The 60,139-nt window shown below is 42.1% G+C and overlaps 2 protein-coding genes and 2 long non-coding RNA genes across 5 annotated transcripts; 2 read left to right on the top strand and 2 right to left on the bottom strand.

The window, feature by feature from the left end:
• Positions 1-7,772: 7,772 nt before the first annotated feature.
• On the bottom strand, positions 7,773-34,787 carry LOC118792242 (sushi domain-containing protein 6-like). The gene is made up of 7 exons (XM_036550043.1): positions 34,587-34,787; positions 30,273-30,408; positions 11,926-12,117; positions 11,256-11,450; positions 10,834-10,972; positions 10,151-10,542; positions 7,773-9,925 (listed from the first exon to the last, which is right to left on the bottom strand). Exons 2-7 carry the CDS (start codon positions 30,364-30,366, stop codon positions 9,900-9,902), a joined length of 1,038 nt encoding a protein of 345 aa, XP_036405936.1. The 5' UTR covers positions 30,367-30,408; positions 34,587-34,787; the 3' UTR covers positions 7,773-9,899.
• Positions 34,788-41,494: 6,707 nt separating this feature from the next.
• Positions 41,495-44,606, top strand: LOC118792119 (acyl-coenzyme A thioesterase 1-like). The gene is made up of 3 exons (XM_036549837.1): positions 41,495-42,038; positions 43,093-43,295; positions 43,509-44,606. The coding sequence occupies exons 1-3, from the start codon at positions 41,513-41,515 to the stop codon at positions 44,112-44,114; spliced, it is 1,335 nt and encodes a 444-aa protein (XP_036405730.1). The 5' UTR covers positions 41,495-41,512; the 3' UTR covers positions 44,115-44,606.
• Positions 44,607-49,161: 4,555 nt separating this feature from the next.
• Positions 49,162-50,302, bottom strand: LOC118792570. The gene is made up of 3 exons (XR_005005608.1): positions 50,263-50,302; positions 49,670-49,760; positions 49,162-49,228 (listed from the first exon to the last, which is right to left on the bottom strand). It is a non-coding gene; the product is annotated as an uncharacterized LOC118792570 (long non-coding RNA).
• LOC118792569 lies at positions 49,222-54,185 on the top strand. Of its 2 annotated transcripts, XR_005005607.1 has the most exons (5): positions 49,222-49,402; positions 50,276-50,488; positions 50,832-50,950; positions 53,314-53,495; positions 54,090-54,185. It is a non-coding gene; the product is annotated as an uncharacterized LOC118792569 (long non-coding RNA). The 2 variants fall into 2 exon arrangements; XR_005005606.1 differs by lacking the exon at positions 49,222-49,402 and having other exon boundaries at positions 50,046-50,488.
• Positions 54,186-60,139: the final 5,954 nt, after the last annotated feature.

The raw sequence follows: 60,139 nt of genomic DNA, 5'->3' as shown, positions 1-60,139 counted from the left end.
ACTCACCATTGTTGTTCTATATCGCCCCCCACGACCACTCAGTTTCTTCATCGATGAACTCGACATGCTCTTGAGCTCCCTCCCAGACACCCTGCTGATTCTACTGGGCGACTTCAACATCCAACCTGAGATCTCCTCAACGGCTAGCGTGCTCACACTCCTGCACTCCTTCTGCCTCACCCTCTCCCCGTCTCCTGCAACCCACAAAGCTGGCAACCAGCTCGACCTTGTGCTCACAAAGAACTGCGCCATGTCCCACTTCACGGTGACTCCCCTCCATGTATCCGATCACTACTTTATATCTTTCTCTCTCTCTCTGCCACCCTCAACTCCTCTGATATCCCCACTACCACCTTCAGGAGGAACCTCCACTCCCTTTCACTCTCCACATTCACCTCCACTGTTCTCTCCACCCTCCCTCCCCTCATCTCCTTCTCAAACATGCCTGCTAATGCTGCTACAACTGGTTTTTTAACACGTCTGTCTCAATCTCTAGATGCTCTCTGTCCCCTTATCTCCAGGACATCACAGCCATCACCCTCCTCCCCATGGTTGATCGACTCCCTCCGCTCCGATAGAGCTGTGCTGTGGGCCGCTGACAGGAAGTGGAGAAAATCCAGATCCTCTGATGATCTAGCGTCCTACCACTCCCTGCTGACAGCATTTACAGCTGCAACAACAACAGCTAAGTCCTCATTTTTCCAAAACAAAATCAACGCTAACATCACTAACCCCCACAATTTCTTCTCTACCTTTTCCGCTCTCCTCTCCTCCGCTCCTCCCCCCTCCCCTTCTCTTTTTTCTGCAGAAGACTTTAAGGTTCACCCATATGACATGAATAATTACCGTCCACTATCCCTCCTGCCATTTGTATCCAAATCCCTTGAATGTGCTGTACTTCTTAACCCACTGTCTCCCTTTCTCCACAAGCACAACCTACTGGATCCCCACCAGTCCGGGTTCAGACCCAGGCACTCAACTGAAATGGCACTCCTGGCGGTGACAGAGGCCCTACACACAGCTAGAGCCACCGACCTGTCCTCGGTCCTAATCCCCCTCGACCTCTCCACTGTATTTGATACTGTCAATCACCAGCTGCTCATCGCCAAGCTCTCGGAGATTGGCATCTCTGGGACCGCCCTTTCTTGGTTCAGGTCCTACCTGACCGGTAGATCTTCCCAGGTCTACTGGAAAGGCTCCACCTCCACACCCACTCCCCTCACTACAGGTGTCCCCCAGGGCTCTGTATTGGGACCCCTCCTCTCCGTCTACACCAATTCACCCTTTTTTGACCACCTACTCCACCCAGCTGCTTGTCCAGGCCACCGTGCTCTCCCGCTTGGACTACTGCAACACCTTCCTTGCAGGCCTCCCAGCCTGCACCATTCAGCCGCTGCAGCTCATCCAAAACGCAGCGGCTAGGCTGATCTACAATCTCCTGAAGTTCTTCCACGTCACCCCCTTACTGAGATCCCTCCACTGGCTCCCGGTCGCAACCAGGATCCGCTTCAAAACCTTGACCCTCACCTTTTCTGCTCCAAAAAAGACTGCCCCGACCTACATCTAGGTCCTCATCCTACCGTACGCACCTGCTCGACAACTTCACTCTGCTATAGCCGGACGCCTCGCTCCTCTCACCAACAGAACGAAAGGCCCATGCTCCTTAGAACAGCGTTTCCCAACCCTGCTCCTGAAGGCACACCGTCCTGCATATCTTCTATCTATCCCTGCTCTACCTACCTGACTGAACTCATCAGTGGCACTTTTGATTAGCTGAGCACACCTGATTTAGTCAAGCAGGAAGGATACATAGAAGATATGCAGGACAGTGTGCCTCCAGGAGCAGGGTTGGGAAACACGGCCTTAGAACATCGCTTTTCCATCATCGCCCCCCGGTGGTGGAATGAACTCCCCACCCCCCTGAGAACAACACCTTCACTCCAACCCTTCAGACGTGGGCTGAAGACACACCTCTTCAGACTCTACCTAGACTGACACCCTTGCCATTTTGACCTTGTAAATCTAAGATTCTTGGCTTGTACTTGTAGCATGTTTTTGCTTAAGATCAGATTAGTTCTGGCTCACTACACCAACCTTGTGCTCAGCTTCAGCACTATCTGCATTGTATGACCTGTCCACATCTTGCCCTTGTGCCTGTTTGCCCACTATATGCACTTTTGTATGTCGCTTTGGATAAAAATGTCTGCTGAATCAATCAATGTAAATGCTTAAGTCAAGTGGTCGCTTGAATGTACTGCTGTCTTCCTCAGTCTGTGTCTAGCTCTGTTGGAGGCCCCAGTCCCATCCTATCCCTCAAGCCCTGAATACCCTCCATTGTGGTCACAGATGCAAAGACATGCAAAACTGAATACAGGAGTGGTATATTCTACTTTACCACTGCATTCTGCATTATTCAAATCCGCACTACATGTCATATAAGGATATAAGGATTGAAGTATATCTGAGAAAGACGGGACATTACGGTCAGACGTGAATAGTACAATTCCTCCAGCAGTGGATCCTACAGCAGCAGTCCTTCAAAGGAATCAAAGGAAGACCTGCCTGCATCTTTATGAACCTCTGGGCACCCAGAGAAAAATTCAGAAGGTTAAACAAATTCTGTAGTTTACCAGCCAACCTAAAAGGGAGTTTTCCCTGGAAAAGGGTGGAGTCAGACAGCAGATATGAAAATCTGGGTGAGAATCTGTTCTTCACAACAGCTGAAAGATGAATAATTTGAAGAGAATATGTTCTTCAGAACAACAGAGAACAGGACATTGGGTATAATCTGTCCTTCAGATGGACCCTCTGGGAGCTGCACTACTTGATGGGGCAATCTACTGAGGATATTCTAGCAGCTTCTCACGATTCCAGGCCTTACTCATTTCACACAAATATGTTTTTTCTATGAATTTGATCTTTTTCATTTTCATTTTCATTTCAGTCCTGTGAATACAAATAATTTGGATCATAACTTACAAATTATTTGTTGTTGCATTTGGCTGTTAGTGTCTTTTTAGTCAGTAGTATGATATATTGATTCTAGGTTTTTTTTTAATTATGATAGAAAATCCACAAATTACTGTATTAAAATGTATGGACCTAAATTACAGTATAACCTTATAATAAACAGTGAAATGGTGCCTGCACCCAAACGCCACCTATACAGCGATGTTACTAAAACTGTACATGCTGATGCAGTCAGGCATATCAGACTTGTATGGGCTCGGAGAAAATCGCTGTGTTACTTTCATACCGGCTCTCCCCTACATGCTTCAGATAATAGGCTAAGTCATGTCTGAGGTCGACAAATGATAGGCGAATCTTTGCATGCAGAGTCTGCACACCACCTTCTTGGGGTCGTCCTTTACACGCTCGAAATGATCCCACACTTTGGATGATTTCCTGCCCGACATAGTGTAATAGGCTAACTTTTTAACGACAAGGCACAGCTCCTGAATGGAGTTTGAGGGTTTTTTTCTGTGACTAACCGACCAATGAAAACTTGGTCGACCAAGACTCTTCTCATCGGCTACGGTTTGATCGACTATTAGGGGACAGCCCTAGTTAAGTGTGACTTACCTGCCTTCCACCTGCTGTGAATATTTTGTATGTGCACTGTGAGTGCATGTTCTGTTGTCAGTAAACTGCCGGCTTGTTCATTCAAAGGCTCTAGTCTCTGGTCTACTATTTTATTAAGCTCAACCACTCCTTCGAACCTAGAACTGGTCCAGTGGCTTATAGCTGCCTGTAATACACTGACACGAATGCTCCAAACAGAACTGCACTTACCTACCTGAATTCACTGCTGCAACCCCCGTTCCATCCCGACCACTATGCTCGGTGATTGAGCGGCGCCTGGTGGTCCCATCGCATCGCGGCGTAAAATCACTATCCAGGACTTTCTATGCTGTTGTCCCTTGATGGTGGAATGAACTTCCATACTTCATCCGTTCTGCTGAGTCCCTCTTTGTCTTCAAGAAACATCTCAAGACACAGCTTATTTGCTCTCACCTGAGCACCTGAAACACTACCCCCTAAAGGAACTTCTCATGTTTCAAACTGTCTCCTACTAAACTATAAAATACAATTATTAAAAAAGTAATCTAATGGTTTAACGCACTTGTTAGCTTTACCTGCTAGTTTGTACCTTATGTTGTATTGCACCTCACTTATAAGTCGCTTTGGATAAAAGTGTCTGTCAAATGAATAAATGTAAATGTAAATGTAGAATCGGAATTCCTCTGTATGAGCTGGTGGCACCCAGAAGAACCACTAGATGGCACTAAAACACACCTGTCTCGAAACTTCTATTCCTCACGGAGCGAACAGCAGGAACAGCGCTTTCATCTTCTGCTAATGCAAATGTCACAAGCATAAATCTTTTATCACCAAAACAGAGACTGCATTGAGTCCATCATTTGTACAATTCACTCTATGAGGAAGGGGGATGCTAAGACATCTAACAATTTGTTTATCTAGATCAGGCGTGTGATTGGCAAAGGACAAAAAAGCAGGAAAATATACAGAGCGCAGAGCACGGTGCGGCTGCGCCATTTAGCACGTATGCTAAAACGGTGTGATTAGAAAACTACATAGGAAAAATTAGCTAATTTTAGCTTTAAAGAAACAGCGATTTAACATTAAAACAATTCTTCCCTGTCATGTACAACATGTTCTGGAATGACAATAAAAACATCCTTATCCTTAAGGACAACCGCAAATCCACGTTTCGGTGCCTGGATTCACTGGCAGACTGAAAATATGGCGAAAATGAGAGGAAGTGCCCTATTGGCTGCCCTTCACATGGGAAAAAATAATTGAGTGCCCTCTTGGGTGCCCCTTCATGCAATAAATTATGATGATGTGCAGGCTAGAGCAAGAAAATTTGATTACTCAATGAGTCTCAATGAGTGCCCTTCTAGTGGATAAAACGTGATGCAGTGCCCTATAAGGTGCCCTTACAATGGTCTAAACTTGACGTTCCCTACTGGTGCCCTTCCAATGGAAAAGAATGCCGTTATGAAGTGCCCTCTATGCTGCCCCTGCATGACAGTGTCCCTTTCCAGTAGAGAAAATGGGATGCAGTGCTGTATAGGGTACTCCTACAGGTGAGAAAACTTCTAATGGAGAAGTGCCCCTCCAGTGGATAAAATGTGATGTGGTGATAGGTGATAGGTGTGATAGGTGCCCTTACTATAGGATAAACTTGAGGTTCCCTACAGGTGCCTTTCTGATGAAAAAAACTCATGAAGTGCCCTCTTAGATGCCCTTCCAAGTGAGAAAACACAATGAAGTGCCCTTGCAATGGAGAGAAAAAAATCTCAGTAAAGAAAATAAGATGCAGTGCCCTACAGTCTCCCCTACAACATGCTCTCTAGGGCAGGCTTTCCCAAAGTGGGTGCCATGACGACAGTCTCAAGGGTGCCGCCAAACACTTTGATAAGATTTTGAATTTACCTCTCAAACCCCGCTTACATTCAAAACACATTGTATGGCTGCTAACAAATCTTTTCTGCATCAAAGCTGTGCTAAGGTGCCTTAAAGACAACAATGTGGAATCAGTTTTCCGTAATCTGACTATGCTCCTCAAAACATATCCTACAATCTCAGTGACAACTGCTTCAGTAGAGCGATCATTCTCTAAACGGAAGCTGATCAAAACCCAGCTCAGAAACTGATGTGGGGAAGAAAGGCTCTCCAATCTTCTGCTGCTGTCAATTGAGAGGGATATCCCAGTAGACCATAATGAGGTCATTGACATACACTATATGGCCAAAAGTATGTGGACACACCTACTTATTGAGTTCAGGTGTTTCAGCCACACTGATTGTTAACAGGTGAATAACATCAAGCACATAGCCATGCAATCTCCACAGACAAATCTTGGAAGTAGAAGGGGTAGTACTGGAGAGCCAGTGACTTTAAACGTGGTACTGTCATAGGATGCCATCTTTGCCACAAGCCAGTTTGCAAAATTTCTGCCCTGCTAGATCTGCCCCGGTCAACTGTAAGTGCCATTATTGTCAAGTGGAAGTGTCTAGGAGCAACAACAGCTCAGCCACAAAGCGGTAGACCACGCGGGGCCACTGAGTGCTGAAGCGCGTAGCACGTAAAAGCCGCCTATCTTCAGTTGAATCACTCACTATAGAGTTCCAAACTGTCTCTGGCTGCAACATCAGCACAAGAACTGTGCATCGGGAGTTTCATGAAATGGGTTTCCATGGCCGAGCAGCTGCACACAATCCCAACATCACTTGTGGAAAGCCTTCCCAAAAGAGCGGAGGCTGTTATGCTGCAAAGGGGGATGTCGAGTCCATATTAATGCCCATGGTTTTGGAATGGGATGTCCAATAAGCTCATATAGGTGTGATAATCAGGTGTCCACATACTTTTGGCCATATAGTGTATATGAACACATGGCCAAAAGAAGAATTCTGCTATGACTCCACCACCCACCATTTCCCTTCCCTGACTAATAATCTCCCAAATCATAGCTTTCTCATTGACATTATCACACCTGTGTGTGTGTGTGCTTGTGAAACAAATGTTAATAGTTCTCTCTGTGTTTTACTTGGGAGGTGTTTCTGAAATAACCATTTTAAAGGTTTATAGTTCCTTGTGTGTTTTTATCATAGAAGTGTGGTTATACTTTCAATCTGGATCGCCTAATAACATAATGTTAATCTTAATCAAGGATGAAGACTATTTCATCATACATGATGCATCATAGCTTTTTGCGTGCTGGTGGGGCCCCATGTCGTGCACTAGGTGCCCTTTTTATTTTTTCGCCCCTGCCCTTCAAACAGCCTGAGTCCGCCACTGCCTGGATTCCAGTTGTTTCTGAGAATTGCAGCTATCCATTTGCTTCTCTTTTCTTTAGCTTTCGGAAGTCTGTAAAAAGAGAGCTCAGATTTCTTGTTGAATCTATTTGTACCGTCAATGGCACAACAGCTCTTTCCCATTAGATGCATTTTTTATGTTTTCGCAGCATTCAAGCTGAACGCTAATGCTGTCTTTCTGCCGCTCAGTGACTCCGTCTACTGTGACGTCACGTGCATAACCTCTATATGTAGCCTAGCAGCTCATACCCCCCCAACCCCAACCCATTTCTTTTTTTTTTACGGATCTGCATGATTCACGTGGGTCACATTTTCAGGGCGGAAAATCCGGAATTCTGGAAAAATCACAACCCTGCTAAATGCTGGGAGATACGGAGTAAAGAAAGTGCAGCTGTATGGCCACTACCAAGTGAACACCACAAGCAGACAAGACCTACTATGCCTACTATGCCTTCTTTCTCCACGTGTGAGATCAGTAACTTCGTCTCTCCATCCTCCACCTTCTACAGGCACTACGCAGTAGTGATTAGGGATATGAACAACACCATGAAATTAAAGCTCAGAGGCAAAGCTACAACAAGAACTTTAATCAAACTACACAACCTGAATTGCATGAAGGAATACCCAGCTTAGATGATGGAATGTCAGCTCTGTTCGCTGCCCTGGTTAAGTGCTGCTGTGACCCAAAACCACCTTCACTAACAACTCATTCATATGCTCATAGAAATAAAAGTCCACTTTGCACACCTCAAAGAAAAGCTTTAATTAGAAATAGTTATATACACTGTATAATTAAATTAAACTTTATACAAATATTAAAATACTATCTTCACACCCATTGCAATGTACAATTCCAAAGGAAAACCCAAACAACTAAAAGCAATGAGAAGAAAAAAAAAACACTGTACAACATTAATGACAATTTTAGTGTTTTGTTTCCTTCCAATTTTGTCCAAACAAATTTTCAGCCCACTTCATTTTAGGAGTACCATGACCATAGTCTTCATAACAGAAATTTTAAATTGGAGATAAGTGGACTTAACATTTTTATACATACATTTTTTATGGTCTTCATCAGGAGGCAGCCCTCTAGATGTACAGTTGGTTTGTGTTTTTTCCCTCCTTAATCATAACTTAAATATCATTCTAACACTGAAATGACATAAAGAAATGACAAATTATCAAAAGAAACACTCCAGGTGCTCAGGCTTGGTTCTCAAGAGGCAGTCAAACATAATAAGAGGGGTTGTCATTTTGTGCTTCATTTGTAATTTTGAGAAAATAAGCACACTTCCTAACGCAGAGCAGAGAACAGGCCAGCCCACGAGACAGTGTGTCTTACTCTTGGAAGAGCATTCACGCCAACAGCTGAAATGTAGATGTGATTTCATGGGTACAAAAAAGTACAGGTCTTAAGGCAATGTCATGTCTTTGAAAGAGTCTAGAAAGTGATATGGGGAAGAAAAAAAATGAGGGACAGATCCAAACAGCGTTGCCTAAGCCTGAGCAACTAAAGCACTCGTGATCAACCAAAACTCTGCTTGGAAAACAACAAACGCCCATCTCCAAATGGCTTGCACTAAGCCACATGTAGTCGAAGCAAGGAACACACTTAGCACATATATGGTACAAATTCAAACAATAAAACTTTCAAGAGAGCATAGTTATTTTCCTCTTAAGACTTGCCTGCACAAGTGGACCAGAGGGAGGGATGTACGTCTGAGCTCGTGCTGTAGCTCCCTGTGTCACCACCACTTTCCCATGACATAACAGATAGTGGGGTTTGAGGATCATAAACACATCAATAGAATACACACTAAGATCTTCCCCTCTTTTGGGGAACAGTCTTTGGGGGCGTACGTACCCCCCCCCGCATACCCCTCCCTCAAGGCATCTTCCTTTTTGTCACATCAGACAGACACCTGCCTGAGACAGAAACCAACCACAGAACAGTGCTGAGTTCAGTGAGAAACCATCTCCTTCCATGTCGTGAGCACATCCCTTGTCTTAAAATGCAAAATGACAGCCCGGAAGGTGCTATATTTTCTGGTGTTTGTTAAGTAGCAAAGCCCTCATCAATAACAGTTTGAGGCACGTTGTGACACCACCACCAAAAACAGGCAAGGATTCTGTTTCCAGGAGAGCAGACAAAAAAAGAAAAAAAAAAAACATACAAAATGACAGGAGGCGTGGCACAACTAGTAACATGGGAAATTTACAGCAGACATATGGGCCTTTCCTGGATGAAAAAGGTACAGTGTAAAGGTGTTAGCTGCATAAGACCTGTGGTTGCATTTTTTGAAAGGTGGCCTGGCATCACAGCACAGCGTTCATGCATCGTTCAGAGTGCACTGCTGTGCACACCATGTGCGCGCTTCAGTAAATATGCAGACAACCTGCAACCAGAGAGGTGAGCCTAACTGATCAGCAACCCCCTTTCAAGATACCTCCATTCAATAATGGTGAGAAAGTTACTGCTCTTAAGCCCAGGAGAGAAAAACAAAATGATGTCTATATAAGTGTTCAACCTTTTGTTTTTTTTTCTTAATTTTAATCTTTTATGCCTGATAGATTGTGTGCACAATTTCCTCCCCTTTCAGATGCTAGGTAAGAGTTACCTTAAAGGGTGTAGGTAAGAGTCTGTAAAAAAATCTAAACCATGGATATATGTGAACAGTACGGAGCTGATGTGAAACCATTTGATGCCTGGGTGCTGTGAGCTTCTTTCTCTGGGCAAGGCATCTGGGCAGAGGACAGCTGGGGCCACATACTGTGTGTGTTTGTGTGAAAGTGTGTGAGAATGTGTAAGCAGAGAAAAGGTTTTTTACTTTGACTGAGATGGAGAATACAGATCAAATGGTGTATGTGTCCGCAAGTGATGTGCATCTATGTGTCAGTGTCTGTGTGAGTATCCATGTGTGAATGCAATGATTGTGCGTCCGTGCAGTGTGCGTGTGGGGAGTGTCTGTGTATGACAGGAGTCAGTGTGGCCTGGCTGCAGGCTGTTGGGGGACTCAGAGGGAGGCTTCAGGCTCCACTGTCTTGGCTGAGGGGGTATCAGGCCTCCTTTAGCAATGGAATATCTGCAGGAAAGGACACAGGAAAGACTACATTACCCAGGGGCAGCTACATATCAGACGCACAAAGAACAATGACCGGGGACAGAGGCACAGACCATGGAACTTCATTCAGAATTGTTTTAAAAATGATAAACATTAGCAATGGAATTTCATGACATTGTTCAACCACTGAAATCCAAAAATGTGCACACGCACACGCACATGCAAATGCACACAAGAGAGGTGTACCATCAGCAAACTCCTCAGTGGAGGTAAGGGAGAGTAGACTGTGCTGGTCACTGCTCTCTGAGTCGCGCCGCTGGGGTCGAGGGGCGGCAGTGCGAGGCTCCTCTCTCGGCCACGACGAGGAGGCTGAGGGCGCTGAGTGAACCAGCACTGTTTCTGACTGGCAGGAGGAGGAGGAGGGGGCACTGCACTCAGCCCGCACCCCTCCTGACGACACCCCGCTTTCCGTCTGTGGGCCCTCCGACAGCACGATCTGCACGCCCTGTGTCCGCGGCTCAGGTGGTGGCAGAGAGGTGCCCCCACTGCCATACACCGCCTCCTCATAGGACGGCAGCGACACTTGCACCCCCTCCACCACGATGGACATGGATGGGCCCGCCATGCCCTGCTCTCGCCTGTGGGAGGGATGCAGAGAGACAGGGCTCAGGTATGGCCCGTCACTGGGGAATCTTACACATCTACCAACCACTGAAAAGTTTCAATAGCATTAGCTCACACCAAATGAAGTGTGTTACAAACAACCCTAACCCTAACCCTAACCAAAACATCGAAGGGTCTATTGTATGGATAAACATGCAAGTACCTTTATAATTATATATTTAATAGAAGATTATGTGACTTTACTGCTTCATATACATTACTGATCTGTGAGTGGGGTGCTTTAAGATGTGGGGAAATGTTCTCACCGGCTGTGATGGAAGGACTTGAGTTTGGGCTGCAGCAGGACAAAGAGGACGATGAGAAGGAGGATGAGGGCCACTGAGCTAGCAGTGGAGGCCACGATGGAGAGGGCAGGCATGCCCAAGGGTGAGTGCTGCTGCTTTCCTGTGAGACAGAGCGGGGACAGAGCACTGTCAGCCAAAATGAGGAAACACTCAACACTAAGGTTGTGTAGCTCATCAGCAGTTTCATAATCAGTGGTGTCATGAATGGCTTTACACCTTAGTGGTTTCATAAATACTAATCATAATCGATAATGATCAGTGGTACACATAAAAACTAAGGGTCTCTATCAACGGTCTAATGAATGCTAAGGTTCTGTAGCTCATCAGTGATGTATGTGCCACCCTGTGGGTTCTGGATCTGTGGCAGGTTGGTAGGCACTGACCTTGGCTCAGGTGGCAGCTGACCTGCATGGCAGAGTCCCACTCCCCATTCTCACAGGTGAGGTATTTGTAGTCCCCCTTTAATGCGTAGCCCTCGTCACAAAAGTACTCAATGACGGTACCATGGGTTAGCCGGCGGCAGGGGGATGGGTGACAGGTGTAGCCCCCGTTCTCTGGTTCATAGGGAGGTCGGCACACTGGTGAATCCACAGGAGAGCATTATGTCCACATATGCATGTATCTGATCTACAAAACTGCTGCTACAGAATGGTAAGACTTCATGATCCCCATCATGTGCGGACCTAGCATGTGCTCTAAAGAGACTGGGATTTAAACATTTTCTGTGATGAAACATAATTGGCCAATGATAGCCAATGACAGCTCCATGCATCCTGGGCTTCATGCAGCCTTCTGCTTACTGCATGTGACACACTGCCGGCTCTGGGGGCTGCAGCAGCTGCTCTACAGTAACTGGCCATAGTGTAAGTACAGAGTTGTATAATACTGGCTAGAGTAAATTATCTGGTGTTCTCCAGACTCTGCCAGACACAGTGTGGAGCAGAGCTGCTGCCGGGGCTCAGACAGAGCTGGGGAGGAAGAGGGAGGAGGGACAATGGGGACTGAGGGATCCCTGGAGGGTGATGCAGAGCAGAGGGAGAGGGTGCTTCTTACCGTCAGCGTGTATGCAGTGAGGTGGGGAGGGGTACCAGTGGCCCGAGGAGGTGCAGGTGATGTCGCTGGGCCCATCGACAGTATAGCCTGGCTCACAGCTGTACCGCAGCAGCGTCCCTGGCAGGAAGGAGCCCTGGTTCGTCTCTGTCAGATTCACCCAGCCGTGCTGGACACTGGACGGCCTGGGGCATCCTAGGAAGGAGAGCCACTATAATTGACTGGGGGGAGAGCACAGCAGGGTGGTCCTCACTCCTTGGTGAGAGACCCATGAAAGCAAACAGAAAATAAAGGGGATGTCTATGCACTTTATCTCAGGCAGTCCAGCTTCACTTTCAAAGGGCGTCACATCTACTAGACCAGATCAATTCCATTGGGCCCTGTGAGCCAAAGCTCTGTTTTTGGAAGTTTTATCTGAAAATGAATGTCTGTGAGCTTCAAGAACTCAACTACATCCCCTAGTTTCAATCCTGCTTGCCTGCCTGCCTGCCTGCGCCCCCCCCCCCACTCCACTCCACTCCACTCAACCCACTGTAAACATTAGCTGCAGCTCCAACCCCAACCATACGCTGTAGAGAACACCCTGCTCCATTCTGGCAGGGACACACAGCCATGCAGCTGGTAAGAAACTGTTCCATCTGTCTGAGATCCTCCTCTCCTCTCCAGTATGTATTCACTGTCCTCTCCAGCACAGCTACAAAATGTATTCACTCCTCTGCAGCACAGCTACAATATCTATTCACTGTCCCCTTCCGCACAGGTACAGTATGTACTCACTGTCCTCTTCAGCACAACTACAGTATGTATTCACTGTCCTCTTCAGACAGCTACAGTATGTATTCACACCACACAGTGCCTTTTCCAGCAAAAAGAAAAGCACACAGAGGGATGTTTTTGTCAGACGCTCCACTTATAAGCATTTTATCATCACGTCTGCAGATGTGTTCTTGAGCCCTGATCAGAAGCCTAAGCCCTTGTGGATAACACAGAGCACGCTCTATGATTCCTTTCACACTGTCAGTTCCTAAGCTCCCAGGAGCTGACGTCTTGCGTTAGCCACACCGAGCCTGGAGGCCCAACCTCATTGTAGGTCATCTGGGATATTCATTTTATGCATTACAAGCACATGGAAATGGCACCAGGGACATTAACAGCTCTGTGTCCAGCAAAACAAATGTGTATGCCCCACAAATTAAAGAAGTTTAAACCACCCACACTTGGGTGCCCGAGTGTAAAAGCCTGAAAATCCATTGCTGCGGAGCTGTGACACAATGACCACTTGCCAGAAAATTCTGTGCTCCTCAGACCCTAGTAAGGCTTGGAATGTTTGGGTGCACGAAGCAAGAGAGACCAAGTTGAATTGTGTTACACAAACAAGACACAATGGGAGGATGCAGAGTCCACAGCAGGCTCTGTGGGAGCTGTGCTAAGAGAAAATGCATAGCTTCAGACCACATCACAGCTCTGCTCGTTTCCAGGCATACTCATAAACACAGCCTGTACTATAAAGCTGGTTATTTACTCAAGCAATTCAGAGTCATTCAAATCATTAGTGCAGGGTACTAAGCTGATGGCAGAAGTGATCCAATGGGGAGTTGAACCTGTAATACTCTGGGGGCACACTGGTGCTCCAATACTCATGCTTGCTTTTAAACTATGCCAATGAGCAGCCCAGGGGCTCACAAATGTTGCTGATTAATCAAGTCTGCCGCTCCCAACAATCAATATCTGCTATTTTTGCTGAAGCTCCAGAAGAAACAACAGTGAAAGAAACAGGCTGGGTAATTGGACAAGTCATGCCTGCATTAGTGACTGCAGCTGACAGTGAGAACAGAGGTAAATCTGTCCTTTATGCTGGCCAGTGGATTACAGTGAGAGACTGTGTGAGTCACCGAGACCATGATGAGCAAACACTGACAGATACCTTTCGCTCTCCTAATCTTGTGGGAGACTCTTGAATTATGCAACCCAAGAGGAACATGCCTTGGCAAGTTGGTTAAACAAATGTTCTACTGTAAAAGGAGTTCCTGTACAAAACAACTGCAGCACCAGTTTATTGGTAACTAATCACGATGGTGAATGTAATTGTGAGTATCTCCATCTGTTTTTAATCCATACACCCACATACCACTATACCCTCACCCTAACAATTTTCCCCCCCTCTTCTCAGCAGCACACGTCACCTAAATCTGTAAAAACAAAGACAAAGGCATTGTGGAATATGGCACCAGCTGCCCCTTTGATAAATATGTTTTGTTTTGTTGTTTGTTTTGCCCTCTTCACTGCTGACTGCACACTCCCCCAAATCATAGTCTAATGGATTCTGGAGTCAAGCTGTGACTTTAACAGTGAAATGCACTCTGAGAGCATATGGCAGAGAGCAGATTTGCCCACTGTTATGGGTGGTAGTGTTGGGGAGGTCATGTCCAAGCCTGTGGGAAAACATTTCCTGCCTTTATTAGATTAGGGATGAAAGACAAAGGCTGAAATGTACAGCATCATTCTGACAATTACAAACCAGGGGGTGATACAATCAGTTTTATTAATGAACCGTCTTTTATGGAATTATCATTGTTTTTCTTTCAAAAAATATAGCACATAACATTCCTCAATTCCAATAAAAGTGATTCAACTGGGAGAGAGGCTACAGGGAGCAGTAAGTCTTTGATACCATATACAAAAACATCCATGTCTGACACAAAGCAGAACACACTTGTAACAATAAACAAACAATCAGAAACAGAGAAAAAACATTAACAGAAGTAACAAAAACCAAGATTAAGAAAAGGTGAAAAAAGGAAGAAATCACAACCAAAGTCAGTGTGTTAATGAAGTGATTTTCCATATCTGCACTGGTAATTAGCCGTGTGTGGGGACTTGCGTGCAAATGAGGTGAATGTCAACATTCTCAAACAGATTAGATGAATAAGGAGCTAAAAGCATAAACTGGGACTCTGAAGTCAAGGAAACACAAGAGGGAAAATGCAGCATGAGGAAACAAAAGGGTAATATTCTTCACATGCTCACATCATTACATAATATTTACCTATATTTTGTTTCCTGTTGAACTGCAGTGCAAATCTCTCACACTTAAACTACATATGACGACCAGGCTAATGTAAGCTAATGGATACACAAATTGATTTCTTTTTCCCATTGCAGATTTTTTAGGCAAAAGTAGACATCAATTAGCCAAAATTCCCACCTCAAGGAAACTACAAGGAGAAATGGTAAACTGAAAAGAACACTTTCTGATACTCATATCTACATTATGAGGAGGACAACAACACAGGAAAGAGTTATTACTAATAGAAAATATCAAAATCATACACTGGGAACAATTCTCAATGATACTTCACCTGTGGGAGATTCTGCACCCAGCAGTTATCCCACATTAATTTATGTTTTTTGCAAACAATAGCTGGGGCTTGGATTCAGGTTGGGTGAGATGATCTTGGGCCTTGCAACCATAACCCAAACCTTGTTTCCAACCTCCTCTTATGAGACATAAACTGTGAAGAGAGAGAAACCAGTTAGTACTTGCATTCCTGGCATGCCTCGGGTGTAATCCTGAAAGTATCTTACAGTACATCTGTTAGCACAAACAGCTAGTAAAGCTCTCCCTTTACCATGGTGTAACACGACACTGCTCTATTTTCACAATGCGGATCTATTACCTCTCAGCTATTGTTTCTGTGTTTTTGGACATACAGCAGAGTCTGCAGCAAGCCTGAGTCACTGCTAGAATTCAATCTGTCTCAAGCCTCAAATCTGTGATGCTGAAGCAGACATCTGCTTTCCTAACGCTGAGCACAATGCAGCAAGCTCTGTATAGCTAGGGAGGGATGTCAATTTGAGGGAAGGGGGGGTAGAGAGAAAGGAGGCAAGAATGAAAGAGAGAGTGAGAGATGGGGGGTGAAGAAGAATGCAAGGAGGACAGGAAGTGCAGAGGAGGCGCTGTGTTTGTACAGCATGATGACAGAGTGGGGAGAGGAACTAAAAGCAAAGCTCATGCTTGGCTGCTAGAACAGTCCAAGACTCGACAAAACATCTGAGGGGCCTCTGTACTGTAATACTCCCCTTGTCATTCCTGGTCTCTCTGCTGTAATACTCCCCTTGCCAGCCCTGGTCTCTGTGCTGTAATACTCCCCTTGTCAGTGCTGGTCTCTGTTCTGTAATATTCCCCTTGCCAGTCCTGATCTCTGTGCTGTAATACATGCTGTTGACAAACATAGCTAGTTAGCTAACAGGCTACCTATCTGAACGATTGTTGAAGACAAGCTACTTAAACAGGTTGGCTGCTTCATTTGTGATACTCTAGCCCCTGACAACAGCAATGCTTACATCGCCATGTAAAGTATGGTTAGTTTTATTTTGTTTGCTAGTAATCAAGCTAATGTGGGGATCTACACGGTTATTTTTAGGTATAGATCTACAGAACTAACCAATCAAAGATCATTTTGGAAGTAGCCAGCTTGTTACAGCTATTTATGGAAGTCAGCTAGCTAATCAAATGATGGTTTAAAGGATTTATTATGACTGAGCAAACTAACAGATATCCAGCTAACTGTTGCTATAAACGGATATATTTGTTAAATGGGACAGTTGCATCAATGCATACCGTGCCAGAGTCCAACTGAACCATGCCTGAGCCCACCTCTTCAAGTGGGCCCAGGCTTGGTACGGAACGATCACACTAGTCAAACGAACTGGACTTTGGGGGCCAAACATGCTGGGGCATGGTACGGATTGCCTAGTGCGAGTACACCCTAAGTGTGCTCTAAACTAGGCCTTCAGCTCAGACACTCTAGCTAGGACATGCATTATGCAACATCCCAAATGCTTTCATCTGAAGATCCCAACATCAAAAGATTCCAGATAGGTCATCCTGCATGCAGGCAACAAAGTTAACTACTACAAGTGGTCAAAATAAGGTGAGCCACCCAATTTAAAAATATAGACTACAAAGACATTAAGAATGAAAGACCTAGCTTTAAGGTTTTAAAAAGCAAGCAAAAAACTGAAGCAGTATCTACACTGGACAAGAAAACACAGTTTCTGTAATGAATTTAAGGTTTATTCCCCAGCCCTTATGAAGCTTTAACTCTGCTCCAGGAGGGAAGAGGAAAGAGAATATATACCAGCCACAGTACTAACACTGTTCTCTGAAATTATTTTCTTTCTTTGGACAGCGAGTGGATCCCTGAAAACAACAAAAATGCACTTACTATATAGCCCCTTTCAGACATGCTCTGAAAGCCGGAACTTATCTAGCCATTAGCCAGAGGAGCTGTATGTGAGAACGCAAACATCCGAATCAGTCTGGACTGGACATGAGATGGACTTCGCTCTGCCAGCTCCCTAGTACAAAGTCCGTCTCATGTCGGAGTGAGCCCATGTGTGAATAGAGCAGGTAATTTGCCGGAGAGTCCACAGCGAGCGAGTGGGCATATTGATGACGTGTCTATCATGCGACTGGCGCGAAACCGGAAGAATACAAACACCTGCTTCATATTCTTTTCTGTTTGCCTGCATATTTCTTTCCACTCTTTCATTGATATCACGGATACGTCCAAATACATGTTATTTTGAGTCCAACGATGTTAAAGAGATAGTTAGTTATAGCTATACTGCCAAAACTTGTCTCTTACAATGATTAATAATGTTGGTCAGTAGTTTATTATCTGGTTAGTAGCTAGCTAAGCTGTAGCTAATAGAGATAGGTGAACTGGTGACCTAACGTTACATAGCGAACAACAAAAACTTACCTTCCTGTTATAATGAATGTATAATTAGTGTAACAGACCGTAGTTGACCCCCGACCCCCCCCCCCCCCCCCCCCCCCCCCCCCCCCCCCCCCCCCCCCCCCCAACGGTTCGGCACGCATGTGAACAGTGGCAAAGTTTAACCATAATAGTGCGAAATACAGTTTTACTGCTGCTGTTACTTTTTAAATAATGAATTAAATCAATATGAAGACACAAGCGCCATTTTAAAAAGTAGCAACCTTACTTAGCAGAAGCATTGCGAAGACGAAGGCTGCTTCCGACATCGCTCACTTGTTTACTCACTCACAGTCTTACAATAAATTAATAATTTTGTGGATATAGTTTTATGTTTGCAAGTTTATTTGAACATTTGTATGAACATCTTTGTGTCTAACTGTGCCAGCTAGCTAGCTAAGTGACTAGCTAGTTGCAACTTACGTTAACCTGCTAGCTAGATAATACCGCTATCTAGCTATCAGTAGCTAACAAAGAACTAGCACCCAGCTTCATCTGTTCAAATTAGTTGAAACTAACATTAGCTAGCTAGCTGGCAGTAAAGTCAAACGATCAAGTGTAAAATGTATATGTATGCACTATATAGTGAACAGGGAGCGATTTCGGACACAGCCTAAGAACAGCAGAACAAGCGCCCAACAACTGAGTATTGAGTATTTTATTTTAAGATTTTATTGGACATCTTGAATGCTGTTTTCATTTAAGACCATGGGCAAAAGTTCCTTGCTTTAAGTGTTCTTTACGTAATAAATGGAAAGCTAGTTTACATTTGTCTCTTTTTTTTCGCTGATCCGAAAAATGATCCAATCCGTGACTCAGAAACCATGATACGATCCAAACCGTGAGTTTTGTGATCCGCTGCACCCCTAATAATTAATAATAAATTATGTGTACCGGTAGCACAATTTGGATGGTTATGTGTGATATTTTTTATAGGCTACCCAAAAGTATAATAGCTATGTTTGTCTGCTCCTCCTCTGTGCCACATTATGTGCCCGTACCACCGAAAGGTAAGATATTGAAATGAAAAAACCTGAAAATACTTCAACTCTAGAATACTTGTCATGAACTCGTCAATACTTTTCACTCGTGAGAATGCAAGTGGCGTCTAACTGGAAAATACCATGAGGAAATCTAAATCTGGACGTTACGAAACTTGCAATGATTTCACGCGACAATGTAACATACTACAAATGTAAACATTAATGGTCGCATACTGGGTACTATACTGAAAAATAGCATGCAGTATACAGTATATATTTGTGTAGTGCACAGTACACAGTATGCAGTAGGCTCTCTGTCTCACATAACCACACACACACACACACGCATACTCTTACACGCAATCTCTCACGTACACACACCTGTACACACACGGACACATGCATGTGTGCACACACACACATCCACACGCACCAGGATGTGTGAATACTGGAGCAGCCAAGGCTGGCTTACTGCGCATAGGAAACCATGCAGTTTCATACCCCCAATAAAAGCCTCTTTGTTTTCCCATTTCAAAGGGAATGAGTGCACTGACTGAAACGTTTCACTCCACTACCAGAAAATGGAGACAATCAGTTTCTGTTAGTGACATGTGAAAATCCCTTTTGTTTAAGCAACCCTGTATTTTAGGGTCCAAGCTAAAACTGCATTACTGCTCTTCCTGGAAGTGATCAAACAAAGGGGAGGCTATGACACATTTTGGGCTTCTTAATTGGGCTACTTCTGCATTATTACAGACTTCACAGCATCAGTAAAGACCACAACATTTCCACAAAACAGGAAGTGGAAAACTGAAGGCTGTTTTTGTTTGTTCTCATCATCTGTGTCACCATATGAATTGGTGAAACATGAACTAATACTCACACAAACACAGAACTGAAAAAACAGCAATGTGTATTTGTTATTTGCTATTAATACACTACATTACTGGCATATAGCAGACACTCTTACTCAGAGCAACTTGCATCAGTTACGGCTTTTCTACAGTGTCATCCATTTACACAGCTGGATATTTACTGAGGCTATTGTGGGTTAAGTACCTTTCCCAAGGGTACAGCAGCAGTGCCCCAATGGGGATATGAACCAGCAACCTTTTGATTACAAGTCCTACTCCTTAACCACTATGCTACACTGGCACCCCAAAATGTGTATTTTCTTAAGCTTTAGTCTGACAGGAACAATGAAAATGCATGAACGTCAAAACTCTGGAAAATATCTCACTACCCACTGTACTTCTGGGTTCACTGTGTGTGACCCGAGCAACTTCACAAAGGTCTTTGGAAAGCATTGATATTCTCACACAACAAAGTCAATTTTGACAAACCAGATGACGGTGTGTTCTGTTACTGGCTTCTTCCTATGCACATTCTGTCAATCACTGATAACAAATCCATGTTCAGTAGTTCGGCCCCCTCCGGTCTGAAAGTAAAAATTCAGGGGGGAAACCTGGGGTACATTGTGTCATGCCAGGTGAGGATAGGGCTGTAGTACTCGAGTCCAGTCTTGGACTCGAGACGGTTTTTCTATGGTCTCGGACTTGTTGGTATTTGCACTCAGACTTGTCTCGGTTTTGGCCATTGGTCTCGACCGAGTCCAGCTGCCTTTAAAAATATATGTTTATTTGTTTTTTATTCCCACAAGTAACTCCTCCTTCAAAACAAAATCATTGATTAACCCTTTCGCGCGTACGGTCACACCAATGTGATCAGCCGTTTAGCTCATATGCTAACACCGGTGCGCAGGGGCAGGGCCAGAGGGGGGGCTTCCGGGGGCACGGGCCACCCTGGAGATTTGATTGGCCATCCCGGGTGCCACCCAAACAGTCTAGTCTACGATTGGCCATAAACCAGGTCAATGGCGGGACCTTTCTTGATGTACTTGGTGGTTCAAATCAAGGTGGGAGTCGGGAGTGACTGACTTCAAAAATTCAAGTACACATTTTGATATAGCCATCCTATATGTGTAATTTAGGGCTGTTAACAATTAATCGACTACGATTAACTGCTAATAATAATTTAATTGATGATTCAAATGATCAACTCATTATGAACTCCTGAAGCTGCCTAATAACAAACTGATCATTTGAATTAGCTGTGTTGGAGCAGGGAGAGATCTAAAACATGCAGGACAGGTGGTACTCCAGGAGAGGTTTGAGAAACGCTGCTCTAGCTAATTTTAGCTTTGAGGAAACAGCGATTTAACTCTAAAAATATAGCAAATGCTAACTGAAATCTATTAATAACACAAATGAAAACATAACGAACCATATAAAGTAACACGCGTGCTACATACCATAACAAATATGTTACATATTCTCAGCAGCTGGCCTTACTGTGAACAGATTGCGTACAAGACTCACCCCTGACCACGCAGGTAAGCTGATCTTCCTGAATAAAAATACTTAGGTTTTAGGTTATTTAGGTCTATGTGAGCATAGGAGATCAGACTCTGAAGTGTGCATGCCTTTCATTCAGCAGGCTTAGTTTAGGCTACTGTTGTCTATAAAGTTCAAGGGGGATAATGTTAGGCTATCGGTTCACTTGGGACAAACGAAACTGAGTTTTTTTTTTTTTTTTTTAGTTTTTTCCCCCTTTTTCCTTTTGTCCTTAATAGGAAAACGAAATCTAGGCCTACACAACATTTTTTGATATGCTATACAAGAATGTCCTATATTTTGGATTTAAAATAAACATTTAACTGAGGAATATAACATGTATTTGTGTTATGTATATATACAAGGTAACTATTGCTTTTATAATAGCCTAGAGTACAGTAAATTTCAACGATTTTATAATTTACGCCTAGCCTACTAAACGGTATTGGGTGGGCTAAGAAAAAAACCCGACAATCGATTATTATTTGATAAGGTTAACAACAATCGATTAAGGACACTTTTTTAAATTCACATCCCTAGTGTAATTGGTTGTTAGCATGTGAGTTAGTTTACAACACTATTGCTCTTGCTAGCAAGCAAAGTTATCTAGCAAGCTAGCCAGCTATCTGCCCATCTAGCAAGGTAGCTAGCTAGCTAATCTATCTATCTAGCTAGCTAGCGTTATTTAGCTAGCTAGCTAACATCAGTTAGCTTGATAATGAACTACAAAGCTCATCAGGCAGCTATCTTGTCAAATGTAAATCATTATTGTAAAAAAAGCCTTGTAGGAGAAGGATCTTTTCATTATTTAGTTGGCATGTGTTTGTTGATTTGTATTTGAATTTCTCCAAATAAAAAATATGACATATAGATAGAGAAGATTGTGTTTGTCCTTCTTTGAAGTTTCATCCTCTGAATATGGTGTTCATATGGTTAGTTTATGGTTTATGGTTTAGCTCCTGTATTGTATTTGTACTAATTTCACATCTTGTTGTGCTTTCAGTGTGTGGGGGGCATTATAAATATTCGTTATATGCCTATTCCTGTTATTGTGGATTTGGCATTATCCTCATGCCACCCTTGAATGAATCAGTGCTCCACTTGGGCCACCCCAGTCAAAAAAGTCTAGAATCGCCACTGCTGGCATGATTTGAACACGAGATTGGAAAATTCCACCTAATTTTAGCTTTGAGGAAACAATGATTTAACATAAAAAATATAGCAAATGCGGTGGCGAAAACTATGACAAGCTTAAAACGCTTATGAAAATATAACAAACCATATGGCACACGGGCTACATAGTGTAAAATAAACGTGCAAAAGGGATGAGCGAGCTTGTTCAGAAAACGTGCGTTGGTTTTATTAATTCAAAATCCATCTAGAACAGGCATTGACATTGACATCAGCTTTATGTCACATTTAAGTGAAAAGGCTATACTTAAAGTAAACAATATGACATAATTTTATCCTACAGTGTGGTTACACTGCACTTGCTTTTTGATCATCACAAATAAGGTACAACACCCTTCTCGGGGCGGGGGTTACATGTTGTTTTGTCTTTGGAGAGTGTTGAGTATGATATCAAGTGAAAAGGGTATACTTAAAGTAAATAATATGGCCTAATTTGATCCTACAGTGTTGTTACACTGCACTTGCTTTTTGGTCATTACAAATAATAGTGCAAAATGATCATCTTAAAATAGAAGATATACTGTGTCTCTGGCATCACACAAAAATTATAAACAGGTAAGTAAGTGCTCTCAAAGAGGATTCTTTTTTTCCGTCTCTCTCATTTGGACTCAGTCTTGTCTTGGACTCGAACCTCTTTGGACTTGGACTTGACTTGGACTTGAACCTCTTTGGACTCGGTCTTGACTCGGTCTCAACTAGTCCTGGTCTTGGACTTGTCTTGGACTCAACAAAGGTGGTCTTGAATACAGCTCTAGATGAGGACTCCACAAACCACATTCAAACATCAATTTTACTATTACAGCCTCTGTAACAAAGGTAATAGTACTAAATAAAACTGCATTCACAATAGGAGAACATTTTAACATGCTGTTACAACTACAGGTCGACCAATATGGTTTTTTCAGGGCCGATACCGATATCGATTATTAGTAATCATGGAGACTGATAACCGATATTTGGAAACAATATATATTTGCAGTAAAAATGAAAATTTTGGTGTCAAAATTTAGAATAACACAAACTCCAACACAAAACTATGTTGAAATGCCTTTAAGCATATGTTTAATCAAAAGAGAACTTTTCAAAGTTATCTTAAAACAGAAAGTGCAGGGAGCTAACTGAAAATTAACTGAAAATTTAAATAAACAAACAAACAAACAAAAATAGCTCCCTGAAGTTTTATAAAGTAAATAAAGTAAACATAAATAAAACTACTAAAACATAATTTTGAGTCTCAATTAGTAGTCCGGATTCAGCAGCACCAGACTGTGGTGCAGAAAGCAATAGCAATAGAAGTGAATATTCAACTCTGACAACTGTCTATGCACCATCTATGCAGTCCATGTATGGATTAACACAGGCCTTAGATGCAGTTCCATTACATCTGAAGTCTCTAACAACAATATCCTGCTCCTCTCTACAAGAAACAGAGTCAGAGACAGCTTCAAGATACACTTACTAGTAACGTTACTAGTAGTCATGGGTTGAGACAGAGTATGGCCGGCCCTGGTAAGTGATGTGCAAGAAATAATGTTATAGCCTATCAATTTTTTTCTAGTCAGCTGCCTAAATTATAGATCAACAAACGAACATGTTGACGTTTGCTATCGCATTCAAGTTAACTCTACAGGACTCAACATTAACCTACATTATTATTACCATCGACTGCCTATAATATGTAAAAACACCAACATGTACGGGCGAGTATTGTTACATTCGCAATATAACAGTAGCTAAAATAAGTTCCAGTTGCACTGGCACCAACGTTATTCAAAGATATAGCTATCGCTACATAAAAAAACTATTATCTCATTACAGTTAACTGTGTATCACTTAACAAAGTGCATTATTCGGGCATTTTCAGTGTAACTGGGAAACTGGGCGTGCTTGTCATCACAGGAATAGATCATAAGATTGTGGTGTTTCTGCAACTTCAGCGTAGAGGATTATGGTGTTTATTGCAACTTCGGCAATATCTGCTGCCTTACCTTCGAAACACAGCTCTGCTCGCTCACTGGAGCTGCTCCAGTCTGCAAATGCATTCCTCTGTGCCCGTCTATGGCACAGTAGCCTTCAATGTTGAGAGACTATGACTCGTGACGTGTAACCAATCAGACAGTGCTGTGGGCGGGACCTTGCTCAAGACCACAGAGTGGTGACTACAGACAGAGAGAGGTGGCTGCATCAGAGCCAAAGCAGTGAATTTTTAAATTAATTTATTTCATTGGCAATCAGATTAAAAAAAAAAAAAAGCTTCCGATAATCATAAAAATACTGAATATCGGATCATATCGGCCAGGCCAATTATCAGATCAGAGAGAGACAGCTTATTCCAGCTCTTATTACATAGACAGCATACTCCAGCACTTACTACAGGAATAGCACACTGCAGCTCTCATTACAGACAGACAGCACACTGCAGCTCTCATTACAGACAGACAGCACACTGCAGCTCTTATTACAGAGAAGCAGCACACTCTAGGGATGTAACGGTACAGTGGGCCCACAGTTCGGTATGTATGGCAGTTTTTGGGTCACGGTAACGGTACGGTTTCGGTACCTTTATATTTAAGAAAAAAATAAAAACACATCACCCTTAAAACAATGAAGTCTTTATTTATCCTACAGACAAATAAAACGTTCCATTCAGAACAATGGCAGCATGACTGACCAGTAGGTCAGTAGCTCAATTATGGCAAAAATAATAATCACAATTATTTTGATCAATATTGAGATCACGATTATTTAACACGATTACTCATTGACTTTGGAAACAACATGCATTTATTGAACTTTTAACCCTTTCGCATAGTAACTTATGTTTATGCTATGTAGCACGACTGTTATGTTACATGGTTTGTTATGTTTTCATTAGTGTTATTAAGCTTCTCATTGTTTTCAGTTAGCATCTGCTATATTTTTTAAAGTTAAATCACTAAATTAGCTAGAATTTTTCCAATCTAGTGTTCTAATCACACTAGAGATGAAACGGTATGAAAATTTATACCGTTGAAAAATCTCCGGAGCGCTATCACTGTCTTCCGCCATGTTTTCACTGACGCAAAACAAACCCATGTTGCATGCTGTGCCTGCGCACCTGCGTCTAGGAGACTTGCTAACTTTGGTTGATGCTAGACAGTATTTAACTTGAGTTTTTCAAAGTTTTTCAACCACGGTTTTAATGATAATTAGAAATTTGAAATGGTAATACTAACCATCAGGAATTACCGAAATACCGGCAAACGTTTCATCCCTAAATCGCACCAGTTTTAGCATACGCGCTAAACGGCAAATCACACCGGTGTGACCGTACATGAGAATGTTTGTTTTTAGTTTCCCCTCTCTTCTCCAGCTGGTATTTTCATACAGAGCGCTTATAGGCTCCAGGGAAATTCTGACAGGCTCCAAAGATGTTCTGGGGATCTGAATGTACAACATGCATGTAGTCTGCAGCGCAATAAGCAAGTTTTGGAAATTATAGGAAAATGACAGGCATATCGGATTACTGCGGTTCACATGTGTGTATTGAACCGTAGGGGGCGTACTGAAAGGTTCGACAAAATACTGTGTACCGCTGCATCCCTAGCACACTCCAACTCTTACTACAGAGACATCACACTGCAGCTCTCATTACAGACATATCACACTCCAGCTATTACTATCGTGTCCACTGAAGGACTGATCTAAAGGCAGCATATGACCAGACTAAAAGTGCATTCCATTTCCACAATGTGACCCATGGCCGTCTACTCTAAACGCAGAATGAGAAAGACACACACAAGCACACCTGTCTCCCTCAAACACAAAATATCTCACATCCTCACATACAGTGTGCCAAAGGAAGGAAATAATTGCTTATGGTCACAACTCACAAACCACAAAACAAAGAGCCACTAATTCAACGAGAGGATAATCATGGCTTTGTGGCACATAATTACTTTTTGATCAGAAACAGGACAATTACAGTCCGCTGGGGATAATATTAAATGGGAGTTAAATGGGAGGGAAAACGCATACAAGCTCGCTTGAATAAATGTGTTCCTGTACATCCAGATTCACTTTCTTCTGCTGGTTTTTGTCTTTTTTGTTATTTTTACACAACTTTTTAAAAAACACAGATTACCTTGGCTGATTGAATGCATTTCTCCATGGAAGATGTCCAACTTACCCTAAATGGAAAGTAAAAAAAAAAAAACTACAACGCCTCTGCTGGAACTGTGTATAGACAGATGTCCAGCTAGACAGTGCGGTCTGAGCAGGGATCCAAAGTCAAACCTGAGTGTGGACAGTGGATGCAGATTTAAGTTAATTATCGGCATCGACAGATATGAAAATTTCTGCCAATGTGCCTGGCCGAAAAGGAGACGTGTTTACTATGCGCACACGGTGACGCTAAATGTTTATTAAGAGCGCCAGCAACAAGCTTCAATGTGTCAGTTGTATGGAAGTATTTCAAAGTATCTGAAACAGATAACAAAATTTCTATTTGCAATGCTTGTAAAGCACTAGTGATGCAAGGAGGGGTAAAATATATAGTGAAGTTTCTCGCTCTGGGAGGATGCTAGCTGTGTGCTGCTAAGCTTTTCTCTGCTTCTGGAGGGGTGTGAGACCATTTTTAAATAACACGGCTCCGTAAGGCGAGAATGCGATTTGAAATGAAACAAGACAGCCCACGATCGTCGAGCTCATGCTTTGGGGCTCGAATGGAGGTCCCAATGGTATCGACCGACCCCCTAGCTAGGTTTCTCACCCTGGGAGGATTCTAGCTGTGTGCTGCTAAGCTTTTATTTGCTTCCGGACGGGCGTGAAACCATTGTTTAATATCGCAGCTTGGTAAGTAGAGAATGTGATGGGAAATAAAACACCATGTGAGGATGCTAGTTGTGTGCTTCTCTCTACTTCCGGAGGGGAGTGAGACCATTTTTAAATTACGTACCATCTATTATATATTTCACAAGCTGATGATTCAATTCAATCTGATTCAATTGATTCCAATTCGATATCGATAAGAACAAGATATGAAATACTATATAGCAGCTTTCCATATTTGGAGATGCTTAAAAAGCTCTAAAGAGAACACAAATTTACAAATGCAGAATCACTGGAAATTGTGAAAATCACTGAAGAAAAGGCCAAAGGCTTGTATAGTCATGCACCGCTTCACGTCCATTCGGACAACCACTCGCATATAAGTCCGTAGTCCCATAAGGTGATAATAAAGTTTAAAAATCCCGATCGCAGAACGGGATGCAACGGACGTAACCGGACATAGTGAAGGCAACGCTTCCCGCACGCAACACGTCTATCTCATGTCTCATGGAAATAAAGCGATTGCGCTGCCATGCATATAATGGTACAGTACATAGTATACCATATAATACATGTATAAATTGTCATAATAAACGCCTATGCTAATGTCTTATGTAGCCTATGTACTGTACTGTACTTTCCATCGTTGTTTTAATGTGACCTTTGCATGCTTACAATTAAAAAGTTTACCGTATAAGTGTATGCTTTGACTCGTAGGCAGCAGCATCCAATCTCGTGCCTATTCCATATAGGTTTGCTAAGTATATAGTATGGTGTTGGCACAACGTCCAAATCACATAACGTCCTGTTTAACAGAACGTATCGTGGACGTTAAGCGACGCATGGCTGTATACCAAAATCTTTTTATTTGAGGAACACATGGGTATAGTTCCTTAAAAAAAAACCAACCTGTATCATTGCCTACGTATTAATGACAAGAAGCAGCAATGTGTTTGCATCAGTTAGCTCGGGGAAAGCTGGTTTGTAAGGTACCTACAATGACTGACAAAACATAGCTGACTGCCAGTAGCAACTTTGCAATTGTGAACGTTTTCTTGCTAGCCTAATATGAACAACTAGCTAGCTAGCCACCTAGCTAACGAACATGAACAACTACGTTTCTCTCGAATTGCGCCAAATTACATTGCATTGGAACCAAAATGTTGGATCATTTGTTTCAGCAACGTGCATCACGCTGCCTTCGCCGTGTCGCACCACTCAGTATTTGCAGAAACCAGACCTTGAGTGTAGTCTTTTTTAGCCCCACCTAGTTGGCTTTGCAACAGCCACTTGTCTCTTGTCGCTGTAAATCGCCACCTCTCATTGAAAATGAATGGCAGCCGGTCACTTTGTCTCTCTCCTGTGTCATCCGTGTGACCGTAGGGTTAGCCATGGTGAACGTATCATAGTAAAAAAAAAATTTGATATAACAGGTTTTCCTCTATGCATTCGTAGGTCGTTAAGTTAAGTTAAACGAGACAGCGACATCTAAAGGGGGGGGGGGTAGTAATTGCCTTTAATCCGACAGTTAGGCTATGTCAGAGCCCGTCTATTTAATTCTTTGGCTATGTGTAACCATTTCGGAAATGAACCTAGAAAACCGGAAAAAATGGAGATTAGCCTAAAGATTGATCCATAAATTTTACAGATCGATATCGAATCAGACGAATTTCAAAAAACGATTAATCGAAAAACGATATTTTTGCACACTCCATTTATATACATGTATATATATATATATATATATATATATATATATACACATATATATGAGTTTTCTGACTACTATCTAAACTGCTGTATCTCCTTGAATTCTGATGTTCCCACATTCCTTTGTGCTCAGCCAGCTTGCAGGGAGGGAGAGGGCATATGGCAACTCAAATAGCACATATGGTCAATAATGCAACTACACACTGCATTTTCTTCAGGAAATGCACACAAATCTAGTTTCATTTCAGCAATGGTGACAGTTTCAATTCATCCTTGGCCATGTAAAACCAACTTGAAACCATAAATAACATCAACCAAGCTTCACTGCACGCCAGCCATAAACCACACCTACGGGGAGAATTTTTCAGTTTTCCAGTTCAGTTTAGAACCACAAAAGCCCTGGATATTAACTGTTCTCAGCACAGTCATCATATGTAGAGAAGGAGTGCAGCTGCTCATTTCTGCCTCTGAAAAATGTTCTGGACTAGCATATGCCACACTCTGATGTGCTCACTTCCTGTGAAACCAGACACCCAGACACAGCAGATGAACATTCCCAAGACCCTGTCTATCAGACTGCAGGACTTTCACTGCGCAGAGGTCACAGAGTGCCTGACACCCACACAAGAAGGTACCTCAGCAATTTGTGCTGTAGCCCCCAGCAGAGCCATCATCCATCCACGCAAATGCAAACATTCATATCAACGAGCAGTGATCTGCATGGGAGTGAGTGTGCGACTGTAACGCCACTGCAGCACTATGTTCATATATGGGGAGCGGCAGCATGCCTGGGAAGCCAAATGTGGACACTCTCGTGCCACTCTACTTCTAGTGCGACTCATTAGAGATGAAGATCAGGCCAGACATGCATGCAGCACCATGGCATGGTGCATGGGACCCTGTGTGACTCAGCATTACGTAAAGCAGAAGCTGGAGCATGGAGCCGAGGAGGTGCTATTTTCAGATGTCACATCCAAACATGCAAAGACATTTGCTGCTGCTTGCTGTGCACTGCACAGACACAGGATTGGGATCAGCACCAAGAGAGTGGGCTGCGGCAATACACCCCGCTCTCCTCTGGTCCAGGATCAGTGCATGGAGGCTATACTGAAACACCCAGCTTCGCCTTGACTCCACAATCAGTGCAGGGCTACCAGGCTACAAAGACACACAGAACTCTGTTCTGATCCAGAATCAGCGCAGAGATGAAGATTTTGCTTAAACCCAGGCTCTCTTCCTGGGGGGCTTACCACAGCCCCCTACATAATTAAACAGTCCAAGAAGGCCTTTTATTAACACAGTCTCAGAACTATGAGAAAGGAGTGGATGTTTGTGAGGGAGGTGTTCGTTCCTCAGCTCAGTGTGACTGCGGATCGATGGCTTCCCTTTGGTTTCACCCTCAGGACGCCCTCCTCACATTCCAATCATGTCATAAGCAAACAAGGTGAAGCATTAAGCAAGCAGGGACAAAGGGACTTTACCTGAGGCCTGTGCCACGGAGAGGAACACCAGGAGAAACAGAAGAGGCATGGAGACGAAGGCTCTGAGCTCAGGCGCCACCATCCCATGGCACATGTTTCCCTGTGGCCAAGAAGCGGGGATCCTTTTTGGCTGAACCTGGGGGGAGCAGAGACTGTGAGGCCTGTTCCCAACTCATAAACGGACAGTAACAGCAGCGGTAAACCTCTTCAGAATCAATGCACATCTTTGGAAACATAACTCAGGTACCCTAATTAAGGGAAAGGAATTTTATGACATTTCAGTATTTTGTTCAAGTGTTGTGGTTCAATACTTTCAGTGAACCTATATGCTGAACGCCTCTAAAACAGCAGGGAATTAACTGCAGCATTGTTTTGCAGAATGGTACAAAAACAGCTAATCCTGTAGCAGAGAGCAACTGATCAAGAAAGGTGCCACCCATTAAAACTGCATCACACACCACTCACATTTTCATTTCCTGTTTTCCTCAGCGCTCAGCCACTCAAAGTTCAGTTCCCTAAATCCAGCTTGAGACAAAATGAAAGACCAGTTTCCCATAAGTAGCCGGGGGGCAAGGTGAGGGTGGAGGACAGGGGGAGCACTGGTCTCTCAGAAGCCCTTCTACTGGCTCCGTCGCTCCTCACGGCAAACTCTGGGTCCACCCAGCTTACCTGGACCATCCCGTTACACACATACTGCCTGGCAGAGCTTTCAGTCACATGCCAATAACAGCTACAGCCATCAGGGTCTGTCCAGCACCAACAATCCATGTCACATACTTGCCTGAGTTACTGAATTACTAGCAGTGGTCCGCAGTCCTTTAAAGTGAGCTTGTTTACTGGTTGACAGCTACATAGAAAGGCCGTGTAGGGGAGGAAGGGTCATTAAAAACCCTGACTGCAGTGGTGGGCCAGAGCTGCATTTCACCCTGACTGTAGAAACTGGTTTTGTCATTCCCTCCCCTCATGCTACACACTGAATTCACAGCACACTAAGCACATGTTACCCACACTCACTGCTGGCATTGAGTTATCATGTTTCAGCTGTCATGTGGGGGCTGGGCAAGCTGTGTGGAACAGACAGATGGAGCTGAGCAGTCACAGACCCACGGCTCTATCTAACCACCAGTCCAATACTTCAGTTAGACAGCCCCCATGTAAACCACAGTTACTGTCAAAGGATCTCTGTAAAGCTACATTGGATGACCATCACCATATATTTGCTAGGAAACTGCCTTTTTGCCCCTTAGGGCATTCATTTTTTCTGGGACAACATTGTTTAAGAGTCCACGAGGACACCACACCACACACTGCTTGGAATCCGAACCTATGACCCTCCAGTCCAGACTGCAGCGCTTAATCCACTTCAACACAGATACCTTGCTGGTGTGTGTTGCTCTTAGCATGTGAGCATGGCTGCTAGCAAGCTAGCCTGACTATTAGAATGTGTGCATGGCTGTTAGCATGCACGAGTTTCTGTTAGCATGCAAACACAGTCTGGTCCCAACATTAGCCTGCCCAGATTTCTCCCAGAAGGAAAAAGTGCTCCACACCCACCTCTGGAATGACACAAAAGGCGGCCGATTCTTCCTTGTTTTGGTTCCAGGGAGAGCCCCATGTGACATATCCCAGAGCTGACTGTTAACTCTTTACTGACTGCAGTACCCCGTGGTCCATTTCCCATGAATTAGCTGCTTAGCGACCACACCAGACACAGACCTCGCATCCACATCCCCCACCATAAAATCGTACCCTGTCATCACTTCTCAGAGCACACTGGGCAGGCCTGCAAGATGTCAACCCTCAAGAAAGCTTTAGCAGGCTCTCGCAGGCTGCGGCTGGAAAAACAGGGACTAAGCCTGGAAGAGAGTAGCCACCAGAGATCGCTATCTGATAGGCCCAAGCCAGAGCCTGTAGGCTGGCAAGGGATCCTGCTCAGCCAGGCAGCGCTGAAAGATGGGAGCCCTAGTGAAAACATATGCTGTGTGTTTTTCAAAGCTAGCCTAATAGGTAAGTTAACCAACAATCAGACACAACTGATATTTTTCTGCCCCGGAAGCATTTCACTGAACTTTGGAGGTGTGCTCCCGCATCAGGTATGACTAACGGGAAAAAACCTAATACCACATACCGGGGATAGCTGTTATTGTGCTAAAAATAGCAATTCGATATATTGCTATGGCTATATCACCCAGCCCTACTACAGCATTTAACTTATTCCACCTAAATGAAGCAATGGTAAATATATCTGTGACTCGCATGTCTGTAGTTACAGTCGATGCATTGGAAATTATTAACCCTTTCGCGCGTAAGGTCACACCGGTATGATTAGCCATTTAGCGTGTATGCTAAAACTGGTGCGATTAGAACACTAGATTGGAGAAATTCTACCTAATTTTAGCTTTGAGGAAACAGCGATTTAACTCTAAAAAACATCTGAAGGTTAATCATGCTAATGAAAACATAACGAACCATGTAACGTAATACGCGTGCTACATAGCATAAAAAATAAGTTATGTGTGAAAGGGTTAAACCAGAGGGGATACATAAATAAGTGTGAGCTGAACAAGTATCTAACATGGCTTTGTAGCCGAACAAAGTTATCTAGCTTCTCTTTCAAACGTGTAGTGTTGTCCTCATTGTCCTCATGAGTCGCAAGTCCTCATTGCAGGCAGTCATGTAGATGCATTCAATAGCAGCGTATACTCTAGGTCACTGTATCAGTTTACTGCATAGTTTAAGATGGCATGATTTTTTTTTTTTTTTTACTTTTTTTGTATTTTTATACATTTGACTCTTATTTATCAAAACTTTAAAATATTTTGTTGTACTTTTGTTTAAAGTACTACTTATGACAATAAAACAAGTTTATTTTTAAACTGCATCATGTCATGTTATCTTGGTGAGGACTTAAATAACTACACATAACAAATGTTGTTAGAGAAAATCTTTGTTTATGCTATGTGTTTCTGGAAAAAAAGAATATTGGCGATATATCATTATCGGATTTTTAAATCCTCAACTGTCGAAATCGGTCTTAAAATCCTATATCGGTCGGGCTCTACTAAACACGCCACTTCAAATAAACTTAAATGAACAACAAATACGATACACAACAGGATCTTTAACTCTCGGTTTGTTTATCGTCTTAAAATGGGAACCCTTAAAATTTTAGCGGGACCCTAACAATACAGGAGTTCTAGGAAAACGACTGGGTTGTTCTTAAAAAAAAGAAAAAAACATCTTTACCTAAATGCCCATAGACATGCCATTTCTCTGTATGAGGAGGATTGGTTATCCTATGGACAGCTGCATATTCGCTGTCTGCTTATGAATAAGGCACAGACAGGGAGAGATAAGGTCCAGCTTCGGGACTATCAGCACAGTCACACGCGCTGGCACGTGCCTCAGCACAAAGTACATTATGGACATAGACTGCGCTCAGGCTACTTTCACATCGCTAACCAACTTCATGAAAACGGACTATTCTTTTTCTGACTACGTTGCTAGGACACTACACGCCTATGCAGATAGACCGCTGGCTAATTAGTTAGCTAGATAGATATAGTTAATTTAACAGATTTGTCTATATTATGTAGGACACCTAACATTACTGGCGTTTGTTAAATCGGTGGATACGACTGGCACCCAAATCAACGCCGTCCAATGTCAACCACTAGCTGTAGGAGTTTGTTAGGTTAGTTAGCCAGCTATTTTTTGTTTGTACCGATGATGATTTGTCGTAGGCTCCGTTTACATTTTATCTAACAGCTAATGTTAAGCGAAAGACTGACAGCAAACAAAGCGGGAAATAACACACCATATTAAATGCAGTCTTAATTAACGTTGTCCATCTACTTATAGCTGATGTTAAAATTCACTTAAATACACCCATATAACGCCAACTAGCAAGACAATGATCCAGCAGACAGCTGTATGTGAAATCGCACACAATCACAGTAACTTTGCTGACTGAAAACACCAACATTACAGCTAACGTTCACTAATTAAGTGCGGGCTTACGAGAAACAGCTCATGTTTGTTAGCTAGACTAGGACATAGTTCTAAATTACGTTAGCTATCTGTTACCTGGCCAGCTTGTTAGCTTTCTAGACAAGGTTTTTGACTGCCACACGAATTTATGTAGCTAAACAGTTGTCATGGTCATGCTATATTGGTAAGGCAGCTATCTCGGTATCGAGTTTCTGACTGTGGTCAGCTGGCTACTGCTGCTAGAATGACAGCACTGTTCCGCTAGCATAGCCACAGAAACACGCCTAGCCTCGCTTACGCTATCTTAGGGAAAGCAGTACTTACCAAGAACACGACCTGCTTCAGGGCCCCCTCTTCTCGCTCACTGTCGAGACATGTACCCGGGATAAGACTGAAGAGAGAATTTCCCAGACGATACAATTAACTGTTTTTGTTTAATTGAGGAGAGAGTCGCACGCAGCACGATTGCTCCTCTATTTCCTCGCTCGCTAGCTCGCCACTGTCAATGGCGGAAAGAGACCCTTCACGAGCTCCACCAGCTGCCTCGCTCTGGTGCCGTCTCCATGGGAACCAAAGCGAACGGAAAGGAGGCGTGTCCCAATTTTAAGCGAAGGAGGGGTTTGAGCATAGGGTTTGAGTGTAAATCACCATTTAGGGCGTGTCTGGATAAACGCTTCTCATCTGTCATTAGCTAGCCGCCCCTTAACAATTTCCTTTTATAACAATGCGGCGCAAATTCAGTCATCATTTAATATTTTTCCAGAATTTTTACGCATTCCCCCCAAATAAGGAAATATTATTCCGGTGATGTTTTTAACAGGTAATACCAAAGTTACCCAAAAACTGCCAGATCAACATTTTCTGAAGTCTGTCTTTATATGTGATTGGCTTATTCTTTTCAGAGAGCCGGGGCACTTATAAAGAGCAATCAATCCGTGCATCATTGATCCTGAACAAAAACAACACGGGACTTCAGATCATTTAATGTTTACAGTTGCAGTGATTGCTCTTTAAACCGTGCTGCTCCTATCAAATGTCTTTGACATTTAACCAGATGACATTAAATTGCATCTGTCCTCATTGTAATAACATTTTCACAACGTGACATAATAATAAGGAAAAGGTCTTGTAATTTGAAGGTTCAATGCCTAGGTAGGGCACTACTGATTTTTAGATGAGGGTGTCTGTTAAGCAAATTTGTAATTGTACTCATAAAACAAGGAAGAGATGTAAGAACAGCACTGATAACATGAAATAAGACTAAAATAAACAGAGAAATAAAAGGCCCAAGTGTTGTCATACACCATCATGACATATCCGTCAACAGGTGAGAGAAGAGCACTCTAGTACCCCATAAATCCCTAGAATGATACAAATTCCATATGTCTAGTGCACAGTGGGTTCTATTATGATTTTCTTACAGTACTGTGAAAATTTCCTTTCCAACATGAACAGTTCACACTCCAACCACCAGATTCTTTTTAAAATGACTTTTAGTCTTTATGTACCCTGTTTGGAAGGCTGAATTGTACATTAGGCTCATCTCACCGCAGCAATGTCTGCAGCTGTTCTGGAATGCTAAAATGAGACTATTACAATTCCCTCTATACTTACACACAGTCAACAATTCATTTTCACACTACACATCCCATAGTACACCACAGTGAAGTGGGCACCTATTGGAGGATAGGCACACTGGCGTGACCGCTCCCCCTGGTGCCCCCTTGTTTGAAAAAGCATTGCTAAAGTGCCCTCTAAAGTGGCAAAAATGAGAGGGAGTGCCCTATTGGCTGCCCTTCACATGGGAAAAAATTATTGAGTGCCCTCTAAGGCAGTGTTTCTCAACCCTCACCTGGAGGACCCCCTGCCCTGTATGTTTTAGATCTCTCCCTGCTCCAACACAGCTGATTCAAATGTTCAAATGTTTGTTATTAAGCAGCTTCAGGAGTTCATAACGAGTTGATCATTTGAATCAGCTGTGTTGTAGCAGGGACAGATCTAAAACATGCAGGGCAGGGGGTCCCCCAGGAGAGGGTTGTGCAGGCTAGAGCAAGAAAATTCGATTATGTGTCTTAATGAGTGCCCTTCTAGTGGAGAAAACATGATGCAGTGCCCTATAAGGTGCCCTTACAATGGTCTAAACTTGACGTTCCCTAGTGGTGCCCTTCCAATGGAAAAGGGTGCCGTTATGAAGTGCCCTCTATGCCGCCCCTGCACAGTGGCGGCTGGTGAGCTGGAAACAGGGGAAGCTGAAACGTTATACCTTTAAATCTATCAGTACTTTCAACCTGTTCCCCTTTATCTTCTTTGATTAACAATAAACGAAATAATTCACACAATAATTGACACCAATGCGTAGAGTAAATGATTATGCTCGCGAAACAGCGCAGATTGTCTGTAGTTTGTGCACTATTGCGAAAGCTACAGCATGAGGTTTAATTAACAAGGATTGCAATTTGAACAATTAAGTGGCAAGTAATCCCAAAGCTTTCTCTTAAATGTTTCACATTATAGCTTTCTTGTGTTACAAAATTCAAATTACAAAACAGAACTAAATCTAGTTAGATCGATTTAAATTACTGAGAATAAACTTTTAGGTTAGGTTGAGTGTAATGAACAATAACGTTTAGAACACAGACCTCACAAAAGTTGTGATGTGTCATGTGCATTTAATGTAATTTAATTTGATAAATGCCATCCTTGTTAATTAAACAATATCACGTTGTAGCTTTCGCAAGCACACAAACTACAGACAATCTGCGCTGTTTCGCGAGCATACTCATTTACTCCATTTACGCGATTGGTGTCAATAATTCTGTGAATTATTTGTTTTATTGTTAATCAAGGAAGATAAAGGAGAACAGGTTGAAAGTACTGATAGATTTAAAGGTAATGTTTCATCTTCCCCTGTTTCTAGCTCACCAGCCGCCACTGCCCCTGCCCCTGCATGACCGTGTCCCTGCCTGTACTCCTACAGGTGAGAAAACTTCTAATGGAGAAATGCCCCTCCAGTGGATAAAATGTGATGCAGTGCTGTAAAGGGTGTCCCTACATGCTGGAGAATGTGGGGAAGTTTCCTAATAGATGTCCCTCCAAGGGAGAAAATGTGATGTGGTGATAGGTGTGATAGGTGCCCTTACTATAGGATAAACTTGAGGTTCCCTACAGGTGCCTTTCTGATGAAAAAAAACTCATGAAATGCCCTCTTAGATGCCCTTCCAAGTGAGAAAACACAATGAAGTGCCCTTGCAATGGAGAGAAAAAATCTCAGTAAAGAAAATGAGATGCAGTGCCCTACAGTCTCCCCTACAACATGCTCTCTAGGGCAGGCTTTCCCAAAGTGGGTGCCATGACGACAGTCTCAAGGGTGCCGCCAAACACTTTGATAAGATTTTGAATTTACCTCTCAAACCCCGCTTACATTCAAAACACATTGTATGGCTGCTAACAAATCTTTTCTGCATCAAAGCTGTGCTAAGGTGCCTTAAAGACAACAATGTGGAATCAGTTTTCCGTAATCTGACTATGCTCCTCAAAACATATCCTACAATCTCAGTGACAACTGCTTCAGTAGAGCGATCATTCTCTAAACTGAAGCTGATCAAAACCCAGCTCAGAAACTGATGTGGGGAAGAAAGGCTCTCCAATCTTCTGCTGCTGTCAATTGAGAGGGATATCCCAGTTGACCATAATGAGGTCATTGACATACACTATATGGCCAAAAGTATATGGACACACCTCGTAATTATTGAGTTCAGATGTTTCAGCCACACCGATTGTTAACAGGTGATTAACATCAAGCACATAGCCATGCAATCTCCACAGACAAATCTTGGAAGTAGAAGGGGTAGTACTGGAGAGTCAGTGACTTTAAACGTGGTACTGTCATAGGATGCCATCTTTGCCACAAGCCAGTTTGCAAAATTTCTGCCCTGCTAGATCTGCCCCGGTCAACTGCAAGTGCTATTATTGTCAAGTGGAAGTGTCTAGGAACAGCAACAGCTCAGCCACAAAGCGGTAGACCACGCAGGGCTGCCGAGTGCTGAAACGCGTAGCATGTAAAAACCGCCTATCCTCAGTTGAATCACTCACTACAGAGTTCCAAACTGTCTCTGGCTGCAACATCAGCACAAGAACTGTGCATCGGGAGCTTCATTAAATGGGTTTCCATGGCCAAGCAGCTGCACATAATCCCAACATCACTATGCGCAATGCCAAGCGCCGGCTGCAGTGCTGCAAAGCACGCCGCCACTGGACTCTGGAGCAGTGGAAACGAGTTCTCTGAAGTGATGAATCACGCTTCACTATCTGGCAGTCTGATGGACGAATCTGGGTTTGGCGGATGCCAGGAGAGCGCTACCTACCGGAATGCACAGCGCCTACTGTAAAGTTTGGTGGAGGAGGGATAATGGTCTGAGGCTGTTTTTCAGGGTTTTGCCTAGGCCCCTTAGTTCCAGTGAAGGGTAACATTAATGCTACAGCATACAAAGACATTTTAGACAATTGTATGCTTCCAACTTTGTGGCAACACTTTGGGGGAGGCCCTTTCCTGTTCCAGCATGACTGTGCCCCTGTGCACAAAGCAACGTCCATATGGTTTGACGAGTTTTGTGTGGAGGAACTCCAGTGGCCTGCACACAGCCCCAACCCCATTGAGCACCTTTGGGATGAATTAGAACGCCAATTGCAAACCAGGCCTTCTCGTCCAACATCAGTGCCTGACCTCACAAATGTTCTTTTGGCTGAATGAGTACAAATTCCCACAGACACACTCCAAAATCTTGTGGAAAGCCTTCCCAAAAGAGCGGAGACTGTTATAGCTGCAAAGGGGGGTGTCGAGTCCATATTAATGCCCATGGTTTTGGAATGGGATGTCCAATAAGCTCATATAGGTGTGATAATCAGGTGTCCACATACTTTTGGCCATATAGTGTATATGAACACATGGCCAAAAGAAGAATTCTGCTATGACTCCACCACCCACCATTTCCCTTCCCTGACTAATAATCTCCCAAATCATAGCTTTCTCATTGACATTATCACACCTGTGTGTGTGTGTGTGTGTGCTTGTGAAACAAATGTTAATAGTTCTCTCTGTGTTTTACTTGGGAGGTGTTTCTGAAATAACCATTTTAAAGGTTTATAGTTCCTTGTGTGTTTTTATCATAGAAGTGTGGTTATACTTTCAATCTGGATCGCCTAATAACATAATGTTAATCTTAATCAAGGATGAAGACTATTTCATCATACATGATGCATCATAGCTTTTTGCGTGCTGGTGGGGCCCCATGTTGTGCACTAGGCGCCCTTTTTATTTTTTCGCCCCTGCCCTTCAAACAGCCTGAGCCCACCACTGGATAGGCACTACTTCACTACTCGGAGCAACTTGCCAGTGCCTGATGAATGGCACTGCTTGGGAGCACTAACATGGGGACATTATGCTACCCTACCCTGTCAGAAAGCAGATCTGCCACTGTGCCTGTTGCACAACTGACTGTTGCCTTGTCATTGTCAGCTGATGGCATGATTGGGATTGAACTGGGCCAATCCAGAACCCCCAGTTACCAGTAGCTTTCATAAATATCCAGATTCCCAGATAATCAATAGGTACCAAAACGCCTCTGACAAAACAGTTTGCAAGAGATAGTTACTATTTTGATTCTTTATGCTGGAAAGACAAGCAACAAGGTATTACTAAAGTTTCAGTCACAAGTTTTCTGCCTTGAACAAGGTCATGCAACTTCTTCAGTGTATATTATTAAGAGTCTATTTTCCATTTCCTATTACCATGATATCAATTAGACATCAGCTGCCACCTAGTGGCTAAAAGTTTATAAATGAGCAAACAAGTGCTCAGCCTGCCATCTGAAAAATAGTAATAATGGGGGGAAAAAACTCTCGCTACATGTGCATGGTATTTTGGCATAAAAGTAAAGCAACATTATGCAATGAACAATAAAAATAAAATTTAAAATGGCCTGACAGATAAATGCTTGACCATGGAAAACTACACAGTGTCCTCCATCGGCATTGCCCCCCGTCCACAGCCTGTTCCCAGCAGGCTAGGCTTCCCACTGTTTTCCCAGGGATCTGCTTGTGTACTCAGGTTGAAATTTGGTTGCAAATGTTGTCAGTGGGGGTTTAGGTCAGGTGCCTGCAATGGCAAACTCATAATTTACATTTCTTCCTCTTCAGACTACCCCATTCATAGTGCTGCCACTGCAAAAAGCATTATCCTCTTGGTGTATGCCTTGACAATATTGTGCCAACAGTCACTTCAGGAAAGGCTTCCATTTTGGAGTTCACATAAAAAATTGTTCCTTCAGTAAATGTATACATTTCTGTATATGATAAATAATTGTCAGTCACTGTACAGGATATGAATATCCTCTCCAATTCAGTAAACACACCCTAACATAGCTAACATAAGTTCAATGTTACCTTGCAAATCAGAGTAGTGACATGAACTACATCTCACCAAACTAGCTAAGTCAGTCTTGTCCCAATGCAAACTGGAAAAACTATTTACAAACCCCCCTTGTAAAAAGCACCATAAAATAACCTGTTACCTTAAAAAAAACTGTCTCAACAAAATAAAAAAGACATTTTGTAACTCAATATAGTAAGGAGGCTTTTCAGACCATTATTATCAAAAAACAACTGGCTAGTAATAGTGAATGTCCCCCATAACGTATTTACATAAATTCCAGCTTTTGGGGTTAAATGGGTCCTATCCCATGAGACAAATTATTGGGAAGCCATCCTCCTGCCCCCCACAAAGAATACCTTTAGAAAACTGAACAGAAGTGTGCCATGTGGACTGAAAATTTCAACTTTCTGCTGGCCAAACATTTCAAACATGTTAAGCATGGAAATATTAACTCCCTCAATGTGTCTACCATTGAAGTCATCCCACATTTCCATTGCAATGTTCAGTTATGTTCAATTTTATTTTGAAAGGCCCCTTGGGGCGGGTGGAACTGACATTTAGTCTACTCGATGGATGGTATTGGCTGAACATCTTGGTTACATCTTAAAAACATTACCTCATACTGTCAAAACAATGCATTTTACTACTTCGATGAAACTGAATTTAGCGATATATCAAATAAATAAAATGAGGCAAAGAAACTGCTGTACTTGAACCCCAGCACGGTAGGCGGCAGCACAACTTAGCAGCAACATGACAATATCAGCTGCCCCAGTGATGTGTTGAGAAGGTCGACACTGCCACATTTGCCGCTACAGCGATGGCCTTGAGACGCTTTGGAGCTTGTCACAAAAAATTGAGCCAGTATTTGTCTTTTACAATCGCCAGTATGAGTTCACAGGTATCCATACGGCTTCTCCCCAGTTCCAGGTGTCTATTCGATGAAGCCGTGCTGATAAAAGTACGAGGACTTGCCCCGGAGCAGCGAGTTGATCTGACGGCAAAACTCACCGATGACAAAGGCGTACTTTTTAAGTCTTCGGCCGCGTACAGGGCGGACCTAAGCGGGGAGATAGATTTAGGCAGCGCTCCCGCTTTGGGCGGCAGTTACACAGGAGTTGAACCTATGGGTCTGTTCTGCTCCTTGAAACCAGAAACTCCACACGCAAAACTGCGAAAGACTGACGTGTTAAGCCCGTGTTTTGTCGACATTGAGGTACGCAGCAGTGAGAATCGGGAACAAGTACTCGCTAGAGAGACCAATGAGAGAGGATTCATGATAGAGGGGATGCGTAGAGTACCTGTGGAAGATGGAAGAGTACGGGGTATACTCTTTCTGCCACCTGGTCAGTCTTCTCTTTCTCTCTCTCTCTCTCTCTCTCTCGCTCACACACACTGTCATCTGGACCTACACCTGTTTTGACAGTAGGAATCCACAAATCCAGAGAAATATGGCAGATCCAAAAGTGTCCAGAAGAAATATTGAATATTTTGTAAGGTGTCTCCTTTTACACAAAGAACTCTCCACGTTTCTCTATTATGCTGTGTAAAACATGTGTGGGAGATATAGAGCACCATGTCAGTGCACATTTTGTGAAAATTTATCAATGATTTGAATGAATTTGGAGATCACTGTACTTGTTAGTATAATGGTAAAGTCATATATACATGTCAGGCTAACTTAAAAAGATTGTTGAATAAGAAACTGTATTTATTTAACAAAATAGGGTGTTTACACAAAAAATTTACAGGCCTAGGCTTTTCTGTGTGAAAGTCTTCATCATTAACATAACATTTTGCCCTTTTGCCACGTTAGCTATTTCATAATGCTTCACGAACATTTGTTATTTAGCTAACCAATCAAGTTTGCTGGCTGCCAAGTTATGTAGCTCCTTACAGTATGTAACACTACACTATTTGTACTTGTAGCTAACTTTCTGAATGTGATTTGGATGCTGCAGAAAAAGATGTTCTGTAAAAAGTATAATGACATTTCTTGATGGCAAACTAAATCAAACTAACCCAGAGAGCTAGCCAACATAAGCCCTTATCTCAGCCAACAGAGCTAGCCAAATGTGATGGCTAATGAGAGAGTGATCAGCGAACTAACCTACCTAAATGTAATATTCCAGCTAGTGTAACTTATGTGAAAAATGACTGCTTCATCAGCCCTGGTTCCTTAAATACGTAAAGTGGTTTATATTTATATTGCTAGCTAAATGGTTTAAACATCTACATTTAGCAAATTACATTCTACCTAAAATAATTTGCCAACTTACCTGGCCAAGTTGGATTGCACTGCAGCACCTGCGTGCTTCTCCCATGGGTGTGTAGACTGGTTTAGGTACATCATGTTAAACCCTCTACCACAGACTGTGTGTGTCTCTCTCTCTCTCTAAGGGCCAGGGCCGTTCCCAGGTGTGGTGGATATGTATACTTTAGGAGGGGGCCTGTCTGAAATACGTGCATGCCTGCTGGCCAAGCAGGGCTTTGCGATTTTATCTCTGGCTTACTACAGGTACAAGGACCTGCCCAAATTGCCCAACAAGTTCGATCTGGAATACTTTGAAGAGGCCATAATGTTCCTGAGGAGACAACCTGAGGTTTGTAACAGAATTGCGAGGGCAAAAAAAGGGAACGTATTTCACATTTTATGAGAAAAATAAGATTTTTTTGGAGCCCTAAATCTGTAATATAATTCATCAGTGTCATTGTGTGACTGATGATCGAAGCACAGATTTATGGCAGAGAAGTGACTGATACTGTAGATGTCCATGCCAGCTGGATTGTAATGCTGTGTTCTCTTTACACTGTAGGTCAGAGAATCTGGGCTAGGTATCTTATCCATCTCTAAGAGTGGTGATCTAGCACTGTCTATGGCATCGTTCCTGCCTGGAGTCTCAGCCACAGTGTGCATCAATGCCTGCTGTGCGAATACCATGTTGCCCCTCCACTACAAAACCATGGTCATCCCACCCCTTAACACTGACCTCACAAGTGTAAAGGTCACAGAGTCTGGACTCCTGGATGTCAGGGAAGTCCTGGTAGACCCCTTGGCAGAGGAGAACCGGGGATCCCTCATTCCCATCGAGAGAGCAAACTGCAGGTTTCTCTTCGCGGTGTCGGGGGAGGACAGAAACTGGAAGAGTGACTACTTTGCAGAGCAGGCTATCAAGCGCCTAAAGGATCATGGGAAGGAGAGCTGGGAGATGGTGAGCTATCCAGAAGCAGGCCACTTCCTGGATGTCCCCTACATGCCACACTGTGGCTCGTGCATGCACGCTGCTGTGGGCCGGGTTGTGGTGTTTGGAGGTGATCCCTGTGCTCACTCCAAAGCACAGGTGGACTTGTGGGAGAGGATCATGTGCTTTTTTAGGAAGCACCTTGAGAGTGGGACATCCTCTCAGAAAGCCAAGCTCTAATCAGGTCCAACTATCAGGAAAAAAATCTTTTGCTAAGATAACAAGGAAAAAGCAATAAACTAATAAATAAACTAAATGGGAAAAACTGAACTGTTTTGTACATACTGTTTGTAAACTCTTGAAAATCTTGACAGATTAAAGAAGTGGGTTTAACTGGATGTATCCTGGGTTTCTTTGGGTATAAATATTGAAATAGTGGTTGATTCCTGAGTGTGAACAGGCAGACTATTCCATAATTGTGGGGCTCTGAAGGAGAAGGCCCTGCTGCCTGTTTTAGTTATCTTGAGACTCTGAGCTAGCAATGTCTTGTGATGGAAGCAGCCTTGGAAGGTTATACAGAGATAATAGTAATGTTAAATGTCTATTTAACATTTCATATATTAAGAGCAATGCCTTAAACTCAGCCTAGTACCTAATGGGTAGCCAATGGAGTGAAGACAAGACAGGTGTAGTATGATCACATTTTCTGTTATTATTTTGTGATAATTCTGACGGCAGTGTTTTACCCCTGTTGAAGGACATTTAATAAAGTAGGTGGACTGCCAGACACTGTAGTATGACAGTTCTTGTGTCTTAACATGACAGATGGTGTGAGCTGGTTTTCCAGCATTGATAAGGGATGCAAGATGTCTGAGTTTGTGTGTGTGTGTGTGGGATTGGCCAGCACATGGCTGTCCATTCTGGTTCACCTCAGGTAAATATGACTGGTTTTCTTTTCCCCTGATTGCTGTAACAGGTAATTGTCCTTATTGTATCCCAGACACCCTGTTGCTATGTTGGTAAAATGACATGATAGATGTAGATGCCTACCAAACACTTATAAAATCTGGCCAGTTTTGGCATCAGATGGAACCCCATATATACCCCTAGGTAACATGACTCAACTTAATACTCCAATATAGCAGACAAATTTCATCTTTATACAAAAATGCAAAATAAATAAAGCTGTAGAGCTGTAAAGTAATTCTATTTTTTGTTGTACATGTCACATTGTAGTTTCTGCCATTTTGAAAACTGCACACTGGCAAAATGTTTTCAGAGGTCTTTGTAACAATTTGAAAAAAAAAAAAAAATGAAAACATGGCGGCCATTTAACATTTACACAAATGATCTGATATCCTACCTGACATTGTGTAAGCTACATGACATTGTAAAAATGCTTCAAAACTCATGAGCTGTAGCTAGGAATGACTTTAACTTTAGCATGGGAAGTAGTACCTTTATGGTTTCCTCTCTCCAATTTGCCCCATCCTTTATTCAAGGAAAAGTTGCTCTGTGCAACAACACGACACACGTGTCAGTTTGTACAGGTAGAAAATTGGAACATTTTCAGCTCTTGAGCAAACATAATTTCAAAATGGCTATATTAATCCTATGCATCTGAAGCAAAAACTCTCAAAGCTTTGCTGCAGTGTCTAACACAATGGGATGTCACCTCAAATGTTAAAACTTTGGGGAGAGGTCACGTGATTAAGTGTCCAATTTTCAATGTGCCCTTGTTCTGAAACAGATGGTTGTGAAGACTTTAAACTTAGAGAGTCATTTTCTTTCTCAGCTAATACAAAATGAATTCAGCATAAGAGCTAAACACATAATGTTAACTCTTCACAAATCATTTGGCACAAACTCTATATAAACAGTCAATTGAATCAACAAGGAAATGAAACTCAACATCAGTCATTCATGCAGTCATTCAAATCTGCCACACTGAATAATCTTCCAAATTTGAAAACAATTCAAGAAAAGGAGTGGATGGAACAGTGTATTTTTCTGCACTTTTTATTTTACACACTGACAAATATACTTACAAAGCATAAATATGATTGGGTTGTATGCTTTTTGGGGAAAATAAAACACAACTCATATGATCAGTATGGAGTAATCCTCATACAAAGCTCTGTCTAATCTACAAAGATCTAGTTTGTACTCTGCTGTACTCTATTTAACATGGCCACCATGAAGAATTGAAGTGAAACTACAGTAAACCACATTTGAATATAATGACACATTTATGGAGGTTTACAGGATGTGTCACCATAGGAAATTTAGTGGTTGTTGGTCACATGGCACAGATTTTACCAACGCTGAATGAAAACTTGCAAGGCATATTTTGCCAACCACCGCAATGACAGCCATGGCCATTTTGTGCTTGGGACTGGTCATTCAGTTAAATTCATTATTATTAGGCAAGTGCATTTCACACTAAATTGGAAATTAAACGTAAGGTCAGCGCTAGGATTCCTCGTTAGTCACCGCTCGCTTAATTTCCCAGAAGAGCTGCACCTGGTGTGCGAGTACGGACTGTGAAGACTGCTTCACTATTGCAATGTTTCTTTTACTGAAGATTGTATAGATATATGCAATTTCAGTAGCTCACCCCGTCCCCTAAATACGCCGCCTACGTTCCTCCACCTGCAGAATGTGCCTGGAATCTGCAGTATTGTAAATGTGGGAATTGTGCAGGCACGCTTTATAGCAGGATTCTGTCAAAATTCAAGGGGCGTGTGATCCCCGTGGAATTGGCCAGGAGGAGTGTAAGTAAACTAAGAAATTTCTCTGTGGCATGTTTTTGGTATTTGCGTTGTGTAGACAGAGGATATTAGCTGAATAGTAGAGAATAGTAGCTTTTAAAACAACCGTGGAATTTCGACATTTTAAATCTTCAGCAATTAAAAAGGTAGATAATACAGCTGGCAACTTGCACAACGATGACGTGATTGGAATATAAACATAGGCTACAATCCGCAGGGAAACGCTGAGAGTATATGAATTTCGAGGACTTCGCACACGACATTTCTTACTTCTTACTTCCTCAACACTGTATAATTAATAAACCATTAGATTGTACCGTGTCGATGTTTTCTTCTATGCAACAGTGTACCGTATCGGAAAACCCATGCTGAATGTACCATTAAATTTTTGAAAAGGTAATATAAAGTAAAAATAAAAACATTGATGGGCATTGATATCTGAACTATGGAGAGGTTATGCAACTTTTGTCTGTATAGGAGGCACTAATGCAGACGATGTAAAATAAATTCATCCATGTTTACATTAAAATATAAACCATAGATTCATTTTGAAAATACAGCCGCAAGTGGCGATTACGGGGTCCAAGCAGATCAGCCGAAAATTGAATGGGTGATGGCTGCCGTTGTTTCTGAGTCATCAGCTTGTCCTTGAAGACTTTATCAGGACCCTTGACCAAGATGCAGTATACAAAATTCTAACTAGGGAATTGGTTTAGGTTACACAGTGTTTCTCAATCCTACTCCTGGAGCCCCCCTGTCCTGCATATCTTCTATCCATTCTTGCTCCAAACACACCTGATTGAAATTAGTGTGAGCTCTTGATTAAATCAGGTGTGCCCAGCTAATCAAAAGTGCCACTGATGAGTTCAGTCAGGTAGGTAGAGCAGGGAAAGATGGAAAACGTGTAGAGCAGGGGGGCCCAGGAGCAGGATTGAGAATCAGTGGTTTAGGAGATATGGCCATTCCTTTGCTATAGTGCCACCCATTCATGGATTTACACCAAACTTGACCACCTTAAGCCTATTGTCCTATAGATATCAGTTCTCATTTAAATGTGACAGGTAATGTAAATGGTAAATAGTAGGGGTGTGCAAAAATATCGCTTTTCGATTAATCGTTTTTTGAATTTCGTCCGATTAGATATCGATCTGTAAAATTTATAGATCAATCTTTAGGCTAATTTGCATTTTTTCCCGGTTTTCTAGGTTCATTTCCGAAATGGTTAAACATAGCCAAAGAATTAAATAGACGGGCTCTGACATAGCCTAACTGTCGGATTAGTTGTCGCTCTCTCGTTTAACTTTTAACGTTTAACGACCTGCGAACGCATAGCGGAAAACCTGTTATATCAATTTTTTTTTTACTATGATACGACCTCTCAGGCTAACCCTACGGTCACACGGTCGACACAGAAGAGGGACAAAGCGACCGACTGCCATTCATTTTCAATGAGAGTTGGCGATTTACAGCGACAAGAGACAAGTGGCTGTTGCAAATCCAACTAGGTGGGGCTAAAATAGACTAGCCTGGAGGTCTGGTTTCTGCAAATACTTAGCGATGCGACACGGCGAAGGCAGCGTGACGCACATTGCTGAAACAAATGATCCAACATTTTGGTTCCAGTCAAACATGGAGGAGAAACTGATGGTGGCAGTGTCGGGTTTCACCATACTCTACAATTTGTCTCTTGATACGTACAGAGATATAAATAAAAAGATGCATGGAGAAGGGTGTCCGAAATCGTGGAGATGCCTGGTATACATATTCATATATATAGCTTTTTAGCTTTAACTTTATTAATACAGTGCCCAACCGCTACCTAACTCGCTAGCTAGCTAAACTGAACCACAACACTTGCTCACGAATGCAATGTAATTTAGCGCAATTCGAGAGAAACGTAGTTGTTCATGTTCGTTAGCTAGGTAGCTAGCTAGCTAGTTGTTCATATTAGGCTAGCAAGAAAACGTTCACAATTGCAAAGTTGCTACTGGCAGTCAGCTACGTTTTGTCAGTCACTGTAGGTACCTTACAAACCAGCTTTCCCCGAGCTAACTGATGCAAACACATTGCTGCTTCTTGTCATTAATACGTAGGCAATGATACAGGTTGGTTTTGTTTTAAGGAACTATACCCAGTAAGCAAAAGAACGTCTGTAAGACGTCTTGGAGACGTGTGCGAAAGATCTCTAGAACAGCTGGAAGATATATTCTAGAGATCGTTTCCTCACAGGGCAGACGTCTCAGAGACGTCTGCATACTGATCTTTAAAAGACGTTTAGACGCTGTGTTCCAGATGTACAAGAATACGTCACAATAGACGTGTACATCTGGCTTTCGCCTTATAAAGGTCTAAATTATGCCGTTTTTACATCTGCTAGATGTAATATTGATGACGTTTAGCCGCCTTATACAAGATATTTTAGCTACTTTGGATTTATAGTAGGCAATAAATAAAACAGCATGTGAAACTTTAAATGTTTATTGAATATTTATTTTCGCCCCGGTGCCAGTCTTGAAAAATCTTGTAGGCATTTTTCGGCCTCGGCCTCTGTGGCATGTATGGCCGGATTTCTCAAGGCAGTCCCTGTGAATAGGAGAAGAGAGAAACAGACAAACAATTTATTTGGTGTGAGAACGTCCATGAGAATTTCCTCTCCTGTTTTTTTTACGGTCTATATGGTCGCGACACGGTAATTTTTTTTTGGAAAAGTAGCAGTCACATGGATTCACTGCAGACCCGTTGGACGACAGCTTTCAGGTAAGTAAATTTGATTGATTGATTGATTGATTGATTTCTTTTCCCCAAGAGTTCAGTTTTTATACCCAGATATCAGAATTCAGATTCCAGATAGATAGAAGTTCTTAATTTGACATTGAATTATGGTCAGAATCGTCGTGTTTGTTTGTCGTTTTTTCTGAAGAGGAATAGCTTTTTCTTCTGCAAGATGAGAAGATATTAAAATTAGAATTTATGTCCAGTTTGAATTCTAAGTCTGTAAAACACCAAATCGCTGACACAACTCACTTTCTCTCTCTCTTTGAATTTTCATACTCCGACTGGATGTCTGATGTGTAGCAGGACTGCTTCCACCTGCTAACAATGTTTTCAAAGTTGTCTAAAAAAAAAACAAACAAACAAAAAAACATATCCACATTCAAGACATTGTTTTTAAGTGTTTTCTTTTGTATGGCTGGCTTTCCATCCAACTTTTTAATGCAGACTGTTCACATAGGGTTACCCCTTTTTGGACCCACAACTGTTCACATCTCCTCCCTTGAGTGGAAGAGTGTTTATTCTGAAGTTACATTATCACAGTGGATAGAAATGAACACAGAACATTTCTTTTCAACAGAATTTTCAAAAATGCCTTTAAAGTCTGTTACTGATTTTGGATGGAAACTCAGCTTATGTCAATATGCCAAGCAATTGTTATATATGGAATGATACACTAATTTGCTTTCAAAGTGGTTAAGTACTGCAAGCACCTGAATACTGAAAATATAACTTATGCTTGAAGATGAATTTCAGATAGGATGAAAAAAGTTTGTATGTGGGCGGGGGGTCATAGGCACAAAGACAGTGTTGTGTATCTTCCATCAGTGTGTCTTAATTTCTACCTGTTTCATAAAGGACCCTGGCTGGATGCCTGGTCCATCCTTTTTCCGGCTGTGGAACGTCACCCCTCTTGACACTCCTTAGGAGCTGGTTCTGGTCCTGGAATGGTGGCCACCATGCAAGGCCATCTGAAAACCAGGACTTTGAAATGGGTCCGGTGTTCCCCTCCTGAACAAATTCTACGATGAGGGACATTCTGCGGCCAAAGTGGACCCGAACAAACCCTAAGTGTGTGGGGGGGGGGGGGGGGGGGGGGGGGGTTGATTAGTGTTATATATCTCTTTGGTATTTTATCAGTGGTATTCTATTTCATTGTTTATGCATAAAATGTATATTAATTAGTTCTTTTTGGATTAAACTTTACCAACTAATTTTTGTTGGATTAAAGACATGGCTCCTACTGCTGGCTATAAAAATTTTATATTTTTCTACGTTTTTTTTACGTTTTAAATGTCGACATTACAATATCCTCGATGGTGTTAGATGTCATTGACTGAATGACTGTAGAACTTGAATGCATGCTTGCGATTGGCCAGATGCTTTTTTGCAATGACGTAATTGTTCGTGCCAGGAATCAAAGGACCACAACGCTTAACGGACGCTCTCATTTTCCCACATGGATTTCACGGAGGTGGATGTAATTTCATGGTCTCACATGAAGTTTTTCGGACTACTTCGAAGGTAGAAAAGGTATGTTTTGATAACCGGCGTCGATTTGTTCTGTGAAAGTATGCGTAGTGGATGTATGCGTTTTAAATTATGAAATCACAAACGATGACTTTGAGACCACATGGGCTGATAGCTAGCTAACGTCAACGTTAGCCTTGGGGAGGTTGGTTGTAGAAGAGCAGATTGAAGTTAACTTTTGTGGCCATTTAGCTGCCAGAAGCCAAGAGAAACAAATAGGCAAACTAATGCCTATTTTATTCAATTTTGCAGATCGATGCTCGATTGAATGAAGTGTTAACGATTTAAAGAGGATTAGGTGTATGTGGTCAGTACAATGTTTATTGCATTTTCTCTTGTTAATCATTTAGATGAGCGTAAAAAATCTTTGAGATGTGTGCGATAAGTACAATGTCTGACGTTGTTTACAGGTTAAGGCTAGTTAGGAGATTGAAATTAATCAGTATGGACCGACATGTCCATGGGGCTGATTACGATAGCCAGTTGGCCCCCTGGTAGCCGTTTCACTCTAACTTACATGAACCGTTACAATGCATTAAGATTAATTGTAGTATAGGTAAATTTCAATTTCCTACGTTTCATAAACTTAACTAACGCTTGAATTTTGGGAGGCGTCACTGTTTTTTGTTACATTTCGCTGTATTTTTGATAATTCCAGGTAAACATGGTGTTAGTCTGGTAACTGTTGGGTACCTTACACTAACAGCCAGGTGGAACACTGCACAGAGAGGGCGCGAAAAAAGGTCCGCGAGATCACGCACTACGTTAAAGTTTGTGTCCATGGAGGTAAAATGTGAAATTTATTTGTAAGTCAAACATATGAATTTAAACGGTGAAATGAAATTACCATTGCACATGTAACATTTATCCGCTCCTTTAGAAAAGAGTTCATTAACAGTTTGTTCCTGACTAAATTCTGACTGACCACAAAGCAGAAAACGAACTCGGTAGCGTTAACATTTACAAATCGCTTAGGTTAAACGAGACAAATCCTGGTTACGCAGTGCTTGGATAAGTGAATTCCTTATATTTGTTCATGAATATACTTTGTTTCAGCTAACCGTAAAGCGAACTTATGTTAACATAAGTGTGAATGGCGTTGCCATAGACGCGCGCTAACAATGTTGTGGAAATTACTGAACGTTAACGTTAGCCAGCTAGCGAAACTGAAATTAGCTATAAGGTATAACTTTAAAACTTCGAGAGTACTCACCTTGAAAGTGAAAGCCAGGTTGGCAGATAAGCTAAACTAATACTGAATATTATAAACTAATACTAAATGACCTAAACTATTAACTATACACTATGATTAAATATAAACACCAACACTTAAACTCTAAAAATACTGTTAAACTAACTATTGGAGGTATTTACAAAAAAATCAAGCTATATACAATACACTACAATCTACAACAATATAAACTACAAAACTACAAATACAAAACTAACGCTATAAAATTACAACTACAGAAATACCAAACTATGCTCTAAACGCTCGCTACGCTATCTCTCCTCTGTCCACTTTCCAGCTCTCACAACCCACAAACGCAACGGTCGCTTCACAGGCTATTTAGACGCCCTGTAGCGCACGAGATCACTAACCCCTGGTTCTATTGTATCACAGAGCGCGAAAAATGGAAGATTAGCCAGTCAGATTGTCATGTGGTAAATTAAGTCCATTGTCTCATTTTATATGTTAGTGATTCTTATTGCTCAACATTAAACACAGAATTATAAAGTGTATAGAAAATATGTGTAGGGCTGTTTAAGTATGCAGTTTAAATGCGAAAATATTAGTGTAGGTAGTGCAGGTAAGGAAGCAGTTTCTCTAGTCTTGGTGGGTTGACTCAGGTTGAGATAGAAACTGTCAATTTAACTATGGCCTCTGGTCCATCTGTAGTGCTGTCTGGATTTCTGGGTTTCTCATGGGTGTCTGTAGCAGACTCTCAACCCATTTTTGAATATGTTGAACATTTTGATCACTCATTAAGAGGCATAACTGCTTTCCTGTTTGTGAACTTGTAGTTGTTGGGATGCAACCTGTACCATATGTGTTGAATCTCTAATCCTCACAGTCTCCCACCTAGACAGAGCTGAACTCTTGACAGGTTGATTAAATTGAGTAATGCATTGCCTTGTGAGGTAGCAAGGATGCCTAGCTCACTTAATGAACTGGACAGATGGAAAGCCCTGAGACCACTAACCTACATGTTTTGATTGATCTATTATAAAATATATACTTAAATGTGTGTGCTTTTTTGTGCACACTCCTCTAGCATACGCATCGTACACCTCAGAGCTGTTGATCACAAAGTAATTGAGCAGTGTATGGCAGAAATTTTTGTTTTTCCCGTCATGATCTGCAGTGAGAAGGATTGACATTCCAACACCAAGACAGATGGTGGTGGTACAAGTCCAGGTCCAAAATCCCTACGAGCAACACTGGTTCAGTGTAGAAGAGAAGCCTTCAGAACTCAGTGGGGTGGAAAAGCATCTTCCCCCCCCCTCCTCTATTACTTTCACAGTGTCACTCACTCAAATAGACAAGGTATGTAGGTACAAGGTAATAATGGAGGACTTGGGGCTAAAAGCTAGTGTTCTAAATGATGTCTACTGGTGCTTGCATAAGTACTCAACCTCCTTGAAAGTCTTAGAGATATTTTGACAACAACAATAATAATAATAACATGCAGTTTTTGCTTTATTCAACACTGGAACATCAAAGGTTTTTTTGTTCACATTGACAAATTATTCACAACTGATAGAGGTGCACTTGTACTATTGTATTTTTATAGCATTAAATAGCATGTTTCTGACTACATTGTTCATTTGTTAATTCTGTAAACAATGTATACAGTGAAATAATAATAAACACAAATGTAAAAGCTCTGATATAGATTTGGTGTCAAGTCATTAACTAATGCTTTAGTATTTACTAAGTATACTATTTTTAGTATTTACTAAGTAATACTATCTTTAGTATTAACTAAAGATTTTAAATAGCACTTGTCTGTGTATATAAAAGCCTTCTTTCTCTCTCTCTCTGTCTGTCTCTTTATGAGGTAAGGAATAGAAAACATGCATTATCTTATGAATATAGAAAAGAACATGATTTTAATTTTCTTACCTTGTTCTCCATCAGAGATTGTGAAGCTTGTCCAGTGAAGACGAGGAAAGCCAGCAGAAGGAATTCATTGCAGGACGAGTGGCCCTGGCAGTGGGGGCCAAAATTTCTACCACAAGCCGTGAGATTTATTTTCCTACATTTTCATGTACATTTGCTTTAATGTTTTTATATTATATTGCTTTTATTATTTTTTTCAGACATATATTTATGTGTTAATTGACTTTTAATTGACAGTTTGTTGTTACTGTGTGAACTCAGGACATTGTTGCTTAATGTTCAGTCAATTTTCCCTGAATAAATGTTTGTTTTGTTTGCTTTTATTTCCCTGTAATTCAAGATTGTTAAAAAATATATAAAAAACACATCTCTAAAGATAGTACTTGAACAAAATATTATGTCAGTAACCACTGATGTCCGCAACACGTTCTGTGTTGACCTGATTGATTCATGTGATTGTATGTGTGAGCAATTTTAAAATCTTTGTGTTGTAAGAATAAAAAAGCCTTTGTAATGTTAGAATAGTTTGTGCTTTTATTTCTTTACTGTTATTTCTGGTTTGTTCTGGCAACAAACATTTGGATATGTATATTTCAACTGAAGCCTGTGTAAGTATTACAAACACTAACTTAACGTTCATTCAGACTTGTACCACTTTTCACTGATGCATGCAGACTGGGATTAATTTATTTCATTTCTAATGTCTTAATCTCTTATTTCATCTGGTGTGGGTAAAATGACTAAGACTGTCTCACAACAGTTAGTCAATTATAAAAGTCTTTGTTTTCAATTGGTCTGTAAAAGTGTAATAAGGTTGATCAAGGTGCTGCCGTGGAAAAGACGCTGTCAATGATGGTGTTTACTGCTATGAATGAGAAGGCTTGTATATGATGGGCAGCGTGGAAAACATGGAAAATTCATAGTTTGTAAAATGGAGAGAGCCAGCATTAAGTAGTAGAAGATACAGTTTACAGTGTCTTAAAGGGTTACTGTTAGATTGCCACACGTTGTCCTGCTATGTCAATGATGGCATTTGTTAATATACGGATAAACAGGCTGGCACACAGTATCTTTAGCCCCTTTCGCACATGCACTGGACGCCGGAACATATCCAGCCCTTAGCCGGAGGAGCTGTATGTGAGAACACAAACGTCCGAATTAGTCGGATCAGACATGAGACGGACTTCATTCTGCCAGCTCCCAAGTACAAAGTCCAACTAATGTCGGAATGAGTCCATGTGTGAACAGAACAGGTCATGTTCCGGAGAATCCACGGCGAGCGAGTGGGTATGTTGATGACGTTTCTTTCTATCATGCGACTGGCGCAAAACCGGGAGAATACGAACATCTGCTTCGTACCCTTTTCTGCGTGCCTGTATTGCTTTCCACTCTTTCGTTGACATTGCGGATACATCCAAATACATGCTATTTTCAGTCCAATAATCGTTAAAGAGATAGCTATAGTTATACTGCCAAAACTTGTCTCTTACGATGATCAATAACGTTGGTTAGTAGTTTATTATCTGGTTAGTAGCTAGCTAAGCTGTAGCTAAGTAATAGTGATAGGTATAGTGAGATAGGTGAACTGGTGACCTAACATTACATAGCGAACAGTACTGGGTACTACACTGAAAAATAGCATGCAGTATACAGTATATACTTGTGTAATACGTAGTACACAGTATGCAGTAGGCGGTTTTCAATACAGCCACTGCGATTTCTGCAGCGTACTTTTTGCGTCATGTCCTGCCTCCTGCACGCTCTACCCAGGTGCTGCTCCTCACCTAACCCAAACCAGAGTATTTCCTGTAGGTGAGAACGAGTCTGTCACGGGCAATCTCCTGTTGTGTGCTACATGTGTGAAAGGGCAATTCCGACTTGATTCTCCCGAGCTTGTCTGGTGTTCATATGTGAAAACGGCTTTTGTGACTATCAACAAACGATCGAGTAGACGACGTTAAAACGACCTAAATAAGACGTTTCAGATGGAACGCGATGTATTTCAGACATTACGACCTTTACCAGATGTAGAACTTCCACCATGTCTTGACAACTAAGTCGTACTGACGTTTGCACGATCTAAAGAAGACGTTCCAAATGGAACGCAATGTATTTAAGCTGGTACAACGTTTTCCAGACGTCTTGCAGACGTATGTGTGCTGACTGGGTACCCATCAGGCCTGGTTCTAGATTTCCCCAATTGGGGGGGCAATCATAGTTTTGGGGTGGGCAATTTTTATTCACCAATGCATAATTTTCTTTTTACAGCATATCAAAAAATGCATAGTACTAAATGCTACCAACAGCCTATAACTTGACAGAAATGTAAGATATAAGGGGTGGCAGTATCTCAGATTTGAATTGAATTGAATGGTTTCTGGTTCAAATCCCGCTTCATGTTGCATCCAACTGAGGGTGTTTGAACATGGCTTGTCTGCCAATGTTTGTTGATGATAGGTCATCTGCTACAGCCAATCATTTAGATAGAAAAAATGTTGGAATGTTGATGTGTTATTAGTTTTTCTCAATTACTTTGGCTTAACCTTCAAAAAGTGAGTTTTGCACTTGTTTTGAAAACATTAAATATCGTTAGCCAAAGCAATTGAGGAAAACTGTAAATACCAGGCTACCCGAAGTAATTATGAACTAATTATATATATATGAACTATGAACATCATGTGTCAATGCGGAGTGGGCACGGAAAATGCACTACTTGAACTCGGCACTTCATGCGAAGGCGCCGGACCCAGTGCCTTTGATTCTGGAGCAGCTGGCGCTACATTAGCAGAAAGTTGTTTAATAGGAACCAGCAATCGCTGCGTGGCTGTTCGACTGTAACTATACAGGATACAGAAGTCCTCCATGTAATTTAGCCAGGTAAGAAATTATTTAAATCAGATTTATAAAGCTTCTGATTTCTAAAGCTACCACTCTTTCAAGACAGCAGTAGCTAACTAGCTAGGGGAACTGGCTAGCTAGCTAAGTAGCCTATCCTAAATCAGGGGCAATTCTAGGATCAAACCTTTAGGGGGGCTCAGTCCCTAATGAGAATGTGACATGCATACAGTGCCTTGCAAAAGTGTTCAACCCCCCTGCTAAATCACTCATTTCACTGGATAACAATTAATACATTAATATTTTTCTATATATGATATTTTAATTTACAACAATAATACATTTAATGAATTACTAGTAGCCTAAATAACATGAGTTTTACACCACAAATTATTTTTTTAAGAAAATGAAAAATGGAATATGCTGCTTGCAAAAGTGTTCAAGGCCTTTCACTTTGGCAAACCTCAATTCAATTAGGTACACAATGTTACCTTCAGAAGCAACCTAATTAGTTGGGTGGTCTATTGTAGTGTATAATAATGGTTCAAACATACAGTAAATATACCATAAAGCCCAATTCTATCAGAATAAGAAACACGTGACTACTTTAACTAAAATAATAAAGTGCATCAGTTGGCAACTGTGAAAACAGACTAGCTCAGAAAGCAAACATTAGGCAATAATCTCTAGCGAACTACGTCAGATAATGTTCTTTGACACTATTCACACCTTGGAATTATAACCAGACACTTTCTAAGTAAGGAATAAAGCACGACTGGCGGTGCAGTTCTATGGAAATAAACCATGACAGGGTGGTGTGATGTGGCCCCATGGAGAGGGCCAAGGGGCTGTTAACCACCCTGAAGTGAAATAATGCGGAAGGGAATAATGCACACCCCTCCACCCCATCAGCAACAAGTATTTAACCGTGTCGTGGTATAAACCTGTTTAAATAAAGCCATTTGAACCTGCAACTGTGTGTCCCGTCTCTACAGACAAGTTCACAAAATCTAACGTTAGAGGGCAAAAATGATTTCAGAAAATAATAATAAGTTATTATTATTTGCTAAAATTTGGGTGGGCAATGCCCACCCCTGCCCACCTCTAGATCCGGCCATGATACCCATGTGTTCCTCAAATAAAAAGATTTTGGTATACAGCCATGCGTCGCTTAACGTCCACGATACGTTCTGTTAAACAGGACGTTATGTGATTTGGACGTTGTGCCAACACCATACTATATACTTAGCAAACCTATATGGAATAGGCACGAGATACGGTAAACTTTTTAATTGTAAGCATGCAAAGTTCACATTAAAACAACGATAGAAAGTACAGTACAGTACATAGGCTACATAAGACATTAGCATAGGCGTTTATTATGACAATCAAGACATATGTATTGTGACGGGTCCGACCTGGTAGAAGGGGGTGGGGCTATTTTCTCAAAGGTAGTAGGGGGCAGGGCTATTCCCTCAAGGGTAACAGGTAAGAGTGAGAGTCTCGTGAGAACACCTGAGCTACTGTTTGTTCCCGTCTTCCCTTCGCTGGCGTTTGGATGGATGCAGATTGATGCTGTTATGACCACGGTACTGATGCTGATGATTTAATTCGCGGCATTCGGCGTTCTGCTTGGGATATAATAGCATAGAATCGTACTGCATGGGTATACCTTCTTCTCGGGTGAATGCAGGGCGTTCGCTGGCAGCATAGTTTGCAGCGCAAGCAATCATATTGTGCCTGGACCAACATCATACAGAGGGTACTAAAGTAAAGAGTCGGGCTTCCCATTCCAAACTCCAGGGCTCGTCTACTGGGACAAGGGCATCTGGTAGTAGCATGAGTATCCCACTCTCAGGAAAGGTGGAGTCTAAGGCCGCAAAGGATATCCAGTCTCCACTGCTGTGCAGTGCAATCAGTGAAATGTTTTTCCCTAGCATTAATACCGTACAATATAAATATTTGAACAGTATTTAACAGCCTTTGTTCAGTGGTGCAGAGTGTTCTATTGACAACTGGAGTTAGGAGGGCTCATCCATGGTGGTATCCTATCCGTCTAGGGGGCAGCATAGTGGGTTATTTGTGTATTAGTTTATTAAGTGTGTGTGTTTTTTGTTTTGTTTTGTTCTTTTGCTCTCTGCTTACCCCGTACTCCGGTATTGAGTGGGCCCTTGGGGAGGACTGTAGTGCCTTAAGTGGTTCTGGTACTGTTGGGGTGCTGTTCCTCTTTATGGTTTAGAGTGGAGTGGTTTGATATATGCGGTGTTTATCTCTCCCAATTGGTGGTATATACATATATATATATATATATATATATATGAGACATTTTTTTGCGATTGGCTTTACTGTGTGGTGTGAACCCTATTATTGTGTGCAGTGTTGCATCACCCTGGTACCCAGACTACTTGAGCCCTTAACGCGACCCCAATTTATAGGAGACCAGGAGGGGTAGTGGGTCCACACTGCATCACCCCTAGCTGCCTATGATTGTTATGCCAAATGTGCCTTGGATAATTTGGATTTAAGTCATTTTATATAATAAAGACAGAGCATCATCTTTTGTACTCCAGCCTCTGTGTCCTTCATTTAGTTGAACACACTGAGTGGGGAGTGGACCTTGAACAGCCTTTGGGATCTCCTACCCTTCAAATTGGAGTGGCGTAGTTTGGTTATTCGCAAAAGATAAGTTACGATTGCATCTTGCCACAGTATTATAGGGTATAGCCTACTATGTACTGTACCATTATATTCATGGCAGCGCAATCGCTTTATTTGCATGAGACATGAGATAGATGTGTTGCGTGCGGGAAGCATTGCCTTCACTACGTCCGGTTACGTCTGCTGTGTCACGTTCTGCAATTGGGATTTTTAAACTTTATAATAACCTTATGGGACTACGGACATATGCGAGCAGTTGTCTGAATGGACGTTAAGTGACGCATGACTTTACAAGCCTTTGGCCTTTTCTTTAGTGATTTTCACAATTTCCAGTGACTCTGCATTTGTAAATTTTTGTTCCCTTTAGAGCTTTTTAAACATCTCTCCAAATATGGAAAGCTGCTACATAGTATTTCATATCTCGTTCTTATCGAATCGATATCGAATCAGATTGAATTGAATCATTATCTTGTGAATCGGAATCGAATCGGGGCATCTGTGCCAGTACCCAGCCCTATTAAATAGATCAATTTTTTACCATTGTGAAATACATTATATGCAAGAATGTTTGCCAT

Source organism: Megalops cyprinoides, chromosome 17 (genome assembly GCF_013368585.1).
Source record: "Megalops cyprinoides isolate fMegCyp1 chromosome 17, fMegCyp1.pri, whole genome shotgun sequence".
NCBI lineage: Eukaryota > Metazoa > Chordata > Actinopteri > Elopiformes > Megalopidae > Megalops > Megalops cyprinoides.
The sequence above is the reverse complement of the archived record's forward strand: the minus strand, read 5'-3'. Positions and strand labels throughout refer to the sequence as shown.

Excerpts from the sequence above, each read along its gene's own strand:
- LOC118792119 (XM_036549837.1), top strand. The coding sequence starts at position 41,513 with ATGGCCTTGAGACGCTTTGGAGCTTGTCACAAAAAATTGAGCCAGTAT. Across the intron at positions 42,039-43,092 it reads TATACTCTTTCTGCCACCTG|GGCCAGGGCCGTTCCCAGGT; the intron begins GTCAGTCTTCTC and ends TCTCTCTCTAAG. Across the intron at positions 43,296-43,508 it reads TCCTGAGGAGACAACCTGAG|GTCAGAGAATCTGGGCTAGG; the intron begins GTTTGTAACAGA and ends TTTACACTGTAG.
- LOC118792242 (XM_036550043.1), bottom strand. The coding sequence starts at position 30,366 with ATGTGCCATGGGATGGTGGCGCCTGAGCTCAGAGCCTTCGTCTCCATG. Across the intron at positions 11,451-11,925 it reads TCACTGCATACACGCTGACG|TGTGCCGACCTCCCTATGAA; the intron begins GTAAGAAGCACC and ends TGGATTCACCAG. Across the intron at positions 10,543-10,833 it reads AAGTCCTTCCATCACAGCCG|GCGAGAGCAGGGCATGGCGG; the intron begins GTGAGAACATTT and ends TCCCTCCCACAG.